General features: G+C 52.7%; 3 protein-coding genes across 3 annotated transcripts; 1 reads left to right on the forward strand and 2 right to left on the reverse strand.

Moving 5' to 3' along the window:
• Positions 1–3,090: 3,090 nt before the first annotated feature.
• On the reverse strand, positions 3,091–15,463 carry BPIFB6 (BPI fold containing family B member 6). Its single transcript, XM_036419313.2, has 15 exons — positions 15,362–15,463; positions 14,101–14,200; positions 12,940–13,044; positions 12,334–12,483; positions 12,114–12,177; positions 11,339–11,399; positions 10,469–10,560; positions 9,502–9,678; positions 8,725–8,778; positions 8,183–8,359; positions 7,395–7,462; positions 5,662–5,707; positions 4,799–4,862; positions 4,303–4,379; positions 3,091–3,278 (listed from the first exon to the last, which is right to left on the reverse strand). The coding sequence occupies exons 1-15, from the start codon at positions 15,459–15,461 to the stop codon at positions 3,246–3,248; spliced, it is 1,368 nt and encodes a 455-aa protein (XP_036275206.1). The 5' UTR covers positions 15,462–15,463; the 3' UTR covers positions 3,091–3,245.
• Positions 15,464–22,069: 6,606 nt separating this feature from the next.
• Positions 22,070–39,217, reverse strand: BPIFB2 (BPI fold containing family B member 2). Its single transcript, XM_045574426.1, has 16 exons — positions 39,155–39,217; positions 38,364–38,513; positions 35,525–35,618; positions 33,838–33,942; positions 32,960–33,106; positions 31,598–31,658; positions 29,879–29,939; positions 27,582–27,673; positions 27,156–27,341; positions 26,879–26,932; positions 26,165–26,335; positions 25,565–25,632; positions 25,376–25,421; positions 24,575–24,638; positions 24,190–24,266; positions 22,070–22,495 (listed from the first exon to the last, which is right to left on the reverse strand). The coding sequence occupies exons 2-16, from the start codon at positions 38,470–38,472 to the stop codon at positions 22,454–22,456; spliced, it is 1,377 nt and encodes a 458-aa protein (XP_045430382.1). The 5' UTR covers positions 38,473–38,513; positions 39,155–39,217; the 3' UTR covers positions 22,070–22,453.
• Positions 39,218–42,165: 2,948 nt separating this feature from the next.
• SUN5 (Sad1 and UNC84 domain containing 5) lies at positions 42,166–56,685 on the forward strand. The gene is made up of 13 exons (XM_036418755.1): positions 42,166–42,239; positions 42,625–42,689; positions 42,899–42,973; positions 43,982–44,048; positions 44,945–45,006; positions 45,966–46,015; positions 47,328–47,362; positions 47,926–48,034; positions 51,850–51,928; positions 53,011–53,126; positions 53,921–54,088; positions 55,435–55,521; positions 56,520–56,685. The coding sequence occupies exons 1-13, from the start codon at positions 42,166–42,168 to the stop codon at positions 56,649–56,651; spliced, it is 1,119 nt and encodes a 372-aa protein (XP_036274648.1). The 3' UTR covers positions 56,652–56,685.
• The last annotated feature ends 12,737 nt before the right edge of the window (positions 56,686–69,422 follow it).

Consider the following 69,422-nt stretch of genomic DNA (forward strand, 5'->3'; position numbering starts at 1 on the left):
TCATATAGTCGCCACAATCGGCTGTGAAGTCAGCAATAGTATCTCCCCAGCTTACACTCAGGAATCAGAACTCTGCAAGGCACAGCCACTGCTCCGAGGTCAGCCACTGGCTTAGCCCTCGTCAGCCTCGCCTCTTGAAAGGGCGGGAGGTGCTACCTAGTTTCCCGTCTGCCTTGTCTTCCCCAGTTCTTTCCGGCTCCCTAGGCAAGGCTTCTCAGGCACCACAGGTGAGTCAGGGATTGGGCCTGGCCATGGGGAGGAATTCATAAAATACATGTCTTTGCAACCCTAACTCAACAGGCCAAGGATTGAGGGCCTAGGAGCTGCCATGTTTAACAATCCTAGAACAATCTGATGGAGACCTTTCTGGAGCCCTAGCGAGGGTGCTGGGAGCCACAGAAGGGACTAGAGCAGGAAAGGGACTCGTTGAGGAGAAATTCCCCTGGGCATTAGCTTCTAGAGTGAAGGCTCTGGAGCCAAAACTCCTGGGTTCAAATCCTGACTCTGTTACCCACTATTGAGTGACTTCCTTGCAGAGCCACAGTTTGCCCATCTGCAAAATGGGCTTATGTTAAAGGTGCCCACCCTCACCTGACTAGCTGGCTGTGGGAATAGGCATCCTGGGAATGGACTTTGAGCATCAAGGGAGGGTGCCACGGGTGCCAGAGAAACTAACAACAGCAAGAACCCAGGGAGGCCTTCCTGGGGGCACCTGAGCTGAGAGTGGGCTGGAAAGGGAGAAGGGGGGGTGGTGACGGGAGTGGACACAGATGCCAGAGATGTTGTGTTGTGTTTGTCTTCCCCTGGTGTGGGCTGCCTGGCAGGCCCCGAGGGCTTGAGAGCTGTGGTCCCAGGATCCAAGACCTTGAGCCAGACGCACACACTGTCTGGTGGACCTTGGTTTCTTTCAAGGAGAAGGATGCATTCGCTGCTGAGTGTGATGTGATGGAGCAATGAGGAGACGTGGACTCAGGCAGACAAGGTCCAAGTCCCAGCTCCACAGGTGCCTGTGCCCTGGGGGGCTGGTCACTCCATCTCTCAGAACTGCCACTTCCTCATCTAAGTTGGGAGAATCTTGAAGGTGACCCGTGCCCATGGGCATAGAACTTCCATCCCTGCCTCCCAGGGGTGAGGTCACAGCCCAGGGCTCCCCTTGCCAGCCTAGCTAGCCCCCAGGTTCTGCCCAGGGTAAATTTGTGACTGACACTCAAAGGATGCTGAAAGCAGATTGGGGGCCAGAGCATCAGCCCCTCTCCCGTTTTACAGGTGGGAGAACAGGTTCCGAGAGCAACTGGGGTTCAGCTGAGGCCACAGTGTGCTCCTGCTGAGAAGCCAGGCCGCTGGACTCTCACAGCTCTCTGCCTTGGTTTCCCCGTCTGTGCACTGAGCCTGGGCGGTTGTGGGAGGCGTTAGGTGGCCAGGAGTGCGCTGTATGGACATCTAAGGGTGAAATGGGGGGTGAGGGGGTGTCTCTCACATGTCCCCTATCAGGCGTCAGCCACCCATGGATTACCAGGCGTCTGAATCTGCCAGACCTGTGTCAAGGCTGCCATTGTCCCAGAATCAGGAGAGTGATCATTAAGGGATTAGGGCTGGTGCTGAGGGACAAGGGGGCGGCCCTGGCATCTGGCCAGGGGGAGGAAGGGCCCTCCCTCCTCTGCAGCGGCGTGGGCCTGGGCCAGGCTATGTCAGGGCAGACCGGGCAGGACCTCCTGAGCTCCAGGAGCACCAGCCCCCTGATGCCCTGCCATACCATCCCCGCTAAGACACCTGTGTGTGCCCAACACCAGCTCCTTCCCCCAGACCCACCCAGACTCCCCACACAGAGGCTCACCCCCACAGAGAGAGATTTTGACAAGTGCACACACCAACACACAGACATCCCACTCCAGTGACTTCCAGCCCAGGAGCACCAAGTGATCCTATGAGGCCCGTGCCCATTTCTTGTTCAGAGCTATGGGGTTTTGGTTTTTGTGCCCCTCCCAGAGAGGAGATGGGGCAGATGTGACAAATACCGGGAGCTGATCCTCACATGAATGTCATCGGAGGGACGTGGAAACACCCTCAGTACAGTCGACATACAACCACCATGGGACACAGGCACACACCATGTCTTTTCATGGACAAACCTCCACAGCTGGACACCTGCATCTGCACAGATGTCCCCGGCTGCCTGGATCCGTAGGCCGTTTATACTGACACCTGCTCAAAACTGCACATTCTGGCACTGGTCTGGTACAGCTGTCCACACACACACACACACACACACACACACTCCAGCACAGACATACCTGTTCACATCCCTCTTGGCCTCAAACACTTGCCTGTGGCTAACATTTCTTGAGCTAAGCACTTTTCATTGTTTAATTAATTTAATCCTCAAGAAACCCTGCTGGAGTCAATACTGTCATTATTCCCATTTTACCGGTGAGGAAACGGAGGCTCAGAGACTCTGAGTCAGAGTGAAGTGAACCTGGCCCAGGGCACATAGCGGTGAGGAGGCAGAGTCAGGATTTGGACTGAGGCAGGCTGCTCCAGAATTCCAACCCCCAGCTCTGTCTCCTGACTTGCCAGGGGGCCTCAGGCCAATTGTTCCACTTCTCTGAGCCTTAGTCTCTGCACCTGTGAAATGAGGACAGTCCTTATCTCTGAACTGTCCTGTGAGAATTAAAGGAGATGACGTAGGCAGGACGCCTGGGAGCCTGCTGTGTCATTGGCTCCTTCAAGTTACCAAGGTTTGGGGGCAATTAAGATGGGTGGGGAGAGCTTTGCCACTTGCTAGACTGTGTAACCTCGGGCAAGGGAGTTGACCTCCTTGTGCCTTAGTTTCCTCATCTGTAAAGTGAAGATGGCGATGTTGCCCTCTGCATATCCGGTTTTGTGAATTAAATGAGATGGTACAAGTAAAATCCTAAGCGTGACATTCAGCAGATATTCAGCATATGCTCAGAGCTTCCCCAAGACTGTGACCAGCTTCCTTCAGACCCCAAGCTGGTCTCAGACCCCAAAACCCACCAAAGGGGAAGAAAAGCCACAAGTCGTTTTGCTACAAATAATGAGGACAAGACATTAGATGTTTGTAATGGCCTTCCTCCTGTTTATTGCCACGGCTCCTGCCCAGGCCTGCCCGCTTCACTCCCTGTTAAAGGAAGCAGCCAGTGGTGACAGGGGGCCAGGCTCCGATCAGGGCTCCTCCATGCTGCACGGCCTGGAGTGTGGGCACTGGCAGCTGAATCCTGTCCTGGTCAGTCCAGCTTCAAGTCCATCACCAGGGCATTCTGGTGGGAGATAAAGGGCCAGGTGTAGATGGGTGAGCAATGATGGGGCCACCAGGTGCAGAATGGGATAGACCAGTGGTGGGCAAACTCATTAGCCAACAGGGCCAAGTATCAACAGTACGACAATTGAAATTTCTTTTGAGAGCCAAATTTTTTTAAAATTAAACTTCTTCTAATGCCACTTCTTCAAAAATGACTCGCCTAAGGCCGTGGTATTTTGTGGAAGAGCCACACTCAAGGGACCAAAGAGCCACATATGGCTCATAAGCCGCAGTTTGCCTATCCCAGGGATAGATTAAGCCGTGGCCAGGAAATGGAAGCCAGCATCTGAGAACAGAGGATGAATGAGACCCGCCCTATGACCCTTCACCTCTCTAAGCTTCCATTTTCCCAATGGTCGAGTGCAGACAAGCACCCCTTCCTCCCAGATTGGAGAGACAGAATGTGCGAAAGGCACATTGAATGCTCTACATTAGGGGTGTCGAACTCAATCAGAGAAGGGGCCAAAATCTAAAATCCAGCCTAAATTGCGGGCCAAATGGTTTACTGAACAGTCATAAACTGTCATTGTGATGGAAACGCAGCGGAGTGCAGTGATGACAGCGCGGTGCGGGCCACATTTCAAGGCCTGGCGGGACGGATTTGGCCCGCGGGCCTTGTGTTTGACACATGTGCTCTACATGCAATGCTTACCATGGAGTGAAAGCTAATTTCAAGTACCCATATTATCATCCCCATTTCAACACAGAAAAATCGAGGTGTAGAGAAAGGTGAGGTAATTTGCCTGAGAAGGCAGGGAAAGAGAGTGGCAGAATTCACATTTCCTTCTAGGGCATCCCTGGCCAAGAGGGGCCAGGTTCTGAGGGGAGGCGAGGGGGCACTGGTCAAGGGATTGGCAAGATAGTATTGCTGGCCACAGCCCTCCTCAGCCCTGCTCCCTCCAGGACGAGAGAGGCAGGCTTACGCTCCTCACTCATCGGCCAAAAGTGTTGACTGGCATGGCCTTGCCAATACCTTTCCTTACCTCTACTATGTCCAACTCTGCCAGGTTGTAATTCATGCCCAGAAAGTCTGGAAGTGGAAGTCCAACTTGGAGCACATCTGAGAAATACAGTAAGAGTCATTTCAGCCTAATTACTCTGCAGTTGATTAAGGGAGTGGATGCCTGGAGCAGAGGTGTGGGAAATAATGCTGTGCTTGATTCATGATGTCTGCCAGCTGCACAGGCATAGAGAGCACAGGTCAGATCACTATGTATTTACATCCCAGGTCAGGGTTAAGATCTAACTCATGGGGTGGGGTCAAGAATCAAGTGTCCAAAACTGTGGGAGGTGCCTTTGTCCGTAAACAGGTGACATTAAGATTACATTAACCTCAAAGACTCAGCAACGATCATCCATTCCCTGTTAGCCTCCCCCATCTGGGGCCAGGGGAGGGGCTTTGAGACCACCAGGTGCCATCCTTTCCTGCTCAGAGTGCTTCTGGGCACCAGCAAGATCAACGCCTGCTGGAGCTCTCACCATTGGCAGCCGGGATGTAGGCTTCTCGAAGAAAATCAGTGATAAAGCCGGTCAGTTTCTTCTCCTGGGGGAGCGAAAGGAAGAGAAAAAATGTCCACATCCCGTCGTTCAATTCAACAAAATTTTCAACCCTCTCTCCGACTGGATCTGGGGACCACAGGAATGAATATTAGAGACAGCAAACAATTTGTCCAGCTAACATCAAACTGGCCCTGATCCTGGTTACCTGTAGGCTGACGCCTTTCCCCTCTGCTCAGTCCCATTCAGGTGAATGTGGGCCTTGGGTCATGGTCCAGGCATGGGGGAATTCAGGAGATACTGGGTGGCCTGGGACCCCATTCCTGCTCCTACAGAAATTTTTGATCATTCATTCATTCATTCATTCACTACCTGCCTGTACCTCAGTTTCCCATCTTTGAAAATATAGTATAATAGCACCCACTCACATGGCTTCAATGAATTTAAAGCACAGAGTAAGTGTTCAGTGAGAACTATGGTCAGGATTATTATTTTTAGCACCTATTGGGTCAGGTTCTGTGTTGGGCTCTGAGGCTACAGAGACTAATATAATAACATCTGGTTCATCTGAGTCAGCTCAGCTGCTGCTATGCATGGCAATGTTTTTTGTGGTTTTTTTTTTTTTTTTAATCAATCAAAAGAGATGCCCAGATTCTACCCGGAAAAGCAAACAGGGACTTAGAGGTTAAGTGACTTTCCCAAGGTCAAATAGCAAATCCGGACCCCCAAACTCCACAGAGACCTGCTCTATGTACTTTGCCTCTATTTCGAGGCCGGTCCCTATAGTCCCAAGGGAGAACAAGCCCAGGCTCGCCAGACGAGGTAATAACACTTGGGACACTTACCTGAAAGGCACCAACTGATGAGGTCTCCCGGGACAGGCTCAGTAATCTGTGCAGGAGAGAGAAACCAGGTGGGGAGAGGGCAGTCTGAGCCACTGCCCCTGGCCCTGGAGAAAGGGGATCTCAAACACCTCGCACACCCTCATGCAGAGGTTTCCTCCATGCCTTCCTGTCAGGTGTTTGTAAGTCTATGCTCGCATGCTACCTTTGATGGGGTGCTCACTACCTTTCATTATAGCCCATTCTGTTTCCCACGAGCTCAAGCCACTGCCTCCTCTCATGGGTCCTGACTCTTCCCTCAGGGACCCCACGTCATGTCTATTGCTTCTTCCCAAGGCCACATATGCAGAGATTTGCAAGCCAACTAATTAGTCCCAAATCCTTGAAAGACACAAAGTTAGGACCCTCCCACCCCCCACCCAGCTCATCCCCTGGACAATCTCTAGTAGGCACTACTACATGTTGACACCAGAACAAACCATGAGATGGTCATCTGGTGGCTTTATCATCCCAGCATCTATTCTCTGTTCCAGTAACAAGAGCTCCATTTTCTACTCTTATTCCAAGACATTCAGGTGGGGCTGAATTCAGCCTAAGCACAAGAATCAGACCTGGCTAATCAGAGCATTCCAATCAGAGCAGTGTGCTGATTAGCTTAGGGTTGGTCATGTGCTCCAAGGCAGACCAATAAGAAGCAGCCTTGGTAATTTTGTTCGAATTATTGAACAAGAGGCCTCTCTTGATGTTAGGGTCACTTTGCCGTCACCTGGGGAGAGACTGCTCGAGAATTCAGCCAATAAAGAGGACAGCAAGGGTCAAGGGAGGAAGGAGACAGAGTCTTGAGGACTTCATTTGCATACCTAGATCTAGCCATTCCGGAAAGCAAGTCTACCTCTAGAATTTTCGATTACATAAACCAAGAGATTCCCTTTGAAGCTTAAGTCAGTTAAAGTTGGAACTTTCCCTTACAACTGAAAGAATCCTGGCCTAATGCAAGTCAGATGAAGGATTAAAGCAAATACAAAAATGAATGGACTAATAATAAAACTAGAATGTTGGAGTGGAATAATAAATACAATTTGGGTAGCCAGTGCCTAACATGGAGACAGAGCTCTAAAAATGTTTATTTGCCTAAGAAAAAGTTGCCTGGATGAGTTATTATTTGAGCTGGGCACTGATAAATGGCCTTTGGACAGTGTGGACCAAGGCTTACTAAATGAAAAAAGGAACGTGATCTCACCATCAGTCCACTGTCGAGACCCTAACGGAATTGCCTAGCCGGTGTGGCTCAGCGGTTGAGCATCAACCCAAGATGTTGCCAGTTTGATTCCCAGTCAGGGCACATTCCTGGGTTGGCACCTCGATCCCCAGTGTGGGGCATGCAGGCAAAGCTGATCAGGCAAAGCTGATCCTGTCTCATTGATGTTTCTATCTCTCTATCCCTCTCCCTCTCGCTCTAAAAATTATATATATATATATATATATATATATATATATATATATATATATATATGGCAGTGGTGTGAGAATTTGAGAAGAGCCTTGAGTTCCAAGCTAATATCTGAGAGAAGATGACTTAGACAATGGGGAGTCATTGAGGGTTCTGGAGCAAGAATAGTGGCCAGATTAACCTGACAGTGTGGCCTGTGCTGGACGGATCAGAGAAAGACCCTGGAGCAGGGAAACCAATGGTGCTGATAATACCAAGGAAGCCAGTGCTGGCAACAAACACATACCTGTTCAGAGAGGTGGTCATGTGCAGCCGGTTCTCACGCACTGAGTACTGAATTTCCAGGTTGAAGTGCTGGCATGAGGGGAAGCAGGGAGAAGGCAGTGAGCCCCCATCAGGGCTGGCAAAACCAGAAGTTTTACCACTTTCCCAACACCACCACCACTGCCAAGTCAGCATGGTCTTCCTCTCTGCCCATCCCATCTTCAGGAACTGAGCCCAGCAGTCTCCCCAGGCTGCTCAGCCCTCCCTGTGCCTGGCCCAGGACAGCGCCTTCAAAAATACATGGCGTGTTTGTAGATTCCTGTGCACATCATGTAATTTCTCCAGGCCTTTGCACATCCTGTAACCTCTGCCTGGAGTGTCCTCCATCACCAGCCCAAGCCCTTTCCTGGCCAGTTCCTGTTCAACTTTCAACTGCCTGCTTAGATATCACCTCCTCTGGGAAGTCCTCTGTGATTTCCTCTACTGGATTTGGAATTTCTTTAGGCTCCCACAGTCCCCAGGTTAAGCTCCTCACTGCCCTTATAAATGTTAATGGGTGTTGAAGGAAGGCATAGGGTGGAGAAAAGAGAAAAAGGAAGGACTAAACTATTGACCCTCCACTTGTTGGTCTTTCTAGCCATTCAAAGTTTCAATGGCAGAGCCAAGGATCAGACATCAGGTGACAATGTCTGAGAAGTTAGGACCACATAATTGAGATGAGCAAAGAGCCCTTCCGCCCATTACGTGGCTATCAGCTAAAATCCCACCTTCTAAGAGGTTAGGCTTAGATAGGGAAGACATTCCACTCACAACTTCCAGGAGGAAGAGGGACACAGGCGCCTTGCCCCGCCGCCGCCGAGCTGCGAACATCTCCAGGGTGCCGTGGAGGTGCAGCAGGCTTTTGCCTGTCTCCATGGTGACCTTGGGGGGCTTGTTTATCCTAATCTGAGTCACCAAGGGCTTTGGCTTGCGATAGGCCTCCGCCACCTACGGAAACCAGGAAACTCCCCTCAGAGCCAGCCCTCAGACTGATGGCTTCCGTTGAAACCAGGAGTCTGCCATGAACTAGGTGATTCCACCTTGGGCACAGGAAGTACAACATGCAAAGGCTGGGGAGTGTCTATCAGGAAATAAAAGGAACAAGCCAAACCATCTGGCTGTTTCTATATTGACATAAAAAGTACAGTGTACAAATGCGGACCCAAAGAGTACTTTATGGAGAGGTCCAAATGATTCCACCCTGGACAAGAGAGATGAGCTTGAAAAGCTGCGTCCCCAATTTCTAGTCCCTTTGACTAGAGGAGAGCAGGGCAGAGCAGAACGTGGGGATTATGGGTAGTCAGGGCACTCACTTCAGGGATGAAACCAGACAGTGTCTTAGTGGTTTGTGGGGGCAGCTCACCAACCTACAAAATGCAAATCAAATTTAGGATTACTGAAGCCTTTCTTAACCCATCCTAACAACCAGATAATGAGCTCCTGAGTAACCCAGACTGTGGCTTGCACATTCTGATACCCATAGTTCTTAGTACCTGGTGAAATACTGAGAAAATGTTGGGTGAAAAGGCAGGCAGATAGAAGGAAATGAGTAGATGTAATGGGGGAGGGAAATGAATGGATAGATAGATGGATGGGGGAAATGGACAAAGAGAGGAGTGAGTGAGTAGATGGAAGAAAGCATGGATAAAGACTGTTTAAATAGGAGAATGAATAATAGATGATGAGCAGGGGGCATAGGTAGGTGAAAAAATGAAAAGAATAATGAATAGAAGGATGGGTGGATGCAAAGATGGTGGAGAGATACAATAAATGGATGAAAGAATGGATGATGTATGGATTAATGTGCATGAGGATGGATGAGAAGGCACATGGATGGATGGTGGGTGCATGGATGGGAGGATGAATGAATGGATCAGAGGGGATGGATGGATGGATGGATGAATGGATGGATGAGTAGATGGTGGTTACATGGACAGAGATGGTGGGTGGCGGGGTTAACTAATGATAGAAACCTAAATCAGTTCTGGCATCTTCCCGTCCTAGCATTGCCCACAATCCCAGGATAATTCTAAGAATAGATACATCAGACAGGGACTGTCATTACGGGGGTGCAGCACTGGACAGCTCACCCTGGTATCCTGGATGTTCAAATCAAAGGACTTCTGCAGGAGGGCAAGCTCTGCTGTGAGGAAGGCGGCCGAGAGCAGCAGCTGTGAAGAGCCTTCATCATAATCGTCAGGGAACTCTGGGGCCTCCCCATCGTCAGCAAGCTGGATGGCGTTGCCTTCTTCCTGCTGTACCACAGGCTGTGGGACAGAGAAAAGACAGTCAGCCTTGGCCATGAGGGACTGTAGCTAAGGGTGAGTCTCAGTTCTCCAAACTAATGGCACTCAAGCCAGCCCTAAGTCAGCAAGCCATCAGCTGTTAGTGTCAGAGCCCAACCCGCCCAGGGTACAGGTGGGTAAACAGAGGCTGATCAGATAGGGAAATCAGTCATTAAATCACTGGCGGTTTCTCCTAGGATTGCTTAAGTAACCTCAGTTCATCTAACTTTGACTGCCTGAGCCCTCATTTATACAGATCATAGTTTCTGTTTTATTCTCAGAAGAAAAGGGTAAGTGGAAAATAATACAGGGCCTGTAAGAAATACGCTGGAAGGAGACTTTGCAGTGAGATAATTTCTTAGGATTTTTCTTCCCTTCCTTAAAGATTCATCTCACCTAGTCACCTACAGTTCTGGAAACGTGGGTGAGGACCCACCTCAGCCACCACCTTAAGGTGGGACCCTAGCTAAGCCTTGCCTCCTCCCAGGCCTCAGTGTCCCCATCTGTACAATTTCAGGGTACAACTGGGTGAGCCACTCACAGGGAGAAGCAGACAGCCTTGGGAGAAGGTGTGAGTGAAGTCAGCAGTCCGGGGAGATCAGCTAAGGGACTTAGGGTTCAAGTTGAGAGCAGAAAGAGGGAAAGGACCTCAGTGTCAGGAAATACTTGCAATAGGTGAGCCTGGCCTGCAAGGACCACAACCCCAGACAGCCCCCACCACTCAGGCCAGTGAACTTGAGGCCCGAAGCCTCTGGTGACCCCTGGTGCTTACACTGAAGTCCACTTGGATGTAGCTGGCTGTGGTGGACGGTATGGCTGTCAGCATATACTTCACGGTGCCCATCTGGCCTATGGGCATGGGGGCTGTGTGAAGAGGAGGTTGCATTTAGAGGGGCACCAACCCGGAAGCAGCTCAGAGAATTCAGCATCATCCAACCTCCACCTGAGCCTGACCTACGTGCCAGGAATCCTGGCCCTCTGTGTGACCCAAGGCCAATTATTTAGCATCTCTGGGCCTCAGTGATTTCATCTGTAGAATGGAGGCAATGGGCCTAACCAGGAAAACCGTGCCCGCTCCCATCACTCTGCAGGCACAGAGCTTGAGAGTTTACCAGGGGTTGTCACACCTCAGTTCTCACCACAAAAGAGTGGAGTTAGGATTATCAGCTCTGTTTTACAGATGAGCAAACCGGGGCTTGTTGGAGTGAAGTGACTTGTCCCAGGCCACACTGCTGAGCAAATAAACCCACCATCTTCATTCCCAGCTGTTGGGCTTTCCTCTCCCCCACACTGCAGAGTCCTGTGAATCCCAAGATGAAGGAGGCAGCAGATGCTCTTGGAAAAGGAAAGGGGTACCACCACTTTCCTGGGGGATTGCTATTCAGACTGCAGGGTGTGGATAGCCCACAATGGCTGCTGTCCTTGGAGTCTGGTGTGATGGATCGAATAATGGATGAAGAGCAAGGAGAAGGACCCCGGAGTCCTTCATCTGGACAGGCAGGGGACAGACAAACACCATCACCTCAGACCTCCTCTAGTCCTGAGGCTGGGCTGGGAGCAGGCACTTAAGTGGGAAGTGGGGCATCAAAGTCCGTCCATCCTGATGTCCCCGTGGGAGCAAGACATGGCGAGGACCACTCACCATTCAAGTTGGCCCACTTCTTGTTTACATACACCAGGACTGCATCAATGGCTGGGCACATCTGGAAGCAGAGAAGATGCTGGGATCAAAGGGCCCCTGTGTGGAGGACCTCACTCTTCACAGATGAATGGTTCTCCATGGGGCGTCCCAAAAGCCCTGGTGGAACAGGTCCTGGAGAGGCAACTGAGACCACAGTTACATGGAAAGTCAATGGTAGAGCTGGGACTAGAATCCAGATCTCCTGACCCCGGGCTGAAACAATCAGTGAGGACTCAAATCCCAGGGATTGGTAATCTGGGCAGCGTTGGCAAGCTGTGATGTGCAGGCTCTCATTTCTTTCTCCCGTGCTCATGGCAGACATCCCTAGATGATCACAGCACTGTCTCCTGCTGAGCCAGCCACAGCCTCAGAATCCTCCTCAGCCACTATCAGCCGATCAGGATCGGCACCTGAGAAAAATCACCTGCCAGCCCTGGTCTAAGCACTCCCGTGGATAAAGGGAGGCATGCGGCCCGCTGGCTGCGAATTTGACATGCTTGGGGTAGAGGCTTGCTCTAGGCCACATGTGTCAAACACAAGGCCCGCGGGCCAAATCCGTCCCGCCAGGCCTTGCAATGTGGCCCGCACCGCGCTGTCATCACTGCACTCCGCTGCGTTTCCATCACAATGACAGTTTATGACTGTTCAGTAAACCATTCGGCCCGCGATTTAGGCTGGATTTTAGATTTTGGCCCCTTCTCTGATTGAGTTCGACACCCCTACTCTAGGCACTCACCAGGCCAGGGAGGACTTTGTGTAGGGTGCTGTCCAGGAACTTGCTGATAACATTAGGCATCATTCTGGTCACAGAAAATGGGGACAGGGGCACAATAGCAGGAAGTTAGGCACAGGACAAACACGGGCATGGCTAAGGAAGTGCCATGGCTCAGGAAGTGGGTGCTGAGCCGGGTGGCAATGTGAACCCAGCTTTCCTCCCCAGCTGCAGACCCCCTCACTTGCTAGGCAGGTTGGTCTTCACGCTGACCAGGATGACCTCACAGCCCTCGCTCTTGAATAGGGGGAGGCCTGTCTCCTCATCCTGCAGAATCCGGTTGGTGGCTGTGATGTTCAAGACCACAGTGATCTCCATGTTCTTACCTATGAAGCTGGAAGAGAGGGTAGGCAGGCATCGTGGGCATATCTGCCACGGTGGCCACTATCCTTATCTCCTCTCTGCCTGCATCCTCTGCAGCTCTGGAAGGGGGAGGGGGTGGGGCACCACCCACCCGGGTCAGAAAAGGGGATGGAACCTGCCCAACATCGCAAAACCAGTCTTTCCTCTTCCCTCTTGCTTTGGTAAACTCTTACACATCCTTCAAAACTCTGCTCATAATCTCCAAAGAGCCTTTTCTGATCCCTTTATCTTGCCAATGCTTCCTCTGTCCTGGGCAAAATCATTCCATATGTGATGGTCTGTGCTCAGGTCTGATTCCCAGCAGAGGTAGGAATCAAGTTAGCATCATCGTAAACCACAGCATCCAGGTGGTAAGCAGCAGGTACTCAATAAATGGGCACGTAAGCCTGAGGCGAGGGCACCTCCCCGCCTCCCCTGCCATGCTCACCTCTTGCCTGTGATGGTCATGCCGGTGGACACACACTGGAAGACGCCCACCCCTGGTGTGAAGCTCAGGGTGATGACAGGCAGCAGCACATCCTTCACCTTCATGCTGGGAGGGACAGACACCCACAGCAATGACAAGCGGGCAGTGAGACCTTGCCAGCTGCTCAGTCCACTCCCCCACCACCTTGCTTGGGAGGTCTTAGGTAAGACCCCTCTCCCATGTCACAGGAATAAGCCTGCCTGGTGGTGCCGTTGTGAAGCAAACAAAAAGCTGGACATGAGCCCGTTTGTACACAGAAAGACACCTGGCTGACTGTGCGACCTTGGGCTGCTCCGTTCCCTTCTCTGAGCCCCAGTCTCCCCACCGGCTAAATGGGGAGGTTGGCTAGGATCAGGGTTTCTCGCCCTCAACACTTACGACCTCTCGAGCAGGTTAACTGTGTTGTGGGGAGCCGTCCTGGGCATTACAGGATGTTTCGTAGGAGCCCTGATTTCTACCCATGAGAGGCCTCATGGGCACCTCCCTACCCCCACCCCAGCAAGTCATGACAAACCAAAAACGTCTCCAGACACTGGTTGAGAACCACCAGTCTGGGGTTTGGGATAGCATGGACGTGGCATGTCTACCTTTACCCGCCCATCCTGAGCTTTTGGCAGACATTGCTAAGTGATCACAGTCCTGTGTCCTGCTCAGTCCAGAGAGTGGCCCCCGCCCCCGGGTACATCATTCCGGGCAGCCCCTACCCATCAGCTCTGTGTGGCAAAGGAGCCGACCCTGTCATTGGAAGGCTATGATACCTTTCCAGCTTTGCCATTTGAGGGTTTTTCTTTCAATGGCGCATACCTTCAGTGCGCTCCTGCTGCCGGCAGGCCATTGGAGTCTGACTTTCAACCTCACTTCCTCCTCCCAGTGACGCTGCTCACAACAGAGCAGGAATTGTCCTCAGTGGATGACTGTGGAGGCTGGGACCCAGGCAGCAGCAGTGACGTGCCCATGGTCCCAGAGCAAGCCAGCAACAAGACAGGGAAGAGGCCCCACACCTGCACTAGCTGTCCCACCTGCCTTCTCAGGTCCTGGCACGGCATTCCTCACCACTTCTGCCCTGGCCATCACCCCCTCAACACCCACACACACACACACACACAGCACTGCCCTACTCACTCAGTGAGGCCCTTGATGGGTTTCACCCCTGGACGTTTCTGGCCCGCCTCCGCTGCCATCTTCTCCAGGATATGACTCTCGTTCATCGCACTCTGGACCTCTGGAAAGGGGAGGGGTCTGAAGAGGACCAGACACTCACCTGGGCTCCTCACTGCTTCCCTGCCCGGGGCCAATTTCTCTGGTCTCCTTGGCACAGGCCACCTACAAGGGGCACCACTATGTGCCGCACAGTCACTGTGCCCCACTCTGAGCTGGGGGCCCAGGGACCCAGCGATGAGTCACACCATGCCCTCCTCAAGCCTCCTGGAGAGGACCCAGTCACCAGCAATGTCAGAGTCATAGGAGCACAGGCAGCTAGAGCAACCCCAGGGAGGGTTTGGGTCAGGAAAGGAAGGTCTGAGGAAGGCTTCCAGGAGGAGGTGACCTGTTAGTTGGTCCTTGAGAGAGGACTAGGGATTTTCACCAGGAATCAAAGGGAGAAGGGGGCCTCTCCAGGCAGAGGGCACAGCAAGGGCAAAGGTGGGGAAGTGGGGGTGGAGATGGCATGGTGAGGGACGAGTGAGAAACAGCATGGCTGGAGGGTGGAAGGGACATGACAGACCCCAAGCCACTCACAAAGCAGATTCTGTGCCTAAAGCCAGGACATTCTGATTCCCCAGGCCTGGAGGCCCCAACCCCAAGTCACACCTCCAGAAACACCTCCATAGCATTCACAGGCTAATTCCCGGAGAGGGAACAAATTCCGAGCTCACTGGACTGTCATTAGCCCTTTACATCTGGATGTGACTTCGTTTTCCTGGAAGTCACAGAGCTCAAAGGTAGAAAATACATTTGTACTCAAGTCCCCCCCGGGTGGTCTTAGCTTCACGTTTATTTGGTCCTGCTCAGTAAAGACGGGCCACCCTCTTTCACATTTCCTTACGTTTGCCTTCAGAGGGTAAGTGAATTGCCTGAGGTCACACAGCACATTATTGGCTGGCCTGAGATTTGGTTTACGTCTGTCTGTCATGCACACGGCCTACTCGCGGCCACCAAGCCCTGCCACCAGAGCCAAGGAGGGGCTCCAAGGGAACAGGGTTTTCAGCTGCACCTCCAACTTGTGGAGGGACCTGGGACAAGTCACCCCATATTGCCTATAAGTGTATTATGAGGGTCATAGGATGCTCGGGGCCATAAAATATGAGCAGCCACTGCGTACTTACTGCCTACCCCCTGTCCCAGCCACCTCCTCCCCAGCCTCCCACCCAGGCCGACCGCTCACCGTGGTTCAGGATGTCCATGCCCAGCCGCAGCAGCGCCCCGGGCTCGGCTCGTGTGCAGGTCAGCAGGCCACAGAGCGCCAGGCACAGGATCTGCAGCATGGCTCCCCCTGGGCCACAGAGCCTGGGCTGGGTACAGCCCACCAGGCCCTGTGTCCCCTGGGGACCTCCCAAGCCCCAGAACAGATCAGCCCCCGGAATGACCTCCAGGGTCCGGGAGCCTTGGGAATCTAGCCCGTTAAGCAAACTTCATTACCGCCTCCCAGAGGGGTCAGTGTCCAGAGTAAGCACAGGACCTTTGGAGTCACCCCTGCAGGTCACGTCCCTCTCTAAGCCTCAGTGTCCTCGTCTGTGGGTGTGACGCATTCCGACCAGCCTGCCCTGTGAGGCTGCTGGAGGTTCAGCTGCAGTTTTTCATGAGTTCAGATGTGGCTCAGTTCCAGGCAACGCTGGAGCCTTGAAGGGGATTCCAACCTGGTCTGACTCAGGGAACCCCCTTCCCTCCACCTCCACGCTACAGCCAATGGCACCCCCACTTCCTCCAGCTCCGTCTCACTTCTAGACACCTCAGCTCAGAGCCCCTTACGGCCTCTGGGGACATCCCTTTACCAATATATACCCCGGGTCTCACAGCCAGTGCGTAGAGAGCTGGTGAGGACTTCCCAGCCCAGACCCCTCAAAGCTCCCTTCCCACCCCAAACCCCCAGAAATCCCTTTCTGCTGCTTACCAAGACCTCAAGTTCTCCAACCAGAGGCCACGTGTTTGGTTCAGGTGTGAGCTGTGGATGAAAAGAACCAAGGAGCCGGGACCAGTTTGGCTCAGTGGATAGAGCGTCGGCCTGCGGACTGAAAGGTCCCGGGTTCGATTCCGGTCAAGGGAATGTACCTTGGTTGCGGGCACAAACCCAGTGGGTGGTGTGCAAGAGGCAGCTGGTTGATGTTTCTCTCTCATTGACGTTTCTAACTCTCTGTCCCTCTCAATTCCTCTCTGTGTAAAATCAATAAAATATATTTAATAAAAAAGAAAAGAGAAGAAAAGAACCAAGGAGTGGCCACAGGGCCTGGCCTGTGTCGCCTAGAGAGGGAGAGCTCCAGCTGGGCCTGTGGACAGCAGCTCAGGCCCCACCGCTCCACACACAGAGCGGGCCGCCTACTTTGAGCTCATGCACTCATACATTCATTCATTCACACACTCACTCATTCAATCACATTTATTGAATGTGACAGGCAGACCGGGCTACCAGGTAGGCATGGCAGAGAAAGTCCTACTCCTCCTGAATCTTAAAGAGAAGCAATAGAATGGGATACAGTGTGTGTGTCGAGGGAGTGGGGGTGGAGGTGAGCAGAGAAGGACTCTGTGGAGAGGAGATATTTAGGTTGAGACTAAAGGGTAAGAAGGAGCCAGCATTTAAAAAGCCAGGGCAGGCCAGTCAAGCCTACAATCAACATCTGCTCCATGAAAGTATATGTTTCTCTCTCGTCTCACTTATTTTTAAAGTCTATCTTGGTTTGAAAATAAGCCATCTTGGTGTTTCCTCAACCCCTATGAAGACACATATGTGCCATGGGAATGTGCCAAGCCATGTGCATGCCCAGCGTCAAATCTCTTTGAAAACCATGCCCGGAGGGACAGTGAAGTTCAGTGCCAGGGTAACGGAGCTGGAAGGGCCTGGGGAAGGTCTGCTCTGGTCCCAGATAGATCCCCCAGTTTGGAAGGCTGAACCTGGGGACTTGAACACCACCCCTGCTCCCCTATTTCCAGGCCAGAACTGATGCCAGGTGATTAGGCCATTCTGGGCAGGATTCCTTGCCCTCTTAAAATGCCAAGTGGCTTAGGGTAACATGGCCGGGGAGGTGTTTCTGAGATGGTGACAGCGTTTTGTTTCTGACGGTGCTTGTGCTTTTGCCTATGCTGTCCCTCCCTCATAGAGGGCCCTCCCCGACCACCGTAATCTGCTTATCCCTCAGTCTGAATTCCAGCCTTTGCTTCCCCACCAAGAAGCTTCCCCTCAACCCTCCCACTGCCCCATCTTCAGGATCACAGTTTGCACCTGACTGTGTACCTAATCCATTCTACCCCCACATGAGTGCTCCCTGTCGTCCCCACCAGCGCTCTTTGCTTAACATTTTCAGATGCTCTTAGGTGCACCAAGCCTCCTCTTCATCCCTACACCCCTGCCCCATCGCCCCGGCTCAGCTCTGAGCTCCTGCAAAGCTGGGCTTCTCTGGTCCTCCCTCCGCCTCTGATGGAGCTCCAGGAGGCCCCTCGGATCTGCTGCCATGTGGATCTTGCCCGTCCTACAAATCCTAAAGATTGCAAGGTCCGGCGGCTTCCTGGCAAGTGGGGAGCCGCCCTGGCTGAGGATCAGGACATAGAACGAAGCCCCGGCCCTGCCACCCACTTGCTCGCTTGCTGTGCGATCTCAGACAAGTCCCATCCCTCCTCCCGGCCTCAGTGTTCTCACCTGTAAAATGGCAGCGCTGGCTGAGACCCTCTCCGGGGACCGTGCTGCAGGTGGGGCCTGCCCTCACCTCACTGGGTCTGGGGACGTCCTGCAGATGACTGACCCCTGCTTCTGGATCCCAGGAAGAGGAAGCCCTTATATTTGGGAGCCTGATTAGCTGCTTGAATAATGAAGGGTTTAATAAGGCCCAGATAATTATCAAGAGGCCTGAAGAATAGGAGCCCTGATGCTCACATGACCCTGTAATCTGTTCCAATGTAAATAGCACGGAGGACGGCTGGAAAGCCTAGGTGGCTGCAGGAGGGCAGGCGCTAAAGGGAGGTAAGGGGGGAGGGAGATGGAGTGGTCACAGGAGCACGTATCAGGGCTCACCTGTTCCCTCCCCTAGACCCAGTGCCTCCCACAAGGCTGGGCACACAGCTGGTACTCTTACATTCCTTCCACAAACATTTATTGAGCACCTTCTGTGTGCCAGGCCTCTGCAGGGCTGTGGGGTTGCTTCAGTGAACAGGCAGCTGAGGTTCCTGTCCTGAGAGGACTCCTAGCAATGACAGGGGGAGGTGAGCACTCTGCAGTCACCAACCACAAAGCCAGGTTATTGCTGGGGAGGTGGAAGCCACTGAGCCAGGAGGATGGTGGGAAGGAAAAACGGGGTTATCATCGGAGCCACGGGCCTCTGAAGCAGGGACTGTTGGAGCTGATGGCTGAGGGGGGGCAGAGCCAGCTCTGCAAGGCTGGGGAAAGTGTTTCAGGAGGGGGCCATCAAGTGCCAGTGCCTGGCAAGGGCAGGCTGGACCATCAGGCCCGCGCCCCCTGAGACTCACAAGGGGCACAGGAGCCACTTGTCTGGTGGGGCCGCTCCTGGAGGAGATGCCAGGTGACAAATGCCAGGGCTGAGGAGCTCCTCTCTGTGTCCAGAGCTGAAGGGCAGTGAAGGCCGGTGGCTCCATGCCACACAGCGAGCTGGCCACAGAGCTGGGGCTGGAACCCAGGCCGGGGTGCCCAGCCTCTACTCTGCTCTCCACCAAGCCCTTGGGAGGCCTGGCTGGGGCACTTTAAAGGGGGTGCTTCTGAATAACTGGGTTTTCCTCATCCACCCCCAGGGAGCCTCCAGCTCTGAAAGACGAAGGAAGCTACTGCGCCCATTGTGCCCTGGGGCCACTGCGGCAGGACCTGCCTGAGGTCAGCGGGGCTGAAACCAGGGTTGGACGGGGGAAGAGGACCCAGGTTGGCCCAGCCAGTCTGCATCCTGACCTGGGCCCTGAGCTGGAGCAGTAAGTCTACAGACAGCATTGACTTATCCCTGCGGATCCTCACCCAACCGACAGAGGGCCAGCGGGCCTCCCCTCCTGCTACATGCAAATCTGCCCGGGTGCCTCTGCTCTTCCGGCCCTTTCCTGCCTCCTTCCAGAGCCATCCTGGGTATTGGGGAGTGAGGGAGAGCAGGACGGATATGGGGTAATTGGAATCTAGAGAAACCTACTTGCGTGGGTTCAGGAATCTGTGTGGCCCGCTCCCTGACTTCTCTGGCTGTTGTTCTATCCTCTTTATAATGAGGGGGCAGAGTAACAATAGCAATTCTGAGCAGGAAAAGGACAGGCATGCCATTCTCCCTTATCCTAAATTCAAAGTTAAGTGGTCCAACCAAGATCCAGTGGCCAGACACACACAAAATTATTTTAAGGGAACAGAGTTTTCCTGGGGCCAGAAATGAGATCCCTCTGTAACCTGGCAGCCTCAGCCCGGACACAGCCTTTCTCCCATGCCACCCTTGGGAACAGAGACCACACCCCCACCCCTGGCCCACCCACTCTGAAGGCCTCTTGCCCATCCAGTGCCCCACCGCCTGTGCTGGTGCCCCTGCCTGGTCACACACAGAACAGATGCTAAAACAAGCACAACCCCCTCCTGTCCCAGGGCTCCTCCCTCTCCACCCCCCACCAGCCCCCGCCTTTGCATCTGCTCTCCGAAGGTCTTAGCTGCCCATGCTTTGCCCAGCAGCCATGGACTGGCTCCAGCCAGGCCAAACAGCAAACTTCTCTGCTCTCCAGGAGGCTGACCGACACCCTGTCCAGGGAGGTCTGAGCCCTTCCAAGTCTTTCTTCCTGGGTTCTCTCCCTCAGCTCTTGAGTCCCACACAGTTTCCTTCTGGCTCAGAGTCACTCTTTTCCCATGGTTCCTTGTTCTTCATACTAAACGTCCCCGGGTTAAGCTGTGTGATTTCTAACTGAATGACTGAGTCGTCCCCTTAGGGACTAGACCAGCTCTCTGTCCACAGAGAACGGCCTCCTTCTGGGCACAGAGCGTGACTCTGGCACCTCACCCTCTCCTCCTAAAAGTGCATTATACAACAGAGTATATCGTGCTGTGTAACATGCAAACAAAGACCTAGCTGGTTGGGAAAGGTGATTGAATAAAAGAATGGCAGGATAGATGAACGAATGAATCCACAAATGGGTGGGTGGGTGCATGGATTGAAAGGTGGGCAGATGAATAGATGGAAGGGAGATTGGATCATTGGTCTGACTGCTTAATAGATGGACCTTAAATATTGAGTTCAGGATCTTCTTATAGGTTGTTACTACCTTTATGGCTGTGTCTGTGTTAGGGCTGTAGGCAAAACAATCCTTCAGGGCCATTCGTAAGCTTCCCACCACAGGAGAAGAAGGACCAGGAAAAACTTGCTGGACACCAGGAGTCAAGCCATGAGAGGAACAGAAACTGTCTTGAAGGAACCTGATTGCACATCTGCATTCCATCTGCCTTCCAGGCCCGCCAGCTCAGCCCCAGACCCACTGACACAGGTTTCCCCCCAGTGACTGCATAGAAGGATGAAGCTCCAGCTCCGGGTGCTACCATCATGGACCAGTGTCCCCCTGGCTCAGTGCTGTGCACCCTTCCCTTTGGGTGTCCCATCCCTCAGCCCCTTCCCTTAAATAAATTCAATTTTCTTTCATCACCAACTGAGATGGCTAGATTAAGTCCCAATAAAAGTAGGAGTCAGCCCTAACTGGCTTGGCTCAGTGGATAGAGTATCAGCCTGCAGACTCAAGGGTCCTAGGTTCGATTCCGGTCAAGGGCATGTATCTTGGTTGAGGGCACATCTCCAGTAGGGAGTGTGCAGAAGGCAGCTGAATGATGTTTCTAACTCTCTAACTCTCTCCCTTCTTCTTTGTAAAAAAATTAATAAAATATATATATTTTTTAAAAGTAGGATACATTCATTCATTAACAAGCAACCAAATGAAATAAAGGCCATGCTATCCTGAGCGAAATAATGAGGTTGTGTTTCACAGCCCGCCCCTTCCCACTCCTTCAGCCCCATCCCCATCACCCCTCCCCACCAAACCTCTGAGCCGGTCCAAGCCCCCAGCCTGTCTCACACTGAGACTTCAGGGGTGAGGCTATAACGCATACAGGGGGAGAGGCCAGTGTCAGACAGTACCCATGATTTCGCTTCCTGATGGTGGAAATTGGGGCACCCTTTCCTCCCCGGGGAGACATAAAGCGTGAGCCCTGTATCTAGGAGATTAGCTTGTCGCTGGAGAGAAAACCACTCAGCTTTGGTTGCTAGTGTTTGTCTCCCTCCGTCTGCCCTGGGACATCTGATCAGAGACTTTCAGCTGGAAAGGGACTTAGATATGTTCAGTGAGGCCTCAGGCTCAGGAGGTGGATCCTGCCTCCTTCAGACAAAAACAAACAAACAAACAAACAAAAAAACTCTCATGACCAGAGTAAACCAAAGGTGGAGAAGCCACATGAGAAGGCAAGGAAGTCCCTGTCACCTGAGGCTCATAACTCAAGGACAAGCTCCAGGTGGGGGTGCTGGTGAATGGAAGAGAGGGCTGGACATTGTACGTGTGGGTTCTAGGAAGATCGAAGAGTCCTAGGGACCAGCCGCCACCAGTGGTGAGACTCTGGGTGCGTTTCTTTCCTCACTGGGCCTCCGTTCCCGCATCTGTGACATGGGTCTCCACACCCTGCCTGCCTGACTCACAGGGCTCTGATGAGGTCCTAGCAGCAAGATGGATGTGACACTGTAGAGGGGGCCCAGTGTTTGACGTGTCACTGTGGCATTCGAAACTTCCAGGTCATCTGCGTTGCTCTCCAGGGTCCTCGTTCCAAATATGAGCTCCCCTGGGCCAGGAGGTAATGGAGTCCACAGACGAGGTCAATAGAGATGTGGTCTGATCTTCTTCCTCTCTCGAGGAGTTTTGGGGGCTCCAAGGAGAGACAGGACCCAGGACTGCATGCAGAGAACTGGCCCCCATTATGCAAAGAGTTCTCTGGGCTCGGTTGAAAGTTGCAGCTCAAGGGAAGATGTTTAATGCAAGAGGGGGTGGGGCTGTACAGCCTGGAGAAGCAGTTTGCTCCCCACTAAGAAGGGGGTAGGAAGAAGAAGCGGGTGGGTAAGGAAAGAGGGAGGGGAGAAAGGAGGGGGAGGGACAGGATGGGAGGAAGGGAAGGAGGGGAACCAGGCATGCAGCAGAGATTGAACAACCCAGCCTGGGCCATCCAGCTGGCTGGAGAGGACTGGGTGTGGCTTTGCCTTGGTTTCCTAAGTGGCTTGAGGCCAGAGAGTCCCCAGGGCAAACAGCTGGCCCACTCCACCCTCCCGGTGGTCCTGCCTCAGTTTTGGTAGAAGAGTCCGCTGGATATCACCACGTAGCCCTGCAAGGCAGAGAAGACCATGAGCCATGTCAGAGGACCCCCAGCTACCCGTCAGCCTGGCTCTGGGGTCACGCTCTGTCACTCTTACTGTGTGTCTCTGGGCTCAGTTTTCTCCTCTGTCACTAAGAGCCCCCACCTCAAAAGTGCTACTCTGAGGATGCTGTGAGACCACGCGGACAGAGCCCTCATGCATGGTCAGCACCATCTCTGTCTTATGATTGGGAGTCCAGACCATTGAGTATCTTCTCCAAATCTAAGTCTCCCAGCAGAGCCAGGCCCTCCCCATAGGTCCTCTGCTCTCTACAACGAAATGTCTTGGAGGCCCCTTACTGTGAGCCAAGCCCTGTGTCGGGTGCTGGGGGACCCAGCAGAGAACAAGCCAGACCAAGTCCCTACCCATCTATAGCTCTGATGTGGTCCAATATGGTAGCCATTAGCCACATGTGGGTAATTACATTTAAATTAATTAAAATTAAATAAAATGTAAAAATCAGCTCCTCTGTTGTACCCGCCACATTTCGAGTGCCCAAGAGCCGCATAAGCCCAGTGGCTGATGGTGGCCACTGTGTTGGACAGTGCAGAGTTCCCTCCTTGAAGGAAGTTCTATTGAACAGCGCTGGTCTAGGGACCTTTGATCTAAGACCCAGCTGCCAGGATCTGTGGGTCAGCACAGACCATGCCTGTTTGGAGAAACCTTGGGGAAATCCCCACTAGTAGCCCTGGCTCTCTGTGCTCCTTCTTAGGGAGGTGGCTCACACGAGTGTGCCTGGGGATCGTAGTTCTTAAGCAACAAGCATATCCTCTCTGGAGAGGGTCTCACTTGGGGGGAGGGTAGTGAATAACATACAGATTTTGGGCTTGAGGGACCTTGGCTAAGCTTTCTGTCCCATGCATGCCTTGTTGAGTGAATTAGGAGGGATATTAAACTTTTATGTTCCAGGTGAAACAGAAAGAAGCTGAGGGATAGCACCCAGACAGCTGTTTTGATTCAGTTTCACTCTGGGCCCACAATTTCTGATCAACGAAAGTGATTTTATTTTATTTTTATTTTATTTTTTTAAAATATATTTTATTGATTTTTCACAGAGAGGAAGAGAGAGGGATAGAGAGCTAGAAACGTCGATGAGAGAGAAACATCAAGCAGCTACTTCTTGCACACGGGGGTGTGCAACCAATGTACATGCCCTTGACCGGAATCAATGTACATGCCCTTGACCGGAATCGAACCCTGGACCTTTCAGTCCGCAGACCGACGCTCTACGACTGAGCCAAACCGGTTTCGGCAAGGAAAGTGATTTTAGAAGGTTCCAGAGTTCCTTCTCCCATCCAGCCTGCAGAGGTTTATGTACAAAGCCAGAAGGAGCTCCTTTGTCATCCTCCCCAGACACCAAAGGGGCTGGAGCCACCCAGGGCACAGAATCAATGGCAATGGAAGGCCCTGACTGTGGCCTCGTATGATGTTTGAGGAGGATTAAAGGGTGTGTGAAACCTTCCAGTGTCTCTTGACATCCTGGATTTTCCATCTCATTGTGGCTAAGGATTCATGGGGTGATCATGGCAGAAGCAGGGGGCACCCCCAGGCCTGGCTGACCTTGAGATCCCACTTTCTGCATTAGCGGGAAGAGAGGGAATGAGGTGGTCCCCGTGTCTCGAAGCCCAGCCTCCCCGCTCTGGTCATACCCACCGTCTCTCACCTTGTGGACAAAGACCTCAGGATTGACGTAGCGGAGGTTGACCACGTTGGGAAGGGCAACCCCCATGCCCAAGAGAGCTACAGGAAGGAAGAGAGAAGCCAAGGTCAGCCGGAAGGCAGTGACAGCACTGCCTGCAACCAGGTCTGCCCTGAGGTCCTCCTGTTTACACCCACTTTACAGAAGGGAAAATGGAGTCTTAGGAAGGGAAAGGAATTTAGCTAGGATCACACAGCTGCTAAACAGCAGAGCCAAGAGGTGCACAGAGCCAGCTGGACTCCAGAGCCACCCTCTGAGCCTGGGAGGTGGAAGGGGCGGGAGGGAGCCTGCCGTGGGTTTTGACAAGAGGGGTCTAAAGGGGCCACGCGAAGGGGAGGGCAGGGCTCACCATTGAGGTGGTCCAGCAGGGGCTTCTCAAACACGTTGCCCACGAGTGCCTGTATCTGATCCGTCTGCAGCCGCGGAGCCAGGGAAGTGGGGGACCATAGGTCCACCCCAGCAAGGGTCCGGGAAAGATAGACAGGCAGTACACACATGAACACACCAATGAGCACACAGATGGCAGAGGCACAGGGGGAGGGAGGAGGGCAGGTCACCCTTGTCCTGGCTTCAGGCAGAGCCCAGCTACCCCCATGCTCAGGTCAGCCTTCTGAGCACTAGGCACCCAGGAACCACCAGCCTGAGAGGAGGCTGAGAGAGAAGCGCCTGACTGACTGACACTCACTCATGGTGACTGGCTGCCCTGTTGGTGCTGACTGGCAGACAGATGGACTGACCGATAGATAGGCTGATGGAGCATAGAGCCTTGCAGGCCAAGGGACAAAGCCATGTCACGTGACGGACGAAGCAACTAGCACCTCAGATGTTGGCTTGTCCAGATTACTATGGTTTCAGTGATTCCTGGGCTGAGAGGTCATCGACCACCAGGCAGAATGACAGGCAGGCCAACTGACTGACACTGACCCCACCGAAGAACCAAGGCTGACTGACCAGCTGACCTGCTGACAAGCACCATGGGAAATACTGCCGATGGGTGGACTCTGACTGACCACTGTCACCAAGCACCCCAGGAGGAAGCCTGGTGACGGTGGCACACACAGGTGCATGCGTGCACAAGCACACAAATACATGTACCCCTTTTCCAGGCTCACGGCCTGCCCCACTCTGGAGACCCCGGTGCCATACTTACATCAATGAACCCCACGTTGGAGGAGGCCACAGTGAGCTTGACTTCCCTGAAAGGGAAGCAGGAGGGCTAAGGAAGGGGCCTGGTGCCCACCACCCCAGTACCATGACTGCCACATCGAGGCTCTGTGTTGGGTAGCTGTGAGCCCAGAAGAACACACTGAGGTTGCTGGGCCCAGGAGGCCTCACTTACCCCAACACAGATGTGGTCCCCTGAAGCTTCACCTTGTCCACGGAGAGCTGGAGGCTTAGGTTTACTGCCTGGGTGAGTGGGGAGAGCAGGGTCAAAGGGAACAGGACCAAGGGAGACCTTTCAGCGGGCCACCAGTGACCCCACCTCCCACCCATGCCCCCACTCATTCAGGTCCCCCACTTCCCTGGCCAGCGGTGAACAATAACCAAAGCAACCAGATGGAATCCCTTCAGAGAGCAGTGGGTGCCATGCAGGCAGAGTGGTGACATGCAGCAGGCTGATAGGGGCCATCTTTCTCAGGATGGTCCCGAAAGGCCACCTAGACCCTAGGTCCTAGAGGAAGGCTACAACGTTTAGGCTGAAACCTGAAAGAAGAGAAGCCAGGCCTAGTGAGAGCCAGGGAAAGAGTATCCTAGGCACAGGGCATGGCCCGTGCAAAGGTCCTGAGGCAGAAATATTCTGGAACATGGAAAGAACAACAAGGAGGCCAGTGTGGACAGAGCAGAGCAAATGAGGAGCCTGGGGCAGGAAGTGAGGTCTCCCTGACAACCTGACAATCAATACCCTCCCTGCCAGCCCCACCCAGCCCACCTCACTCACCACGTCGAGGGAGAAAAGGGAGCGGAAAGCCGAGTTGGAGGCCGAGGCCAGGACCTCCACCAAGGGCTGCAGCCGCAGGGTGGCGTTGTTGGTGTGGAGCGTGGCCACGGGCGTGCCCCCCAGCCTCACCTTGAGCACCACAGGCATGGGCTCAGGGAACTGACGGGCCACCTGGGAGGAGAGCGGGGAGAGAGGGAGAGAGGAGGCCACCTGGCAGCAAAGGCTGGGTGGGCTCTCCACTCCTCATCCCTCTGATGCTGATCAAGCCGTCGTCTGTACATTACTGGTGCACAGGGGCGGGACCATCCGAGGCCCCTGCCCTCAGGGATGTGAGTCTGATGGGATAATAAGCATGAAGAGAGACAGGGCCTGTGCCGCCTGTGCCAGGAGGGAGGGGAGGGAAGGGAGGGAGGGAGCCATGGAAGCTCAAGGAGCTCGGTCCTCCTCCAGGAGCTAATTCCTTAGCGTGGTTCTAAAAATGGGTAAGGAAATGGAAGCAGAAAGAACATCACAAGCAGGGACATTGCGTGGGCATTCCTCCATAGAGAAGGAAAGAGCATGGTGTCTGAGCAGGAGGGGCCATGCCTGAGATGGAGGGGGCGCAGCTGAACCCCACTTGGGATAGATAGGAGCCAGCAGAGATCCCACAGCCTAGAGAGTCCCCCAGCCCAGTCCTGAGTCTTGACCCCCAAAATGACCAGAAGTGTTACCAACCTCGGGGATGATCCGGCCCAGCACAGAGGTGGTCAGCAGGTTGTCATCCGAGTTCTGAAATCAGCCCCCCACGCGTGACAGCTTTGAGGGTGGCAGCTCCCCAGGCTAGCCCATGTCTTGCCTCCCCTCAACCCTCATTTAACCTTCTAACAGCCTCCCTCCGGCCCCAAAGCTCCAGCCACCTCACCATCCATGCTTTGGCCTCTGTGGGGGTCTCCCCAGGCTGGACCACAGGGGCACACCTCCCCACATGCCCCAGCAGCAGGTTGGCCCTCACCAGCTGTCCTGTGATGTCCATGTTGAGGGAACCAGCCTTCTGCAGCAGCAGGAGGGCAGAGTCAAACAGGTCCTGGGAGAGGCCCACGGTTGCCATGGCACCAGTGGTGCCCACGGGCTCTGGCAGCGTGAAGCGGGTGGCATTCACGGGCAGGACGATGGGCTTGCCCAGAAGGAAGAGAACAGCCTATGGGGGTGGGGAGAGAAGGAAAAAGCTGGGGGGCGTCAGCAGGGCGGTGAGAGGCTCCATCACAGAACCCGGCTCTGAGATGCCACCCAGCCCAGGACGCCATGTGTCCTGTGCACATGGGGAATGCCATTCCAGGCCTTCTCTCCTCCACTTCCCTGCTCTTTTAGGAACCTTCCAGAACACCAAGGACTCCAGAGGCAACCAGCCTCGGCTCAGGGATGACAAGGAGGCACTTACGTTGATATCCAAGGCAATGTAGTCCTTGGTGATGACGGGCTTACTGACCATGAAGTAGCGGATCTGGGACTCGGGCCCCACAGGCTTCAGGCCTGAATGAAACCGGCATGAAGGAGAACAGACGGCACACTTAACCTCATCTGTCCAGAAAACCCAACCACCTGGCTACCTTGTCCAGCCAGACCCAGGCCAGGGAACAAAAGCGGTGGGAAAGGCCCCTGAGTAAGCAAACTAACGTTGCAAAGTGCACACACCCAGGATTCGGCCGCTCACCACCTGTTGATTCTTAGCTTAGACACAATTCTAACAGTTTTCTTTTCCACTCTCCCAATCAATGGAAGACTGAAGTCCCCAAAGTGGAAGGAAAGAGATGGGTCACACTAGGTACAAACTCCCCTTGCCAAAGGCAATAGGGGGCCACGGGAAAAGAGAATTCACATTTACCAAGGTCCAGACATTAGACTTACACTCTCTCGTTCTGTCCTCTCCACAGCACTGTAAGGCTAGGAGCCCATTTCTCACACATACACACACACACACACACACACACACACACACACACACACACACAGGTTGGTGAGTTCAACTGTGTCCAGGATTGTATACCAGGTCCATCCAACTCCAAAGCTACACTCTCTCCCCCTAATCACACTGCCTCCTCCAGGCACTCGAAAGGCACAGTACCGGCCCCAGGGCCGTGTTAGATGCAAACCCCTGTCCCAAAGGCAAAGCAGACCAATAGCCAAGGGCAGCTGCCAACAGTCACCAGCTCTGGATCCCGCAGTCCGTGACGGCAGCATAGGAGGAACACCGGAATCCCAGGCAAAGCCATCGGGCAGGATTTGCTGTGTGCTTCAGACAGGAGCAGCTTTCAAAGAGGCAGGGCAGAGGCGGGAGGCGGAGGGCGGAGGGCGGAGGGCGGAGGGGAGCAGGGGCGAGGGGTGGACAGAGGTAGCCCTGGATTGTGCCCAGGGCTCACTGAGAACCTGTCAACAAGAATGCATCCCTTGATCTGTGTAGAGATGGGCAGGCAGGTTATTGCCAGATCATTCTTAAGTGTTGATAAATATTCAAACTGCTAAAAAGAAAATGAGGCTGGCCTGCTTTCATAGCTTTTAGTTTCAGATTGTAAGATGAAGTCCTGATGGAGCCTTGCTTAAGGTGACCTGTGGCCACCTTTCTGAGCTTTGTGGCTACCAGCACCTGGGACTTCGTCTGAGGGTGTGGAAGGCGTGGGGGGGGGGGGTGAGGGGGGGAAGGGAAGAGACCTATGACTGGTGGGCGTTGGCAGACACTCGGGGAGGATGTTAGAGGTGTGCTGCTCAGTGTCAGGAGCTCCCCCAGGGCAGGCCTCTCATTAACCGCACACCCCCTTTGTCTGACTGCTCCCCTCCCCGACCAGCTCTCCTGAACGGCCCCAGTGAGCCACTTCCACCAAAATCCTCCTCTCAGGCTCTGGTCCTGGGGTCTCTGCTGGTGCGCTCCTAGTACTTCCTAGTAATGAGGACCCGTGGGAAAACCGGAGGTGGGACAAGCCCCTCGGAAAGTGGAGAGAGGGAGCTGTGACTCTGGACGGTGGTGGCCCCTGAGGGGGGACAGGAGAGGGGCACTTGGGAGCAGAGAGCCTGAGCTCTGTTGAGCACATGCTGAGAGGGAGGACCCTGTGGAACGTCCAGGAGGAAATGGAATAGAAGGCCCTGAGCCCTGGAAGGGGGAGAGGTAGAGAGTCCAGCAAAGCATGTGGGAGATGTGGGAGCACACCCAGGGAGCAGGGGCCTCTGCGTCTCCAGACTGGGGAGGAGGCCACTGCAAATACACACACACACACACACACACACACACACACACACACGCACTAAACATTCAAAGACATCCTAGAATTTTTAAGATTCCCCCAAATTCCATCAATAATTGTTCAGTCAGCCTGGCCCTCAGCATGGCTTAGTGGTTGAGCATCAACCTATGAACCAGGAGGTCACGGTTTGATTCCCCGTCAGAGCATGTGCCCAGGTTGTGGGCTCGATCCCCTGTAGGGGGCATGCAGGAGGCAGCTGACCAATGATTCTCTTGCATCATTAATATTTCTGTCTCTCTTTCCCTCTTCCTTCCTCTATGAAATCAATAAAAATATATTTAAAATAATATCAGTAATAATAATAATAATAATAATAGTTCAGTCATCCTACAATTGACCTCCCAACAGTCTACCCTAACCCAGAGGGGGATCTTGATGGGTGATAAGGGCCTCAGAGGGTCTCAGATGCCCCCCTTCCTCCCCCTGGACCCCCAGGTCTTACCAATTAAAGTTCCCAGGTGGACATTGAGGCCCTGCACGAGGTTGGAGACGCTCAGACACATCTGCAACAACACAGAGGAGCCGGGGTTAGGGGGGCACTCAGGGCTGCAGGAGACAAGGCGGGAGGATCTAGGGTCCCAGCCTGGAAGTCTCCCCAAACTGGCCCCAAGGCTTGGAATCCCTGCCTTCCTCCACCACCAGGGGGGCCTCTTCGGGCACGTCCTGTGAGCACCGGAGAGTCAGAGGGGAAGCTGGGATCCTGGGTATCGAGGAAAGAACAGGACTGTGGATACAGCAGAGGCGGCCAGAGCAGGGCCTGGGCACTTGAGGCTGGGAGCCTGCTGCACAGAGGACCAGCGGGTAGAAGGGGCTACCCGTGGTGGAGGCAGGCCAGCGAGCCCAGTGCCCTCCTGGGCATAGGGGGCAGCCAGAGAAGTGTGTTAAGCTGGGGTCCCTGTGATAGATTGTGGGGAAGAGGAGAGACTGCAAGGCCGGGGGTGGTCACTGTCTGGTCCCGGCTAGAGCTGGCCAGGCTGGCCAGGCATGGCCAGGAGGCAGAGGAGAGGGCCAAGTCAGGCTGTGCCTCCTTCTGCCCTCAAACCTCGGTTTTCTCATCTGCGAGATGGGGGGAGGGCACACAGGGTTTAGTTTAGTCTGCTCCTGCCTCTGAAGGAGGCGGGATGGGGCAGGAAGGGAGAGACGGAGCACCGGCTCTCTGGCAGCAGTGGCCACAGGCAGCTCCTGACAAGAGCTAGAACAGTAACCGTGACAGCCTCACTCACCCCGCCCAGACTGTCCCAGCTTCTCCGTGGGTGTTACTGCACTTAACCCCACAGCCAGCCCCTCTCTGCCCTGCAGGTGTGGGATCGGGGCAGAGGGAGGTTAGGCAGCTTGTCCAGGAATCACAGCTGAGGGAAGAGGAATTCGAACCCAGGCCACGCCCTTGTCCATCCTCATTTTCACAGCCACGTGGCCCCCATCCCTCCCTCTCCCATGAAATTGGGGCTGGCCCAGAGAGTGAGCCTCCTTCGCCTGCACCCTCAAACCCACCCTTTTTGGGCTTCCCCATCTCTGTCCTGGACATCTCTTTCCTACTTTCATGGGGAAAGTCCAGGAGCCCCCTCAGGGCCTTGTGAAGAAAAATAAAGCAGCAACCACTGCAATCCCCCCTCATGCTGCCTCCCCCGGTGCCTGGCTCCCCGCTGGGCCTCCCCACCCCTGGGCCGGCCTTCCCTGTGCCTGCCCCCTGTGTCTGACCCCCTGTGTCTGCCCCCCTGTGCCTGCCCCCCTGTGTCTGCCTCCCCTGTACCTGCCCCCCCTGTGCCTGCCCCCCCTGTGCCTGCCCCCCCTGTGCCTGCCCCCCCTGTGCCTGCCTCCCCTTGTGCCTGCCTCCCCTGTGCCTGCCCCCCCCCCCGTGCCTGCCTCCCCCTGTGCCTGCCTCCCCTGTGCCTGCCTCCCCCTGTGCCTGCCCCCCCCCGTGCCTGCCTCTCCCTGTGCCTGCACCCCCCCCCCCCGTGCCTGCCTCCCCCTGAGCCTGCCTCCCCCTGTGCCTGCCTCTCCCTGTGCCTGCCCTCCCTGTGCCTGCATCCCCCCTGTGCCTGCCTCCCCTGTGCCTGCCCCCCTGTGCCTGCCTCCCCCGTGCCTGCCTCCCCCTGCATTCACAGAACTGCTGAGGTCAGCGATGCGTTCCTTCCCCAGAGATCCGCCAGGAGTGCTTTACCTTGTTGCGCAGGACGGCTCTGATATGTTTCTGCACCCGAACCAGCAGCGCAGGGGCCACACTAAGGAAGAGACACAGACAAGGCCCCTGAGCTCCGGGCCAGTGCCCTTGGGCCTGTCTCTTTCGGCAGAGCCACCGTCTGGGAGCGGAGCCTCTCCCCTCGGTCGGGGCCAGTGATTCCCACTCCACACCTGCCAGTGGCTGGACACAGTGCTGGCACAATTGCCTCCAGAGATGAGGAATCTGAGCCTCAAAGATGAGGTCGTTGGTCTCAAGGTTTGGAAGTGGCTCGAGGTTTGAGATGAGAAAAGGAGGCTATGTTTGGGGGAGAGACAGGGCGTTGGGAAAGCTGGGCCCCGCCGTGTCCCCTCGGAGCCCAGTGCAGGGGGCGGCTGCCTGCTGGGGCTCCAGTTCTCTGCAGCACGTTCAGAAAGCCCCCTCCTGGCTCTGGGCCATCCCCTCTGAACAACGAGAGGTGGGTCTGAGGTGATGTGTCTCCACAGGGATTCCTGGGAAACCTGCTAAGATGTTGCTCCAAGCTGCAGCCCAAATTCACTCCAGTGCCCCTGGGGGAGGTGGGAGAATGGCGTCTGTGCTTTTAATGCCATCAGCCTCGGGGTTTCCGTGAACAGCCACACCCGTGAGGCCTGGGGAGGGATGTGAGTTCCCCACGGTGATCACGGGACCCAAGCATGAGTGAATTTACACCCAGCTCCTCTCGGGAAAAGCTCAGCCCCCGCAGTGAGCCCTGCCCACGCGTGGGAAGGTGCAGGCGTAATGCAGGGGGTTCCCATGCAGTAGGTTAGTCAGCCTGTGGGGGGTTGAACACCACGGTTTGCCAGCTGTGTGATCTGAGGCAAGTCACTTAACTGCTCTGTGCCTCAGTTTGTCATTCTGCAAAAGGAGGGCAATACTGGCACCCTCCTGGTGGGACTGATGTGAGACAGAAGGGCCTGGACCCGACCCAGCACACAGGAGGCGCTCAGGAGGCGGGAGCTGGTGCGAGCTGTAGGTGAGGACAGGTGAGAGCTGGGCAGGAGCCAGCCCCCCTGAGCCTCAGGCTCCCCGCCTCTGCAGGAGGGGCAGCCCTCTGCAGTCCCCAAAAGAGGCACCAGCCCAGAATCCTTCCAACTATAGTATGTGTGTGTGTGCACTGTCGCATGGTGCAGGGCCAGGAGGCGGAGCGGACGCGGGCGGGAGCTGCATTCTCACAGTGTGACCTCGGCAAGTCCTCCCCCGTCTCTGAGGCTCTGTGCTCAGCCATAAAGCAGGCGTGACACTGGAGCTCTCTAGGCCCGTGGTGGCGATTGAGTGAAGGCTTGAGCAGGAAGCTCAAGAAATGGCCGCAGCCCAGGCACCCACCTGTGACCGCCGTCTAACACAATGGCGTTGTTGAAGAGTGAGAAGCAGGAGGAGACGCTGACCACGGGGGTCCCGATGGAGCCCTGGTCCACACGGGCATCAGCCAGCAGTACCACGGGCAGGACCAGCTCCAGGGGCTCCGGGACCCTGCGGAGACGCCATTCCTGAGCCCCAGCAGCACCGCCCAGCAGAGCCCCCGTTGACCAATGTGAGATCCTATAAAGCCAGGGACCAAGCCTGCCCCCCGCCACCAACTCAGCACAAAATGACCCCACCTGAGCGCCCCAAACTCCACCCAGGGTCACATACGTTACTCAGGTGACACCTATACCTGAGGTATGATAGGTACGAACTCTGGTCCCCCATAACTCTCACCACAAGACCCTGGGCCAGCCATTCCCCATGCCGAGCCTCAGTTTCCTCCTCTGCAAAGTGGGCGCAAGACTGGGGGCACCGGTTTCGCAGGGCTGTGCTGAGTTTCCCAGGAGGCAGTCATATGAAAACACCCTCCTGCAGCCTGGCCCACAGGGAGCCTAAAAAAATGGCAGTATCGGGACAGAGGCGTTAGAAATACCAGTAAGAGATCTCTCTGAAGGCCCAGCTCATAGTGTGAAACTTAAATGAATGGGAAGTGACTGCTGCACAGAAATAATTCTAATAGTTATGTTTATTGAGCACCTAGCAGGTGCCTTGCACTGTGAAAGGGAGGTGTAATTTTCATTAGAGCAACGAATCCCTTCACTGCAACCCTCATAGTCTTGCTGTGAAGATGCATCCCATTTTACAGAGGAGAAACTGAGGGCTGGAAAAGTGAAATGACTCAGATTGTCCCTGAAAATCCTCCCTCCCTGCCCCCCAAAATGAGGAGACTCGCTCACCGAAAGACCTTGATAGTGAAATTGGCCGCTGCGAACAAGCGTACCCCGAAATCATCAACGAATTTCAGCAGAAGGCGGCTCACCTGGACGTCCAGAATCTGGACCCTGCAGGGTAGGAGTGGAGGTGACAAGGCAGTTCCCATGAATCTGTGGAATGGACTCTGGGGTGGGTACCCCGCGCCATATCCGTACCCACACTGTCCGTGTTATAAAGAACGCCTTTGGAAGCATGGGGGGAGGGATAGGCAGGGAGTCCTCCATCTTAGGGGCATGCAAGCCGTGGATGGGCAGCCCGGTTGTAAGAAGAAGAGGCAGAGAGGACCCTAGCCCTGGACAGGAATTGGGTGAGATGATCTCTCAGTTGGAGGGATTTTAGTGTCTGACTGAGGTCTAGAAAGCTGGGAAGGTGGGGAAAGAAAGACTTCAAGGTCCACAGGAGGCAGAACTCCCCGGGTACCATTCCAGTCAACCACATAGGCTGGGAGCAATGGAAAACACGCTCCCTTCAAAGCTATCTGTTCTGATTGCTAAGCACTTTTCAACTAGCCTACAATCTCTCTCTTTTTCTAAATGAAAGTCATTTTTCCCCTGCATGGGAGTGAGGGGCAGGTGATTCAGACACTACAAATAGTATAAATTTTAAAAGTCACATCAAAACTCCACCCTCAAAAACTCTCACTATGAGCACATGGGTAACATCCCTCCATCCTTAGGCCACAGGCTGACCTAGCACCTGCTTCTTCTCACTTGACAACGCCCAGGGAGTGTTCCCACATTACAAACAAGGACCCTCAGCCTTGTACTTAAACAGCAGCGCTGTCTGGGGTGTGGCCAGAATACACGTCACGGAGGAATCCTGATTTGGGGTATCGATGTCGTGCCCAGTTCTCCCATTACTACCCAGTCTCAGGGCCTCACACTGGGGCTCTCTCCAGCGGCTTTTTTACCCACCCGTGTTTTAAAGTCTTAAAATGTTTAATTAGCTGCCATCACTCAAAGGTTGATAGATTTCATAACTTCTCTTGAGAATCTGGCGAGAGTGAGTCTGTGCGCCTACATGGACGGGGTCCAGGGGCCCAGCCCCTCCCTGTCTCTGTCAGTGAGTCTCTAGGCACCACAAGGGGGTGTGGAGGTAACGCGGGCTCAGGCCTGTGCCCTGCAGTCAGTGCCTAGCTCTCGGAGGAAGTAGCCAAGAGTCCTGCCTGCTCTGGGGACCCAGTCTTGGCTCCTAGTGGCAGAAGTCTACCAATGCAGGGACACGAGTCCCCTGTGTCTCCACCGGGGGTCCATCTCCCAAGTCTCCCTGGGACCACTCACCTAGTGGAGAGGGGTATCTAGCCTGGAGAGGGAAGCACTCCCTGTAGACTAGTCCAGTGGTCGGCAAACTGCGGCTCATGAGCCACATGCGGCTCTTTGGCCCCTTGAGTGTGGCTCTTCCACAAAACACCACGGCCTGGGTGAGTCTATTTTGAGGAAGTGGCATTAGAAGAAGTTTGAGTTTTAAAAATGTGGCTCTCCAAAGAAATTCCACTCGTTATGTATTGTTGCTATTGGTCTCTGTTGACTAACGAGTTTGCCGACCACTGGACTAGGAGGCTGGAGTTCCCAGTGGTGAGAGCACGTGCCTGCCGGGTGGGACTGCTCGCCTCGTGGTGGGTGTACCTTATCCGAGGGCGGGAGCACTCACCTGGTGGGCTGGAGCACCTCTCCACTCCGGTCCAGGAAATGCGGGACAGTGACCTGCAGGGCCCGCTGGAGGGGGGCTCTCCCCATTTCGGACACTGTGAGGCCAGAGCAAGGCGAGGTTAGGCTGCTCTCCGGAGCCCCATGGGGAGCCCACACCACCCACCATCCACCCTGAGGCCTGAACGAAGAGGCCTCAGAGGCTGGAAGGGGAAGGCTTGTCACGGGGTGGGTGGTCGGGGGCCGGCTGACTCCCCAGGAGCCCTCCTCGGGCGGAATTCTCACACCAGCCCCGGAGGGCCTGCCTTTCCCCCTCTCTCTGTCTCTCCAAATCCCACTTGTTCTACGCTGCTCCTCAGAAACAGTAACGTCCTTTGCCCTTTTACAAGACTCTGTTGGGGCCCCAAACCAAGGGGCCTCTCAATCACACAGGGGCGGGGAGCTCTGGGGGCTGGAGGCTTAGAACTCTGGAGTCCCTCGGGTTCTGGGTGCCAATCTCAGCTCTGCTGCTCTCTGTGTGGCTGCTCTGTGCCTCAGAGTCCTTGCCTTTAAGTGTGCAGTGATTATAATGGTGCCCATCCCACAGGGTCCTTGTGGTGACTCGGCACACAATTAATGGTAGCTCTCCCCGTTGCTGTGCATTTTGGGGGATAGCAGTGGCTGCCATTCTATAGCGCCCCCTTTGTGCCAGGCTGTTCCTCACAGCTCTGTGCCGTAGGTATGATGCCCGTTTTACCCAGAGGTGAGGACACCTGGCGAGGAGAAGTCAGATCAGGGCCAAAACCCCTGGCCCCCAAAGCCCTGGGTTTCCTCACCCACCTGTACTGCTGGGCGGGGGCGGTGCTGACTAAATGTGGCTGGAATTAAAAGAGGGGGTGGAGCTGCGAGAGAGCACCATCAAATGAAGGGTTGAGAAGCCCGAACTCGGCTCAGACTCACTGTGGGGCCTGGAGGAGTCCCTGGACCTCTGGGCCTCGGTTTCCCCAGACCCGAGCATAAAGGCCGTGGTCTCTAGGTCCCCCATGCCCCACTCTCCAGCCTGACCCTCTGTGGCAGGCCTCTGGGCTTCCTCTACAATGCGTTCTTGACCTCTAGGGTTTTGGCAGGAGATGGAGGACCCTGATATGAAGCCACACGGCCTGGCTGTGGACAGGTGTGTAGGGCACCGGCCTCCTGCCAGACTTCCGCCCAGAACAAACTCAGGCAGGTGCACCTGCAGGCTCTGGACAAAGGAGCTCCCATGGGCGAGGTGGGGAGAAGGTGGCCGGCGGGGGGCAGGGGCCTCATGTCCCCGCCCGCAGGCATCCGTGCCTGGGACCGCGTGCCAGTCACACTGTAACGGATCACTGACCCCTTTCGTCACCTGCCTGTCTGCCCAGATCCAAGGTGCTGAAAGGCTGTGTCTGCACCAGGGACCCTGCTGCTTCCCTGAGCTGCTGCCTCCTGCTTCGTGGCAGGGGCCACTGACCGTCATTCTGACTCTCTGGCCTGCGTCCCTCACCCCGTAGTCCGGCCTCAGGAGAAGCAGCTTCTGATCTCACCCCTCACCCAGCTTCCAGACCTCGGAAGCCTCCCGGGGGCAGCTGGGGGACAGCGTTGGTCCCTCCCTGGGCCTTGGTTTCCTCACTGTGCCTTCCCCAGGGGATGGGGTCATAGGACAGAGGCCTAGGTTGGGCCGGGTGAGGGGATAGCTCTCACTGTGAGCCCAGCAGGGATCTAACTCCAGACGCTCTCCCAGTGCCGTGTTGATATGCCTCCCCCAGCACGCATGCACACACAGACACCCCCATGCACACTTATGGCATGCAGCCACTCACACCTCCCTGCACCATGGCACTTGCACACATGCCCATGGTTAGGCACCCACCCAACACTCGAGTACATATGTGGATACATCTCCATGAATTTTCAAACTTACACACAGACACACACAAGCAAACATTGCCAAACTGACCCATGCCTACCCCACTTAGGCCCGTGAGCACAATCACACAGCACATTTGCATATGGGGCAGGACATTCACATAACATTGGTTGAGAAGTGCTGTGTCAGAAACTGGGAGCCAGGGACACAGTGGCAGATAAGATCCGGGTCCTCAGGGGCTTTTGAGTTCATAGGAATGTTAATGAAAAAAAAACATTAAAACCTGTAAAAAAAAAAATTTGTGAGTTTATTTGAGCCAAACTGTCGACATACGCTGGGAAGCAGAGAGAATGCTCCGAAGAATGGCGGGTTGCATCTGTATTTATACATTGCAATCAGAGGAGAGACATAGGTGGGTTACATGAAATTCATTGGTGATGGAGTAAGGAGGTGGGATAAAGCAAAGCGGTGGGAAACCCCTGGGATTGGATAAAAAGTAAAATGATGGACACATACTTAGGTGAGTGCAGGAACAATTAACATGATAACGAAGGAATTTGAGGCATCTGTCCTGGCGCCCACCACATTTGGTTGTGCTCCAGGGGCTCCAGAAAAAAGGGAAGTTACAAGTTAACCAGACATCTCACAGATATGTTATCTTAGAGGCAAAAAGACAACAGGCTTGGTAAAAAAGATCTAAGTTGATCTTTGTCAGGGAAAATATCAGCAGAGAACATGACCACCCTCTATAACCTGTTTGTTGAATATTTAATTTTCAAACCATTTTGTGGTTATTTTAGGTCTCTGAGTTTGCAAGACTGCCACACAGTCCTCCCCTGAGCTTGTCAGGTTAGCATGTGGCTCCTTTCATTCACAGGCACATGCACACACTTAGAATTGTGCATACATGCTGACAGGGACTCGCTCGCACATGCTCGTGGCAGACACACATGGGACAGCCCAGGGGCACATCTCTTACCGTAGCTCAGCATCGCCTTGTTGAGTCTGACCACGGTGCTCGGCAAGGAGGCGCCCGCCACGGGCAACAGCAGCGCCAGCAGCAGGCCCAGCCTGCACGCCTGCGCCATGGCAGTCCTTGTCCTGGTCACTGCCCCCAAAAATCTGCGGGCTGGGTGGGGACAAGCATCAGGGAGCGCGTCCAGATCCCACTCCCAGCCCTACCCTGGGCCCCTCACACAGGCTTGCGTCTCTGCGCTGGAAGAATCACCTTCCCCAGCCTGCTTTGTCAGGAAGCACGAGGGACCTGGTTTGGAAATGGCCCCTAGGCCCAGAGAAGACATGGCCTTGCCTACAGCCACACAGAAGAATGGGGTGGTGCAGGGCCCAAGCCATGCCGAGGAGGATGGGAGACTCACAGATGGGGCGACTGAAGCCCAGGCCACCACCCTGGGGCCCAGGGCTGCGTCACCTGATGCCAGTGTGACAGCCCATTCTGGGGCCCAGCTGTCCAACCCCAGCCAGGGAGGACCTGGGGTGGCTCCTGTCCCATCTTGTCCAGAAAGTGGGCCTCTTCACCACCCTCCTGGCCCTCCCAACCCCAGCCCAGCCAAGTGGGCAGATCTGTGTCCAATTCGGGGAGAGGAAGCTAGGCGGGCTGAGGGACCACTGCTCTGGGTCCCCAGAGACGGGCCATCGCCAGAGCAGGGACGGGCCCTTCTGCAGAAGGCAGATGAAAGTAGTGCCCCCATTGAACAGATGGAGAAGTCGAGGTTCCTCCTTGGAAGAGTGCCAGTCCACCCAGAGTCCTACCTCGGGCAGTTCCTGGGACAAGTGGCCTGCCAGCCCCAGGCAAGCCCTCCTCTGCCCCGGGCAGGTATGGAAGCCGCCTTATAGGCTCCCTGGTGTGCAGGGCCTCCTGGGGAGGATGCGGGGAGGGACAGGTTTGCTTGTGGTTGCAAGTGTTTTCCCTGCAAACATGGCCTGTGCCAAAGTGCCTTACCCCACTTGGGCAGTGGGGCTGCCACGTAGCCTGCCCTGGATGCCAACCACGGCAAGACCTTGGGTTGGGCAGCTGTGGGGCGTTGAATGGCAAGAGATCTCTGGACGGAGCTCTGCCCCCAGTGGGTTCCTCTCATCACTCCAGCCAGGCCCGGCCGGGCCCAGGACGGAGAGAATGCTCACGGTCAGGGCTGGTGCAGTCACCTCTCAGGCCCGGTGCCGCCACGCTGGCCCAGGAACATGGCCCTCTTAGGGGGAGCAGGAGGCGGCCTGAGCCCCAGCCCCAGTGACTGGCTGAGCCTCGACCCCTGTCATAAACTGAGCCCTGGTCCTCATCAGGCACCGAGCCCTGACTCAGGAGACAACAGACAAAAGGGGTGGATGATCCAGTCCCCGCTAGCTAACACCCCAAACTCTCTCCAAATGCAATCATTGGCCATAATTACTAGCATCAAAGGAAAGTGAGTTTGTGTGTGAGTGTAAATATGGAATGGGCGTTTGACACATTGGTATATAGTGTCACCATGCCTGTTTATATGACTCCACGCATGTACAGTATGAATATGTGGGCTTTGTATACTGAGTATGTATGTGGATCTGTGTGTACGTGTGTATGTGCATATATGTATAGCAGACTGTTCCATGGTATTGGGAGTGTATGTGTGTTTGTGTGTATACATACATGTGGACATAGGAGGTGATCACATGACTGCAGGCAACGCCCCTTCATTTCTCTGTATGGCTCACCTGGGATACCAATACAAGGGACCTGAGCCTTCCCCCTCTTCAGAGTGCTCCGTGGCTCCCACTGACTCCACACTAGCCCAAAGCCCAGGCCCAGAGCCCAGGCCCACCTGTCCTGGGTCCCCACTAGAGCCCACAGACACCAGTGGGCTCTCCCTTGAGAAGCCAGAGCTCACGTGGACCAGCTCTGTCTCCAGCCAGGGTCCCTATCCTATCCTATTCAGTGTTTCCCAAACTTTTGACATATGTGTACCCCTTCTATAATTTTCGTAAGGCTGAGTACCCTCGTACTCATGAGAAATTAGAATTAGGTGCAGCTAAACACGGTGCAGTGCATATCCCCACCAAACTCCGGTGCAACGCTTACCCCCACCGGACTCTCCCCGTACCCCTGGGGGTACGCGTACCACACTTTGGGAAACACTTTGAAAGGAATAAGAAGCTCCAGCTGCACACTCCCTAACACCCTGCTCCCAGCCTCCGTGTGCTCACCAGTGCATACTGCCAGCCCTCCTGGCCCTGACCGTAGCAGAGACAAACAGCAGACTCCATGGAGAGGGGCACAAATATTGACAGAAGCCAATATTTGGTGAAGCCAATATAGGGTGAACACTTCCTCTCCCTCGGCATTTCCGGCACAGGGGATGCTGAGGGATGGCCAGGAGGCACAGAGAGGGGGATTCCCACCAGCCCCTCCTCCCTACCACAGGGCAAGCATGTCCAGTGGCTCCCTTTGTGCAAGGTGTCCTGCCTGAACCTTCCCCCTAGGGGTGGGAGCCACTCACTCCTGTGACCAGTGTCTGGGACATTGAGGTGCTTCGTAAGTATTGGTTGAATTAATAGATGAATGTACAATTATTAAGACCCTTGTAACAATGATAATGGCAACATTTCAGGGCTTCCCCTTCACCAAATGTTCTTGAGGGTTCTGTATTAGTTTCCTAGCACTGCTGTAAAAATAACAGCCTTAGTGACTTAAAACACTAACTATCTTATGGTTCTGGAGGCCGGAAGTCCAAACGGGGTCTCCCTGGGCTGGAATCAGGGCATTAGCAGGGCTTTGTTCCTTTCCAGAGGCTCTGTTTCCTTGCCTTCACTCCCTGGCCCATGGCCCCTTCCTCTGTCTTCACAGCCAGCAAGCTGGGCTGAGCGGTCCCTGGGCCGCCATCTCTCTCCTCCCTCGCCTTTCTCTTCCACTTATAAGGACTCCTGACAACCCTGGCCCACCTGGACCATCTAGGTCTCCCACCTCAGGGTCAGCTGATTAGCAGCCTTCATTCCATCTGCAAGCTCTAATTGCCCTTTGTGTGAAACCAGACACATTCACATGTTGAAGTTTTAGTACCCAGGCCTCTTTGGGGAGCCATTATTCTGCTCCCCACAGGTACTTAGCCTGCAATTGGAGCAACAGCCACCAGGGGGCAAAATGAATTCATTTCAGCTTCACAACCCACTTTAGGCTCTCTCCAGAGGCAAGGGGGGGGGTGGGGGGGGGAGAATGAAACCAGACATTTCCACTCTGTTAGGCCGTTGCTTTTCCCCAGTAAAAAGCAGAACTTTATTCAAATATCAACACACATATATTAGTTTGTATTACACAAAATGCCCACCAGCGAGAAGCTCGGCGTCCTAAAATGTATTCAGATACAAAGAAAGTGGCAAGGCTGGGAACGTGGGACAAGAAGGGGTCTGGAGCAAGAAAAAGCAGAGCCTGGATATTGGAGCCTCAGCTCTCACTCCTGCCTCGCCCCTGAGACCCTGGCATGACCCTTCCTGTCTCGAGGCCTCCGTTTCCCCACATTAAAGCTGGAAAGTTGGTAGGAATGGCCTCCTCCAATGAGGAAGGTCCAAGGCCAAGCTGGAGACTAGGTAGGCCCTTCCCCCCCCCCCCCCCCCCCCCCCCCCCCCCCCCCCCCCCCGCCCCCTCTGTGTGAGGTCACAGTGCCAACAGCTCACTTGACCCAGCAGGTTCCGCATGACCCCTTTCAGGGAATGATAGGAGGCTGAGGGAGCAGCCAGTTCCTCTCGCCAACTCCCAGAGAGCCTCCCTCCATTCCCCATCCTAGAGAAGGAAACCAATGCCACGGCCCTCAAGGAGCCCCCGGGACCTGGATGACCCCCTGGGCAATGCCAGGGATCCCAGGTCCAGGAGGTGAGGACAGCAGCCCCCTATCCTTTACAAAACGGTGCCCCTTAGCCCTCACCTTGGAGGTGAGCAGGCATTCATTACCACCTGCAGGTTACAGGGGCAGCAACTGAGGTCAGAGGTTTGACAGGGGCTTCCCTCGAGCCTCCCGGCCAGGAAGCGGTGCAGCAGGCATCCTTCCGGCCTGGGTTTATTGAGCTCCTACTGTGTGCCAGGCACCGAGTGGATGGCTGGGGGCACAGTGTTGGGTTTGGGGTCAGCAGGCCCAGGTCTGCCGCTGATTCACAGGCTGGTGGTCTTGGGCAAACTTCTCGGCAACTCAGTTCCTCAGCCTGGAACACGGGGGCCATGTTTCTTGTGAATTGTAAAATGCCACTGTGAATCTTGTCAGCCCCCGAGCGGTCCAGCGAGGCCGGAACCCCTGCAGAGCAACGGAGTCCTCCTCTCCAAGCATGAGTAAGCAGGGAGGGGAGAGGGGAGCCCTGGGGTCTTCGTGGCAACAAGGGGCTGAGGCTCTGAGACGTCAGATGGGCGACCCAGGGTGACCTGGCAAGGGGCAGGGCATGGGGTGGGGGTGCTCACACCAAACTCTGGGTGCACCCAGGTGTGTGCAGGCACCATGGTCCACACCCAGCAGCGACAGGACAGCCCTGTGTTCTCTGCAGATGATGCCTTCCTGTTCCCGCTCCGTCTCAACGGCCCATCCCCGGGCATGGTTCAGTTCGTAATGGGATGTATGTGTAAGTGTATACTGAAGGGCCGCCTCAAGCCAGGCTGACCTTGGAGGTGGGGGAAGGGGTGTGAGCCTGGGCTGGTTGCAGGGGCGGGAGAGAGCACAGGTGGAGCTCTGGAGGTCTTCCCATCAGAGGTATCAGGGTGTCATTCCATCCAGGATCTCTTCGGTGGTTAGACAGAGGGACTGGGAGGGAGGCTTGCAGCTTGGAGGAGCAGCTAACTGCCAGCCATCGCCTACTCTGACAGAGGCCTGGCCACTGGGTCAGGAGAGCGCTGGTGAAGTGGTGGGAATGGTGTGATGCAACTGGCCCTCACTTCAGATTGGTATTCTACTTCTGTGGTCATCCACCCACCTCTCCACTTATTCATCCACGAGGTCCTGTATCCAACCATCTGTCCACCAATCCTTTTGTTTTTATATCGGTGCATTCCATTAGAGCCTCCATCCATTCATTCCCTGAGCTATCCACACCTTTGTTAATATTCATAACCATCCAGTCACCAGTCCCTCTACCCTTCCTCTCTTTCCCCATCCACTCAGCCATCTTCCTATTCACCTGTCTTCCAAACCCCTTCTCCCATCCCGCCTGCTCATCGTCCTGATTTCCTACTTTTGTCTAGCTCCACGCTGGGCAGTGCTAGGCACCAGGATGAACTAGACAAAGACCCTGTTCTTGAGGAGCTCCCAGTGTCTAAAAATGGGCATTCATGCATCCTAGGGTTCCTATGTCACTATTAAGTACCTGTTAACTGCCCATTGTGAGCAGTAATCACCTATAGGACTCATACTCACTCCAAGCTGGCACTTGCCCATAAGCAGAGCAGGGTTGCCCTGGGCTCAACTAGCAAGTCAAGAGGGTCTCCCAGCTCCAGTTCCTCTTCCCCCCACCCCACCCCGACACACACACACACACACACACACACACACACACACACACACCAGGGAGTCAGCAAGTCATCGGAGAATAAGAACAAGGCTGCAACGACTCACTGGTCTTCTGTCTTATCTGCAGCCTGGGTCACCTGCCTGGCCTGCTTCCTGAGGACTCAGGTCCACCAAATTCTATTCAACCCCTTCAGGTAAGCAGGGGAGGCAAGGGAAGGCTGATAGGAGTTGGAACCACGCAGCTGGTAACCATGGCAGCCTCCTCACTGGTTTGAACCTCCTCCTTGATCTACAGACCAGACAAGCTATCCCACACTTGGCTTTTCTCAGATACCCTCACCCCAGAACATACTATGGCTCCCCATTGATCCATCACCTCAGCCTGCAACCCTTTGAAATCCTACCCCACCTTTCTTTGCGAACTGCCCTCATTCTGCTTCCTGTGGACTCATCAGGCCAGCAAGGCTAGGGGTTCCCACTTCCTGGACCCCCTTTTTCTATTTCCACCTCCACATCTTTGTACACTCTGTTCTTCCTGCCTGGAATGTCCGTTCCGTCCCTTCCCTTCCTGCCCCATCAGACTCCTCTGAATTCCTGAAGAGCCTTCACTTCATTCATTCACTTGAAGCTACATGCTAACTGTTTCCTTCATGCCTACTTGGGGCTCAGCCTTGGCCCTTACCACTCATGAGCTTCCAGTTGAGTGGGGAAGGCAGACACCAGAAACAGTGTGAGTGTGGGGAGTGAAGAGTCTAGAGGTTGTAGCAGGATGGGCATTTGAGCTGAACTCTAAGGGTGTATTCACCAGGAGAGAAGACAGGAGGGAACAAACAGTACGTAGATGGAGAAAGGGAGTGATGAGAACGCAACAGCCATAGTGAATTGACCTCTGGTGGCCCCAAGTGCTGGGATAAGAGCTTTCTTCCCTCTGTCATGCCATGGAGCCAAGGAGCATGCCAACAGCCCGGAGAGGGTGTCACTGCCCTGAGAAGGGTCTGCCCCTCAGGGTGGAGAAGAGCTGGAGGCCAGGCAGGGACTGGCCAGCCTGTGCAAGCCCTGCCTCTCCTTGGCCACTACTTCTGTCTTCCAGATGCAAACCGCTCTTCCAGAAGTTCATGGAAAAGACAGGTGTCCTGGTCCTCTTTCTTTTCGGTGCGTCCCCAGGGCCCTGGTCCCTCCCAGGTGGAGGAGTCCCTAGCTCTCACCCATTCTGTAGAGGGAAAGACTGGGGGTTCTGGCATTGACTAGGCAACACAGCCCCTCTATGAGCCCCAATTTCCCATCTGTCTAATAATGAGTGTTGCTGGGAGGATTAAATGTAATAATGACCAAAAAAATTTTTTGAAAGCTTTAAAAACTGTAAAGCTTTTTCCAAAACATGTTATGATAATTATTACTCCCTCTCTCAGCCACCACCACCACCTCCCACATCCACAGCTCTGTTTTTTCAAGCAAAGGAATATCCTTCCTCCCCTCAAATGTATGGGGACAGGGGTGGATTTCTTAGAAATTCCTAGAACACTTAACCCAACAAATAAGGCTTTTGAAAATATATGTTTTAATTGATTTTTAGAGAGAGAGGAAGGAAAAGGGAGAAAGGAGAGAGAAATAAAAACATTGACTGCCTCCTGCACACCCCTTACTAGGGGGTTGAGCCCACAACCCGGGCATGTGCCCTGACTGGGAATCAAACCATGACCTCCTGGTTTATAGGTTGATAGTCAACCACTGAGCCACGCAGCTGGCTTGAAGGATTTTATTAATGTCTTAAACAGTAAGATTTCAGGCAACACAGATATCATAAAATGACTACCTCCTTTTCTTCTTTTTGCCAATTATTCCCAATAGAATTGGGACAGAGGAGGGAGACGTGGATTATTTGATTTATGTGAGACACAATGCAGTTTTTTGAAATCATTCAGTAATAAAGTAGACATCACTATTATCCCATCTTACAAATGAGTTGTAGAAAGATAATGTAACTTCTCCCAAAAATGCACAATGTTAGCAAGGGGCAAAGTTGGGATTGGAAGCTAGATGCCTTAACTCCAGACCCTAAGCTCTTAACCTTTCATCTTAAATGGTTCCTCCTCATTCCTCTGACCCCACAGGATTCTGGGTGTTTATGATGCACTTACCGTCCAGAGTGGAAGTCTGGCAGGTGAGTGTGTGCTCTCTGCAGGCACATTGCTGACTGACCTTCCTCGGTCAATGTCACCTCCATAAGCTGCTCTCCCTGTCACCTCTCCTGGATCCTAATCAATTCCTGACTCACCCCAGCTCCAAGTCTCTGCCTTTGCCATGCCACTTACCTGGAACCCATCTCTCCCACCAAAATGTGTCTTTCAAAGATCAGATGCAATATTCTCTCTTTCCGATGCCTCTCCTGTCACTCACTCCCAGAGATAACACTTCTCTTCTTTATCAAGGTTCCCACATAAAATGGGATGATGAGAGCAGGCTCTCTCTCTACTCAAGGCAGTTTGTTCTGCTCCAATAAGATGAGATCATTTACTATGCGGTTCCTGGGGAAGAAGGAGGAGGAAACCACTGACAAGAGCTCCCAGTCTGACTGCAAAGAGGCTCAGAAGGCCTAGAGAGAAAGAATGTTTGATGAGCCTGTCCCTCCCTCTTTCTTCTTCTCTTATGAACTCTTTCATCTCCTTCAAAATCCAGCTAATATGTCACTTCCTTCAGAAACACCCAGGCAGAGGTGGTCACATTCCCCTCTCCTCTCACAATTTTCTGTAATCACTGATATGAGTTTCTGTAATCATTACTATTTCCCCAGCTGTACTGCAGCCCTTGAAGGCAGAGCTTATTCATTCCTGCAATATCTACCTCAGGACTAGGCATCAGGTTGCCACTATCAATGTTGGGTGATAGGATGGCCACATGGGAGAGAGAATGGATGGGAGGAGGAAAGTGATGAACGTAGGGGTTGGGGGAACTATTTGGAGGATGAATGGATGAATGGAAAGTGGATGGATGAAAAAGTGAATTGGTAGGGAGGCAGATGGAATATATGGGTAGATGGATGGATGGATGGATGGATGGATGGATAGATAGTTGGGATGGTGGATGGATGGATGGATGGATGGATGGATGGATGGATGGGATAAATGGATTGATGAAAGGGTACACGAATAAGGTGTGGTAGATGGATAGAAATGTAGAGGAATAAGAAAGGTTGAATAAATGGAGTAGATGGATGGAAGAAGGTAAATGGATGGGATGGTGAAAGGAAGGGAGGATAGACGAGTGTGAATGTGGATGGATGGATGGATGGATGGATGAAAAGGAAGGTAAATTGGATTTTGGATAGATGGTAGATCAGTAGATTATGAAAGAGTAAAAAAGAAGGTAGATGAATGGACAGATTTATGATGGTGGGAAAAATGATAGATGAAGCTCTATTGGGCCCAAATTTGACCATCTGAAAGAGATTTCTTGCTTCCTCAACACCCCACCAGGATGACAGCATAAATACTCCACTGCAGAGCTTGAGGTAAGTTCTATTAACACCTAAAAACCAGAGCTATAGCTAGGACCTGGAATATATTGACTAACAATATGAGCTCTGAAGTCAGACCAACCTAAGTTTAAATCCCTGCTCCAGTACTCTCGATCTGGCTAACCTCATGCAATACACTTTACCTCTCTGGGTCTTTGATTCCTTATTTGTTAGATGAGGCATAACATCCACCTGGATCTGAGTAATTATTGATGTTAAAGAAGATACAAACTGTCTTGAATAATTCCTGGTCTATAGTTAGTGCTCAGCAAAAGACAACTGAAAAGAATTTTAACCAACAAGATACTACCTGGTGGCATTATCCTTAATTGCAGGCAAAATACTCAGGAATATTTGGAAGGAATGAGGTAGATTAAAGAATGTTCCAAGCAAGAGGAAGACCATGAGCAGTATTTTAGAGATAAGATGGGGATAGGCTCAGGAGAGTAGAAAAATGTGAAGCTAGTTCTTAATGGGCTGACTGGCAAGGGTAGAAGCTGAGAGTGACAACAGTACCACAGATCAGTCAGTCCATGTTCTCACCCCTTCCTCGTAAGGCTGTACCAGGAGAAGGTGCGACATCACACAGGGGAAATCCAGGTTCTCCGAGGTATCATAAATCAGCTCACTGCCAAGCTCCAGGAGATGGAAGCCATGTCAGATGAGGTGAGATGCTGGCCATTCTGCCCCAAACACCTAACTTCTCTGTTTGATGTCCTGTTTCCTATACCCCAAGTTTTGATGAAGTACATTCCCCAATAACTTCCTGAAAAAGAGTGAAATAAGAGGTACCATTTATAATTTATGAACTTGCATGTTTGAAAATATCTTCATCCTACCCTTATACTTGATTGTAATTTGGCTGGTTATAGAATTATAGGTAGAAAGTACTTCCCTCTGAGAATTTTGAAGGAAGCCCAGTATTGTGTTCTAGTTTATATTATTGCTGTTGAGAAGCCTAACTTTTATTATTGGTCCTTTAAGTGTGGTTTTACAAACTCCATGAGAATTTGTAAAAGATATTCTTTTTTTCCTCAGTGTTCTATATTTAGTCCACTTAGGGAATGCTGAGTTTATCAGAATCTATGGATTAATGTTTTTCAATAGTTTTGGAAAATTCTTATTTATTATCTCTTAAAATATTGTTTCTTCCTTATTATCTGTGTCCTCTCCTGGGGATTCAACTATATCTATGCTAGACCTATAGAATTTATTCCACATAACTGTTATGCTATTACTTGATTGGTTTGTTTTTTTATTCTTTTTTTCTAGTTGCTTAAGTTTTTATATTTTCTATTCACATTTCTTTAAGCTAATTAATAATCTGATATTCTTTTTTGTTCAGTCTACTGTTAAATCTTTCCATTAAGTTCTTAATTTCATGTTTTGCATTGTTTAGTTCTAGAACATACATTTGATTCTTTTTCATAGATTTTTAACTCTATGGTGAAACTTCAATATTTCACCTGTATTGTCCATCTTTTCCTTTATTTTATTTAACATGAGATTCATGCACTGGCGGGGAGGAAGTATGTGTCCCTCAGCCTGGCCTGAACTCTCTTGCAGTGCAGGACCCATCGAGGGATGTCCGCCTGCCAGCAGTCAGACATTTCTCTCACAGTCCGGGACCCCTCACTCCTTACTGCCTGCCTGCGGTGGAGTCAGGAGAGGCTCCTGCCACTGCCACTGCACTCACTAGCTGTGAGGCCAGCTTCTGGCTGAGCAGTGCTCCCCTTGTGGGAGCACACTGACCACCAGAGGGCAGCTCCTGCATTGAGCATCTGCTTCCTCCCCCCCCCCATCCCCCCCCCCCCCCCCCCCCGGTGGTCAGTGTGCAGCATGGCGACCAGTCGTTCCACCATTTGGTCTATTTACAATTAGGCTTTTATACAGGACTAGAGGTCCACTGCACAAAATTCATGCGGGGTGGGGGGGATATCCCTCAACCCAGCCTGCATCCTCTCCAGTCTGGGACCCCTCGAAGAATGTCCGACTGCCCATTTAGGCTGGATCTCGATAGGATTGGGCCTAAACAGGCAGTCAGACATCCCTCTCATAATCCAAGACTGCTGGCTCCCAACTGCTCGCCAGCCTGACTTCCTGATTGCCCCTACAGCTTCTGCCTGCCAACCTGATCACCCCTTAACCACTCACCTGACAGCCTGATTGATGCCTAACTGCTCCCCTGCCAGCCTGATTGCCCCCAACTGCCCTTCCCTGCTGGCCTGGTTGCCCCAACTTCTCTCCTCTGCTGGTTTGGTCACCCCTAACTGCCCTCCCTTACAGACCTGGGTCCCTCCCAACTGCTCTCTGCTGCTGGCCATCTTGTGGCAGCCATCTTGAGTCCACATGGGGGCAGCCATCTTGTGTGTTGGAGTGATGGTCAATTTGCATATTACTCTTTTATTAGATAGGCTAGAGGCCTGGTGCATGGGTGGGGGCTGGCTGGTTTGCCCTGAAGGGTGTCCTGCAGGGGGCAGCCTGGGCAAGGGGCCTGTGGTGGTTTGTAGGCTGGCCAGGCCCCCCAGCTACCAAGTGGAGGCCCTGGTATCTGGGATTTAGTTATCTTCTATAATTGAAACTTTGTAGCCTTGAGCAGAGGCCAGGACCAGCCAGGGCAGGCCGGAAGCTTGGCTTCCTCCATCACCAGGGGCAAGCCTCCTGCTCCCTCTAGCTCCATGGCCACCACCATCTTGGTTAGGCTAATTTGCATATTCTCTCCGATTGGCTGGTGGGTAATGGTCTATTTGCAAGCTTCTCTTTTTTTAAAATATATTTTATTGATTTTTTACAGAGAGGAAGAGAGAGGGATAGAGAGTTAGAAACATCAATGAGAGGGAATCATTAACCAGCTGCCTCCTGCACACCCCCTACTGGGGATGTGCCCACAACCAAGATACATGCCGTTGCCCAGAATCGAACCCAGGATCCTTCAGTCCGCAGGCTGAAGCTCTATCCACTGAACCAAACCAGTTTCTGCTGCATGCTTCTCTTTTTTTCTTTTTCTTTTTTTTTTTTTTAATATATTTTATTGATTTTGTACTGAGAAGAAGGGAGAGAGATAGAGAGTTAGAAACATCGATGAGAGAGAGTCATCGATCAGCCACCTCTTGCACACCCCCTACTGGGGATATGCCTGCAACCAAGGTACATGCCCTTGACCAGAATCCAACCCGGGACCCTTCAGTCCCCAAGCCGGCGCTCTATTCATTGAGCCAAACCAGTCTTGGCGCATGCTTCTCTTTTATTAGTGTAGATATACACTGAGTGGCCAGATTATTATGCATTCAGAGATCATAATAATCTGGCCACTAAGTGTAGATGCTTATGCTCAGAGATTCTGTGGGTCAGGGATTTAGATAGGACAAAACAAGGGCGTTTGTCAGTGTTCCATGATGTCTGAGGCCTCAGTGTGGAAGACTTGAAGGCTAGGGGTGACTCGGTACCTGGGCCTGCAATTAACTGGGGATGTTCATTCACGTCTGGAGGTTGATGATGGCTGTCAATTGGAACTCAAGGCTGTTGACTAAAGCACCAAAACGTGGCCTCTCCGTGTGGTCTGGGCTTCTCCACAACATGGCGGCTGGTGTCTCCAGAGAACCAGGCAGTACTGAATCACCCTCGGAGTTAGTTCAGAAGTCAGACAGCATCGCTTCTGCCATAATCACAGTCCCACTCAGACTTATGGGGAGATAAATTAAGTCCCCCCTCAATGGGAAGAGTGTCAAAGTCACAAAAGAAGTGCTTGGGATTGGAGACCATGATAGACCATTTTGGGGAAGTACAATCTGCAAAAGCTGTAAAAAGTCTAGTCAAAGCAATAGCCAGCATATACTTAGCCAGCAGTGGAACGCCATAGCTATAAAGCTGGAACTCTGGAACCAAACTGACTAGCTCTGCCTCTCATGAGATGTGTGACCTTGGACAAGTTATCCTTTTGTGCCTCTGTATTCTCATCTTTAAAATGGGGATGATGATAGTACATTCCTCCTAGAATGAGGAAATTAGAGTGAACGTATGTGGTGCTGAGTAGCCCTGGCACATAGTAATGACTTTGTAGCTCTTAAATCTAATCCTCACAACAATGGGAGTGGCCATAACTGCCATCCCATCTTACAGAGGAGAAAACTGAGACTGAGATGGCCAGTACCCAGCCCAACACCCCACAGCAGTAAACGTCTGTCTAACTCCAGGGTCCCTGCCCTTCACTTCACTTCACTTCTGAACGCAAATTAATCCACGTGTGACCCCCTGTCACCGTGGGGATAAAAGTACTGCATAAACCCAGTGGGTGGGATGGGGTGGCTCTGTGTCGCCTGGGCTCCCTCACAATATACTAGTAGTGACTGGGGACCAGCCATGGCTTCCACGGGCAGGGTAAGCAGTTAGGGGAGAACTGCCTGTCACCTGGGAGAACACACCTGTGGACCACGCTCTGTAAGAACACACTAGGGCACAGCTTATGTCTTCTGCCTCTTCAGCAAAAAATGACCCAGAAAATAATGAAGATGATACAAGGCGATTACATTGAAAAGCCGGACTTTGCCCTGAAGTCCATCGGTAAGTGATCCCCTCCCCCATTGTGCGCCCCTCAGTTTCCTCAGCAACTCTTCCGGGGTGGATCGGAAGTTCATCTTCAGAGCTAACCCTGTGCCCCAGCTGGTTTTCTTTCATGGAGGCTGATGTGGGCGGGGGAGGCCCTCCACCACGCCGCCTCCCACTCCCTATCCTCCAACTTAGGGGTCAGCAGAGCTGCTCTTGTCCCATGTGGGAAGACTGACCACATTAAAAAACAATGCAGGCCCAGTTACCGTTGGGGATTGGTGCTTCAGAAAAATAAAGCAGGTGGCTGGGAGGGAGGGGAGCCGGGCAGAGGGAGAGCGTTTGGGCTGTAACCTGGTGAGGAACAAAAAGCATTCCAGACCAAGGGAACCAATTTGAAAGGTGCCCCTGCAAGGACACAGCGGGATGGAGGGATGGCGGGATGGAGGGATGGCAGGATGGCGGGATGGAGGGATGGCGGGATGGAGGGATGGCAGGATGGAGGGATGGCTGGATGGCGGGATCGGGATCCGGATCGAGTGAGGGCATGCGAGAGGAAGTGAGGTGGGGCCAGCAGGGCCGATTGCTTCTGCCCGGCAGCCACCAACTGGTCCAAGGCACCCTCAGGCCCAAGCAGATGTGGGGTCAGAGGGTATCAGCTTGACCTCCCAGGGCTGGAGTAATGGGTGTAAGAATTACTAGGTGTAAGTATTACTCGTGTAATTCTTACATCCATTTCTCTTCTGGGAAATGGGTGCACTAGTAAGAATAGCCATAACAATGATGATGATGACATAAGTGAGGGCTGCCTGGGCGCCAGGCACTTCTGAACAAAGTCTGAGGTATTCATTCATTTCAACCTCACCACAACCCTATGAGGTGGATGTTATCTATCATTCCTTCTGTTATTGTTATTGTTATTGTTATTGTTATTGTTATTATTCCCATTTCCCAGAGAACACTGAGATCCAGAGAGGCCCAGTGACTCGTCCAAAGTGCATTGGGCACAGTCAGTGCCCAATCAGGGAGGCTCCCCTCCACCAGGCAGAAGTGGGGGGGCTGCTCAGCTGAGACCCTCCATCTCCCCACCTTTCATACAGGAGCCTCTATTGACTTTGAGCAAACATCACCCACATACAACCACGACAAGGCTCGCTCCTACTGGAATTGGATCCGGCTGTGGAACTATGCACAGCCCCCGGACGTGATCCTCGAGGCAAGGGGCATGGGGAGAGTGGCTGGGGTGAGGGCAAGGGTCTGGGGGTCTTCACTGGAAGCAGAGGTTGAGGATGAGAGTAAAGGGGATGGAGCCTGGGGCAGGGACAAGGCTTGATGCAGGAGGGCGATGGGGCAGGGCAGGAGGCAGACAAAAGTGGCAATTGGTGGTGGTGGGGGTGGGGGTGGGGGTGGAGAAATCAGGGGCAAGAGTAGGAGGCAAGAACAGATAGCAGGGCCGAAACCGGTTTGGCTCAGTGGATAGAGCGTCCAAAAGGTCCCAGGTTCGATTCCAGTCAAGGGCATGTACCTTGGTTGCGGGCATATCCCCAGTAGGGGGTGTGCAAGAGGCAGCTGATCGATGATTCTCTCTCATCGATGTTTCTAACTCTCTATCCCTCTCTCTGTAAAAAATCAATAAAATATATATTTTTTAAATAATAATAACAGACAGCAGGGACCACTGGGAGGCTGTGCAGCAGCAGGAGACAGGCACAGGGATAGGGGGACAACCTGCTTCAGCTAGAAGGGGCTCCACCTCAAGATGGAGGGTCAAGGAACCTTGAAGGGCCTAAACAGGCCCCTGTCCTCACTGCTCAGGGCTGAGGGGAAGACTCACCTTGCTGCCTGCAGTCAGGGGGGCTTCCTGGAGTTGGGGGCGCTCAAGCAAGCTTGGTAGACAGGAGGCTCTGGCTCACCCAGGAGGGCAGAGGAGGTCTAGGGGAGTAGGATGGGGTACAGAGTTTGTCCTTATCTACCCACCCAGCATAACCTCCTTCGCACCTGCCCCTGCAGCCCAACGTGACACCTGGCAACTGCTGGGCCTTCCCGGGTGACCGCGGCCAGGTGACCATCCGGCTGGCCCAGAAGGTCTACCTGTTCAACCTCTCCCTGCAGCACATTCCCAAGACCATCTCACTGTCGGGCAGCCTGGACACGGCCCCCAAGGACTTTGTCATCTACGTGAGCAAGCCCTGGCAGGGAGCAGTGTTTACCTAGGGCCGTGGTCAGCAAACTGCAGCTCACGAGCCACATGTGGCTCTTTGGCCCCTTGAGTGTGGCTCTTCCACAAAATACCACGGCCTGGGCAAGTCTATTTTGAAGAAGTGGCATTCGAAGAAGTTTAAGTTTTAAAAAGTTGGCTCTCAAATGAAATTCCAATCGTTGTACTGTTGACATTTGGCTCTGTTGACTAATGAGTGTGCCGACCACTGCCCTAGGGCAGTGTTTCCCAACCTTCTCTCATGATGAGAATCACCTGGTGGAGTTGTTAAAACACAGATTCCTGAATCCCAACTAAGAAGTGCTAAACTAGAATTTTTGGGAACATATAGGTAAAATTGCATACCTAACTTAGTGCTCTGTATATAAAATCTGTCTTAGAGCACTAGTTAAGTATACAATTTTACCTATATGTTCCCAAAAATTCTAGTTTAGCACTTCTTAGTTGGGATTCAGGAATCTGTGTTTTAACAACTCCACCAGGTGATTCTCATCATGAGAGAAGGTTGGGAAACACTGCCCTAGGGGATGGCCTCATAATGGCAGCATGCCAGGCTCTGTGGTAAATGGCACAACTCATGCAGGCGGTGGGCCTGGGTGACGCTCTGTTAAGGCGGGACATGGCCCGGGTCAGAGTCAGATCACAGCTTTCAAGGACAGGGGATGAACAGCTATTCTACACTGAGTGGCCAGATTATTATGATCTCTGAATGCATAATATTCTGGCCACTCAGTGTATAACCTATATAATAAAAGGCTAGTAAGCAAATTGTCCCCTCGACCAGGAGTTCGACCAGCAGGCAGGCCAGCCAACTCTTCCCCTGGCCAGGCTGGACCCCACCCATGCACCCATGCACGAATTCATGCACTGGGCTTCATGCACACCACACACACACACACACACACACACACACACACACACACACACACACACTGTGAGTGGCCAGATAACTATGCGTTCAGAGATCATCACAATCTGGCCACTCAGTGTATATCAACCCAAGCTTTTCACAGCTAGTTTAGTTCTCAGAGGCCCATTTCACTGATAACGAGACTGAGGTCCGGAGAAGGGTAAAGGAAACACCCAAGTCCTACAAGTCAATGGCTGAGTAGAGGTGGACCCTCAGCCTCCAGAGTCCCAGGCCAGAGCTCTTTTCTATCCATTATTCTGTGCTGCAACAGTGTGGTCCCAAAGAGGTAGGGAGCTCCCCATCCTGGGCGGGATGCAAGTCTCAGCTGGAGAGGGGCAGCGCTCTCTGAAGGTGCTGCCTGTGCATGACACTGTCTTCTCGGTTCTGATTCCTCAGGGCATGGAAGGCCTTCCCAGGGAGGAGGTGTTCCTGGGGTCGTTTCAGTTCCAGCCGGAAAACATCATTCAGACGTTCCAGCTCCAGGTACCTGAGAAAGGCTGCCCTACTAAGTGCACTGTGTGCCAGGCTTTACCCAGGGGACCCCACGGCATCTCCCAATAGCCCCAGGAGGTGCACGATTGTCACTGACCTACCTGGCAGAGAAGGAAACTGAGGCTCAGAGAGAGGGACCTGCTGCCAGGGACAAGAGTGGCCCCAGAGGAGATCCATGCAGCACGCTGGCAGTTCCCGGTTTCCCTCATCTGCCCAGGAGCCCTCGCAGGGGCAGCGGATGTTGAACAGGAAGGGCCCATCAGGCTAGGAACACTGGGTTCCAATGTAGCATCTCCATGCTGGCCGGTCCATTATCAGCACCTGGTCCCACCATAGGTGGGAAGGATGGAGGGGAGGGAGTTGGAGACAGAAGCAGGACTCGCCGAGTAGCTGCTGGGATGGCTCTGAGACTTGGTGGAATAGCTAGGCCTGGGAGCTGACATGGGTCCAAATCCTGACCCAACCACAAATTCTGCATGATCTGGGTTATTCCCTCCCTCTCTGGGCCTCAGTTTCCCCTTATACAATTCTCTAGGAGATAGAGACAATCCAGTGTCCTACATCTACTATGTCCCAGGTGCCAGTGAGTCGTCCAGCTCCAAGATCTCATTTCATGCTCACAGCAGCCGTGGGACACAGATGTTACCACTCCGGTTCACAGGGCAGGAAACTAAAGCCCAGAGAGGGATGGCCATTTACTCAGGGTCCCACAGCACACAGGTGCCAGGGCCCCAAAGCTGGCACACCTCCCTGATCAGTGTGTGTGTGTGTGTGTGTGTGTGTGTGTGTGTGTCCTTCTGGCCTTAACATCTTCCATCCCAGCCCCTGAGTATCGATTTGCTATGTGGCCTTGGAACGGCCCATTCCCCTCTCTGGGCCTCAGTTTCCCCTCCTATGAAATGGGTCCCTACCACTCCCAAACGCCCTTCTGAACAGGCAGGGGGGAGGGGGCCTAGGGGAGAGCTGCCCCATGTCTGTGACTCTTTCAGAACCAGCCCACCCGGACCTTTGGGGCAGTCAAGGTGAAGATATCAAGCAACTGGGGGAACCCACGCTTTACCTGTCTCTACCGCGTGCGTGTGCACGGCTCTGTGACCCCACCCAGAGAGCAGCCTAACTGATCCCCCACCCCGAGAGAGATTAAAGTTTATTCTTCAGGACCCAACCCAAGCCTATGTGTCTTTGGCCCCAAAGATTAAGGGTGGGCTAGCATTTGATGTAGCAATTATTGATCATGTACTGGCTGCACAGCATCCTCACAACAGCCCCATGGGGCCCCATTTCACAGATGGGACAGTGAAAGCTCCCAGGAAATACATGACTTGCCAGAGGTCACAGCCAGAAAATGGTAGCATCTGGATTCAAACTGCCTGACGGCTGTACGTAAGTCATCTCCCTTGCTCCAAATTGAGCTCTGCCCTTGACTCAGGCATGACCTTGGGCAAGACCCAGATCTCTCAGCCTCAGTCTCCCCAGCAGAACATTGGGAGAGGATGATGGCTGTTATACCAGATAAGGTGGGAGGTGGGAAATCTCACCCCTGCCCACCTTGGAGTGTTCCAGCATCTTACAGATGGTTCGCTGTGTGGCATTAGGCAGGACACACCCTCTCCGGACCTCAGTTTTTCCAAGTATAAAGAAACATCTGTTTTCTCTTTTGTGCATCAAAAACATAACATCGACAAGTAAAATGGCAACCCACAGAACGGGAGAAAATATTTGTGAATCATATAACTGATAAAAGATGAATAACCAGATTATATAAAGAATTCCTACAAAGGAAACCATCAACAAAACAAGAAAGCCCACTGCATGGGAGAACGTATTTCCCAATGCTATTTCAAATAAGTGTTTAATCTCCAAAATTTACAGAGAACTCATACAACTTAACAAAATGAAGATAAACAACCCAATCAAAAAATTGGCAAAGGACCTAAATAGACACTTTTTGAAAGAGGACATATATTGGGTCGGCAGCTAAGTAACTGCGGATTTTTTAAAGAAAAAGACAATTTTTTCATGGAACTAAATAACTTTATTCTGTAATGTATTGCCCATTTTGATCAATGACCTCTTGCCATCTTTCAGGCAGCATCATAATCCCACGTTCAAAAAACTTCTGGTTTTTATTAGCAAAAAACTGAATCAGGTACGATTTGACATCATCATCATTATTGAAATTTTTACCATTCAAGGAGTTTTGTAAAGATCGAAACAAAAAGTAATCAGATGGTGCAGGGTCAGGACTATATGGTGGATGTGGCAAAACATCCCAACCAAGCTCCATTAATTTTTGCCGAGTGACCAAAGATGTGTGTGGCCTTGCATTGTCATGATGGAATACAACACCTTTTCGATTTGTAAATTCGGGCCACTTTTCTTCAACTTCATTGTTTAATTTCGTTAGTTGTTCAATGTAGACATCAGAATTGATCGTTCGGTTGGGTGGTAAGAGTTCAAAGTAGACAATTCCTTTGTAATCCCACAAAACTGATAACAAAACCTTCTTTTGATGAATATCAGCTTTTGATGTTGTTTGAGTTGGTTCACCTGGCCTGCTCCACGATCTTTTCTGCTTGATATTGTTGTAAACAACCCATTTTTCATCGCCAGTTATCAGTCGTTTTAAAAATGGACCATTTTCATTACGTTTCTTTAGCAAATCGCAGCTGCTAATGCGTTGCGTTAACTCTGATTCTTTCAGTTCGCGAGGAACCCATGTATCGAGTTTTTGAACATACCCAAGTTGTTTTAAGTGATTTTCAATGCATGTATGTGATACATGAAGCTTCTCTGCAATCTCACGTGTTGTACTGTGACAGTCCGAATTGATTATTGCTTTGATTAGGGCTTCATCAACTTCAACTGGACGACCAGAGCGTTTTTCATCTTTGAGTGAAAAATCACCAGAACGAAATTTGGCAAACCAATTTTGACACTGCCGTTCTTTTAAGGCTTTGTCACCATAAACAGCACATAACTTTTTATGAGCTTGCGATGCGTTTTTCCCTTTGTGGAAATAAAAAAGCAAAATATGACAAAAATGTTCCTTTTGATTTTCCATTTTTCAACGAACGCCAAACGAAAACTACAAAACAGATCAAAAAACTTTTTTTACTGATTAACAGCTGAATAGCCAACTATCAAATAACAAAATGTGTTTTACATTTGTACTACATCTGCAAACCTAAAAATTCAACTGAAGCCATATATGTGTGAAACCAGCAATTACTTAGTTGCCGACCCAATAGAAGGCCAAGAGACATATGAAAACATGCTCAAAGTCACTAATCATCTGAGAGATGCAAATCAAAACCACAATGAGGTACCATCTCACACCTATCAGAATGGCTATCATCAACAAATCAACAAATGACAACTGCTGGCAGCTATACGGAGAAAAAGGAACCCTTGTGCACTGCTTGTGGGAATGCAGACTGGTACAACCACTGTGGAGAACAGTGTGGAGTTCCCTCAAAAAACTGAAAATGGAACTCCCATTTGACCCAGTAATCCCAAATTCTAGGAATATATCCCCCCAAAAAAAAAAACAGAAATACCAATCAGAAATGACATATGCACCCTCTGTTTATAGAAGCATAATTTACAATAGTTAAGATTTGGAAACAGCCTAAGTGCCCATCAGCAGAAGAGCAGATTAAAAAAACTGTGGTACACCTATACAATGAAATTCTATGCTGCTGTGAAAAGGAAGGAATTCTTACCATTTTCAACAGCATGGATGGAACTGGAGAGCATTATGCTAAGTGAAATAAGTTAGTGGGAGAAAGATAAATATCATGTGATCTCATATGTGGGATATAATGATCAACATAATTTGATGAACAAAAATAGATTCAAAGACAAATGGCAGAGGAGGTTGGGGCAGGGGGATTAGAAAGCAATCCAAGGACTTGTGTGCATGCATATTAGCATAACCAATGGACACAGACACTGGGGCGGAGGGGGCTTGCCCAGGGTGGGAATGGCTGGGGGCGGGGAGTGTCAAAAGAGAAAAAGGAGACATATATAAAACTTTTAACAATAAACAAACAAAAAAGAATTCCTAAAACTCAACCACAAAAAAAACAAAACTCAATTCAAAAATGAAGTAAAGACTGTATCAAAGATACATTTCTCCAAAGATATATACAAATGACCAATAAGCACATAAAAAGATGCTCAAAATCACTGATCATTAGGGAAATGATCATCTAAACCAGTGTTTTTCAACCTTTTTTGGGCAAAGGCACACTTGTTTCATGAAAAAAATCACGAGGCACACCACCATTAGAAAATGTTAAAAAATTTAACTCTGTGCCTATATTGACTATATATAAAGTAATTCTCTTGAATAGGAATCAAATAAACACAAAGAAAGTATTTTATAATTACTTTATTATGAAATATTAAGTAAACAAAATAGTGAAAAATTATAAAATTCTTGTCTTGTCTGCACCTACGGCATACCAGGCAACATCTCGCGGCACACTAGTGTGCCGCGGAACAGCGGTTGAAAAAAGCTGATCTAAACGACAGTGAGATACTACCTCACACCCATTACAAATGGCTACTATCAAAAAACAGAAAATAGTAAGTTGAGGATGTGGATAAATTGGAACCCTGGGGCATGTGGGAATGAAAAATGATGCAGCCATTATAGAAAACAGTATGGTGATTCCTCAAAAAGTTAAAAATGCATTACCATGTGATCCAGGCATTCCACTTGGTATATACCCAGAAGAATTTGGTCTCAAGGAGGTATTTGTTTACTCACGTTCCTAGCATTATTCACAGTAGCTAAAATGTGGAACCAATCAGGTGTCCATCAACAGATGGATAACAAAAAATGTACATGCCATGAAATATTATTTGATCTTAAAAAGGAAAGAAATTCTGATAGTTTTACAAGAGGAAAAGAGCTGTGGAGATTAATGCCGGTGACGGTTGCACAATATTATGAATGCATTTAAAACAATTGAACTGGCCCTGGCTGGTTTGGCTAGAGTGTTGGCCTGCAGACTGAAGGGTCCTGGATCAAGTGCACATGCCTGGGTTGCGTGCTTGATTCCCAGTAGGAGGTGTGCGGGAGGCAGCCAAACAATGATTCTCATCATTGAAGTTTCTATCTCTCTCTCCCTCTGCTTTCCTTTCTGAAACCAATAAAAATATGTTTTAAAAAATTGAACTGTACACTTAAAAATGGTTAAGATGGTACATTTTATGTTACATGTGTTTTACCACAATAAAAACTGGGGGGAAAGTTATACTAATCATTTTGCATGCTAAGTTAAATAAGTTAGTCGGAGTCCCACCTGTTCTGTATTTGAGCTTACGGAAGTGCTAAAAACAGTCTCTACTGCTAGAATCCGCTGACTTCACCCACCAGCTGTCAGCTCAGAGCAGGGCGCACAATAGGTGCTGGATGAATGATCACCAAAAACCTGGCCCCAGGAGATCAGTCCTCTGGGAGGGAGTGGCAGGGCCCCAGACCGGGGCAGGCTGGCCACGCTGGAAAGGGCACGGACTGGAGCCTGTAAGGGAGGGAATTCGCTCTGGCAGGGGCAGGCAGAGGGGGAGGCTGGCAGAGGTCCAGCTGGGCATGTGAAGGGCGGATAAATCGGAAATACGCTTGTTTCCCGGCAGGGCACACTGGACAGGCCCTGCTCCAGTGCAGAACCCACCCCTCTGGTCATTTGCCAGACTCCTCACCAGCCCCGGGACCCTCCAACACCTAGGACTAGGTCTTACTCCTCTAACTTTTCTTCCCATCGTTTGTCCCTTAATTTTGTTTGAAGTGTTTTTGTTCAACAAATCTTTTTTTTTTTTTAATTAGGTAGCTAAATCATCCTTTTCCTTTATGGCTGATAACTTGTATACATTGCAGGAAGAGCCTACACAGTTTTAAGATTATAGCAATATTCTCCTATATTTTCTTCTACCAATTTTATCATATATATTATATACTAGGTTTCCAGTGCACAAATTCGAGCACCTTGAAAGGAACTGTGGGCTGTGAGGCTGTAGTGGGCACAGGGCCAGGTCTCGGCCCATCCTCAGCACCCCCATCAGGCCCCTCCTGCCATGGCCCCCAGTCCCCTGTCTGCCAGAAGCCCCACTCCCGCCATTCTCACATGCTCACGGCATTGGCCCTGCTCGCACCTGCTTATGGCGAGGAGTGACAGGTGCTGGCACCGTCAGCTGGTGTGAGTGGCGGCTGCTGCCTCAATTGTGCCTCAGGAGCAGGAGGAGGTGGAGAAGTCCTCAGAGGTGATAGGGGCTGGCAGCCACCTCTTGCACCCACTGATGACACCGAGGGATCAGGGCTGGCACCAGCAGCAGGTGTGATCATTGGGTGGGACTACGGTGCGTGGGAGCAAAGAATTTTTATTAACCACCAGAGGCTTGTCCCCATGACAGTGACCAGCACTCAGTCTTGGTCTGGCACTCCTGCTCACCTGCTCCACCATCCTGCTGCAGCCGATGCCCGTCATGTTTCGTGCATGCCCCCTGGTGGTCAGCGCATGTCATAGTGACCATTTGTTTGGCTGTTCTGCTGTTGGGTCTATTTGCATATTAGCCTGTTATTCTGTAGGATAGGTAGAAATGCTCTTTAGTGCATGCATAAAGTGCATTGGATGTAGAAAAACTTTTAAAAATATTTTTTTGGATTTCAAAGAGGAAGGGGGGGGAGAGAGAGAGAGATAGAGAGAGAGAGAGAGAGAGAGAGAGAGAGAGAGAGGGAGAGAAACATCAATGATGAGAGATGATCATTGGTCAGCTGCCTCCTGCACACCCCACACTGGGGATTAAGCCCACAACCTAGGCATGTGCCCTGACTGGGAATCAAACCATGACCTCCTGGTCCATAGGTTGACGCTCAACCACTGAGCCATGCCAGTTGTGCTGGATGTAGAAAACGTTAATGCCTCAGGACTTTGTTTTTGTGCATTCTGGTGTGAGGTAGGGATCTAGTTTAATTTTTGCTAAATTATTGCCCAAAGGCCACACTGCAGTATCATCATTGAATAGCCCATCTTCCTCGGTAGCTGGAAACAGAACCCATGCACAGCTTCCGGTCTCGTTTCCACGTCACGGAGCCCCTGCCTCCTCCTGCACCAGCACGGGACTCCTCGAGTTTCTCTGGTTTGGGAACATGTGAGAACCATCTTCTTTATTGCTCTGTTTCTCATACACTTCCCCTTCAGGCGAACTTTAGAAGCAGCATGTCACGTTGCATTTTTTACAGCTAAACCTGCACTGGTTGTATGGGTTCATGCAGGAGCATACATTTCTTGGCCATGTCAGCCCTTCTCTCTCTGGGAGGCGGACTCTTCTCTCCATGTCCTCCAGTTTTCCTTCATAGGAATCCTGGACTTTCCTTATCAGGTTTAATCCTGGATATTTTACAAGCTTTAGTGGCGTTGTAATGGGATCTTTGTCGTTTTCTGTGGTTCAAGCTGCTCTGTAGGAAACTCGGTTTGATACTCATTTGGCTCTCACCCACCCCACCACCCCCACATGCAGTCTTCACCCTCTTGAGGGTTCCAATGAATTCCCTCCACAAGCATTTCATAACGCACAGGTGAGTTCACACCCGCCACCTCTCCTCCTCCTCCTCACTGCAGGAATGGAGCACTGTCACAAATGAGGAAACTGAGGCACGGAGAGGTGGAGCACCTTCCTAAGCTCACACAGTGAGTCCTGGCGCGACTTCAACACCCAGGCCCCAAGGTGCCTGCTCTCCCCTCCAGCCTCCCCACAGGCTTGTCAGATTCCTGTAGGTTCAGGTGCACCAACTCTGGAGTTGAGAGTGGAGAGCACTGGGTTGTGTCCCAGCGGAGCCCTGGGGAGCAGGCTGACCCCCACCCTCACCATAGGACCTCTGAGGCCACGTACAGACCACAGGCAAGGGCACGGCCAGTCCACAGGAAGCCTTGTTCCCTCTGAGGAACCCCCCTACCTGTGGCTCAGCCCTGCCTGGGCTACCAGACTCCCCTTCATTCACCAAAGGTCTCCTTTCACCTGCCCCCAAAGTGCACCCCACACCCCACGACCCTGCCCTTCCAGGTCAGTAGGCCGTGAGTAAGGCACTACAGCTCACAGGGCTTGTGAATAGGGGACAGGCTCCGAGAGGAGCCCAGTCCCACATCGGACGGAAGCCGGACAGCACGGCAGGGGCCTGCTCCAGCCCAGGAAGGCTCTTTCCCGGGGCAGCTTCCCGCAGAAGAAAAAAAGTTGCCCCTAGGCCACACTCTTCGCCCTCATCCCAGGTCCACAACGCACAAGGCTGGCCGCCTGCCCGCCATTCGGCCCGCCCGCCGGACTGGAGCAGAGGCGTGGGCAGCCAGCCAGGGTGGGAGCCAGCAGTCTGTGGTGACCAAGGCAGAGCCGGAGGTACTGAGCGCCAAACCACCCGCAATGGCCCCAGAGTGGCGCCTCTGATAATCCTGCCAGGAGCCCCAAGGTTTTAGCTAATCTGCTAATCCCTGGACACCAGGCCGGGTAGGGCTGGGGCAGGCAGGCAGGACCACAGCTTCTCTGAGCCTCAGAGATCCTGGACCAGTGACAAGTCAGAGAATTAGGCCCCACCCCTGCCCTATGCTCCCTTACTGTATGACCTTCAGGGAGTCACCCTTTAGCCTCAGTTTCCCCATATGCACCCAAAGGATACTAGTCCTCACCTCTTCCAGCCAGAGGTGGATGAAGGTCCCCGAGATCCACTCCTGTTTTTGACCATGGGATCCAAGGGCTTATGGGAAGCTCTAGGTGGCCTGGAAGATGGGCACAGACGCTGCTGCCCCCAGACCCCCACCCACCTCTCCTGAGTCTGTGGACCCGGCCCTTCATTGGGGCACAGAACCTCCTGCTCTGTTCGGTTCTCAGGCACTGGCCAGGGCAGTTCCTGGGAGCAGGAGGGGCCAGACCTGGGGAAGGAGAGGAGAGGCCAGCCCCTGCCCAGGGCCCGTGAGCTTCTGCTCCCGGTACACAGCCCAAGTCCATTGAGACCCTCAGGTGGGAAAGGGGAGGAAGGAGAGGCCTGGTCCTCCTCTCAGGGCTCAGAAATCATAGCTCGCCAGTGACCCCTTCCTTCTGACACTGCCAGCTTGTCACCATCAGTGCCACCCACTAGCCCTGTGGCCAAGTGAGGACGTCACCTCTGGGACAGGACAGAAGTCCCCGGATGGCCCTTTCCAATGAACGCAGATGTGCCAGGCATCATCCCAGAGGCTCTGGGACCCTGGGCTTTACAAGCTGAGAGAGAAATAAACCCGACATGTAACTAGCACCCTTCGCTGAAGGCTCGCCATGCTGTGCCCGGGGCTAGGGCTGCTGCAAAACCCCATGTCCACTCCCCCCACAGCCTGTGAGGGAGGAGGAAATGAGGGGAAGGGGGCTGCATGTGGTCACACAGCTTGGGGACTGCAGGGAGGAATTTAAGGTTGACCGGCTGGCTCTGGAGTGGCTGCTGGTGGCCTGTCTGGGGAAGGAGGAGCTGGTAGGGAGAGGGGTCTATGGCTGTGGGTCCACAGGGAGGGTGAGGCAGGCTTTGGGGGCCTCTGCAGGCTGGCCTAGCTAGGCCTTTCCTGTAGCCCCTGTGAGAAGCTGAAGGAGCAGGCCACCTCCTGGGCAGAGCTGGGCCAGAGCAGGAGGCCAACGTGGGTGCCATGCAAGGAAGGACTTCCTAACAGCTCAGCTCTGCAGGGACTGAGCCCTCTGCCCAAGGAGGTGGCAAGCCCAGAGCAAGCTGGGCTACTCCAGAGCTTAGGATCCTGTGGATTCTCTAACCCGGCTTCGACGTGGCTCCTTCCTCCTCCTCCCCGAGAGGCCCTCAGCCCTGGACTGTCTATTGAGTGCTACCCACTGGGATGTTGGCATTTATTTGAACACCAGCAGGGACTTCTTCCCTGATCGTGTGTCCTAATGAGCTCCCTGTCACTTCCCACCCCTGCTTGATTAGTTCCTATAACAGACATTAGTTGACCGTTTTACTATTTTCCTTGTTTGTTGCATGTGAGGTCCCTGAGGGCAAGTACCATGTTGGTCTTACCCACACTGTGTCCCAGAGCCTCGCACAGGGCCTGTCATACACTAGGTCCTCCATTAAACACCCACTGGAGGAACAGACGGCACACTGGAGGGGTGCTGACACCCCGAACTGCCCGCCAGCGAGGCCAGCAGTCTCGGACTCTCGGAATCAAGGACCAAACAAGGACGATATTAGCAAGAGGGCACTGCTGTAGCGTGAGGGTCATTAAGGATGAGCAGGGCCGGCTTGGCCTCGGCTCCCCCAAGTCCCAAGGGGACACTCCTTGGTCGTTGTCACAGGAGCAGAATTCCCTGGAGAACATGGTGGCTCACGTGGGCAGGAGGGAAACAAGGGCTGGAAAGTGGAGGCTGGGACCCAGCCAAGCCCCTCTCTGACTCAGTTATTCCGTCTTCACAGCAGATCTGGCTGAGGAGAGGCAGGAAGGGCCCTCGGAGAAGGAGGCACAGTGGGCCGGGTGGTATGAGAGCGAGCGCCGATCTCCTGTGTGCGGGCAGGCTGAGAGTCCGAGGGTGCTCATACCACAGGGGCTGGCTCGGACATTCTCCACGGTGTCGCCACCAGCCTGATGTCCAGGACACTGGACAGAAGCATATCTGGCACCAGGCAGCCTACCAGGGCCGAGTGTTGGTGCAGGCTGGGCCCAGCTGCCTTGCCCAGCTCCAGACGTCTTCCTCCTTACAAGTCTCTGCTTATTTAACAACCATCTCTCTTGTTCCATCAACCCTCCCTGAACCACCTTTCTCCTCCCTCTCCATATCTCCCCTTCTGCCCCAACCCCTCCCACCCCCCTACTCCATCGCCACCCCTGCATCTGAAGGTCTCCCTGTGTGTTTGGATTTCACCTGCCTTGCCAACATTTCCTGTCTTCAAATCTGTAGAGAAAAGGGAGCTTTTCAATTAGAGTGTATTGCACCCTCTTATTAAAATGCCCTCAGGGTCCCCAGGCCTGTGTCTTCTCTACCTGGGGGTGGGTAGCAGAGCAGGGGAGGGGCCATGAGGAACCCAGGCTCCAGAGTACAACCAGCTCTGCCTGTTGAGAAACATCAACCTTATGAGAATCCCATTCCACCAGGGGGCGCTCCCTCCCCAGCAGGACTGCCCTGATCATTTTTACTGCCTTGTTTCTGTTCTAGAATACACCATCCACGGAATGCCAGCTTGCCAAGGGGGAGAAATTCATTGCAAATAACCATCAATTGTGAGACACATCCAATTTCTTAAACCTTTTTTTTTAATAAATCTTTATTGTTGAAAGCATTACATTCTTAGACCTTTTTAAATTTGTTTTTTAACTTTCTGTCTGAGATAGTAGCCTTTGATTCAGTCACCCAGGCCTCAGAGTGCTTGTTCTCCCTTCAATTTCCTTTTTTTTTATTTTTAAGAAAAAATTGTGTCTGAGAATTGAGGAAATCTGATAGTGTTGAAACTGAAATAAAAAGAGGGGGGGGAAACGGTTTTTAATGGAAAGAAGCCAGGGAAACTCCAAACTCCTCTCCTGCACACCTCAGAGGCTCCCTCAGCCCACTCTTGGCCATCGGTGTCTGCCGCCCTCTAGGCCAGGCCCCCCTCCCCAACCTCCATCCCAACCCCTGGTCTCCCAGAACCACCCCTGGCTCTATAGTCCATCCCCACGAGGCAGCCAGAGGGGGCTTTTCAGTGAGAGTGTATTGCACCCCCTTACTAAAATGCCCTCGGGGTTCCCAAGAGAAAAGAGCCTGGTGGGACCCCGCCCAGGGGGCCTCCCCACCGGCCCTTCTTCCCCCTGCCACTCCCCTGCGCCACCCTGGCCTCTTTGCTGTTCTCTGAAAATGCCAGTTCTCCCCCACCTTGGGGCTTCTCCCTGGCCGTTCCCTCTGCTGGAAGACTGTACCCCCACCCCTCAAAAAAAAGAGGGGGCAGCAGGCACTGATCTGGAAGCAGCTGTCACAAAGCCCGGGTACCACCACGCACCACAAAAGCACCTGTGCCTGTAAGCTGAGCATCTCCCCTTCTCGAGTCCCAGGCTGCTGCCTTGGGCACTGGACTCCTGAGGGACGTGCATGACCCGGGGGTCTGCTCTCTGAGCCACCCAGAATACCCAGCAGCGCCCATATCCTCGTGGGCCCCTTGGCTGACTGGAAGGGCCCCACCTGCCAAGCAACTCCCACTGCCCACCCCTCAAAGTGGAACTTGAACTTACACAGAGTTAGGTTTAGTAGATTATGGAAGTATTCTTTTTTTAATCTTCACCTGAGGATATACTTCTTGTTTTTTTACTGATTTTTAGAGAGGATGTTTAGAGAATCATCCATGTGAGAAAGAAGCATCAATTGGCTGCCTCCCAAATGCGACTCAACCAGGGATTGGTGCATTTTCTCCTAGATCACGTGTCAAACACAAGGCCCGCGGGCCAAATCCGTCCCGCCAGGCCTTGCAATGTGGCCCACGCCGCGCTGTCATCACTGCACTCCGCTGCGTTTCCATCACAATGACAGTTTATGACTGTTCAGTAAACCATTCGGCCCGCAATTTAGGCTGGATTTTAGATTTTGGCCCCTTCTCTGATTGAGTTTGACACCCCTATCCTAGATCATTTGGAGCGATCTGGGTATGTATGTGCCTTGACTGGGAATCGACCCTGCAACCTTTTGGTGCACAAGATAATGCTCCAACAAACTGAGCCATCCAGCCAGGGCCCTGCAGTGTCCTTGCCTGACACCATCCCTTACTCCCCACCACCTGCCAGTTCATGTGTGCACGAGTGCACAGGAAGGCAGAAAAACGATCTAGAAGAAAATGCACTAAAATGCTCTCTAGAAGAGAAAATCCAGATGGTTTTTATTGGCTTCTGTGCTTTTCTGTATGTCCCTAATTTTCTATGCTCAGCCTGTGCTACTTTTAGAATCAGAAAAGAGCTAAAATAAGTCGTTAAAAAAAATACATCAGCCAAAACCGGTTTGGCTCAGCAGTAGGGTGTCAGTCTGCGGACTGAAAGGTCCCAGGTTCGATTCCGGTCAAGGGCATGTACATTGGTTGCAGGCACATCCCCAGTGGGGGGTGTGCAAGAGGCAGCTGGTCGATGTTTCTCTCTCATCGACGTTTCTAGCTCTCTCTTTCTCTCTCCCCTCCTCTCTGTAAAAATCAATAAAATAATTTTTTTAAGTAAAAATAAAAATACGGTAAATAAAAAAATACATCATTCTTTAGGCCATGGGTGCAAAAGGCAGAGAACAGGCAAAAAAGAGGCAGGTGTAGCTCTGCAGGCACCTGGGCCCAGGGAGGAAAGAGGGCAGTGGGGTGACCAGAGAGCGGCAGGGCCTCCAACCCGCTTCCTCACACCCACTCCTGTGTGAAATTGCCTTCTCTGCCCCCCTGGGAATCTCCGCTCCTTCGGACCCGGATGCTCCAGTTATCTGCCCGGTATTCAGGAGGGGCCTGGGCCAGGAGGGGCTGGGTGTGGGCAGCCTGAGAGACAGGTGGAACGTATCTTGGCTAAGCTCAGCCCCACCTTTGTCCTGGGGCCTGAGATTCCACATCGTGGGTGCCTGGTGCCTGGAGGGGCTGCCTACAAGTTCAAGCTTGGTGTCCAGACACAAATCTCCATGATGCGCTGCAGCTGGAGTAAGAGGCAGAGTGCAGACTCTACAATTATTTTACAAGCTGACAATGTGCCCAAACGGAAACACGTGGCAAACGCAGTAAGCGGCTGTTGTAAAGGGCTGGGTCTATGGAGAGAGGGCTCCCAAGTCCCAGAGGTTGGCATGTCCTGACCAAGTCAAGATCCTGGAACTTAAAGGGGGCCCTGAGTTTCCCTCCCGGTCAGGGCTGTGCAGAGAGGCCTGGTAGTTGCCACGCCTCCTCC

The sequence above is a fragment of the Pipistrellus kuhlii genome, unplaced genomic scaffold (genome assembly GCF_014108245.1).
Source record: "Pipistrellus kuhlii isolate mPipKuh1 unplaced genomic scaffold, mPipKuh1.p scaffold_m20_p_6, whole genome shotgun sequence".
In the NCBI taxonomy this organism is placed as follows: domain Eukaryota; kingdom Metazoa; phylum Chordata; class Mammalia; order Chiroptera; family Vespertilionidae; genus Pipistrellus; species Pipistrellus kuhlii.

Bases quoted from the DNA above. Each gene is read 5' to 3' on its own strand.
- BPIFB6 (XM_036419313.2), bottom strand. From the start codon at position 15,461: ATGCTGCAGATCCTGTGCCTGGCGCTCTGTGGCCTGCTGACCTGCACA. The intron at 9,679-10,468 runs GTAAGCACCAGG...TCTGTCCCACAG, and splicing joins ACATCCAAGTGGACTTCAGT to CCTGTGGTACAGCAGGAAGA. The intron at 5,708-7,394 runs GTATGTGTTTGT...TCTCCTGCACAG, and splicing joins ATGACCACCTCTCTGAACAG to ATTACTGAGCCTGTCCCGGG.
- BPIFB2 (XM_045574426.1), bottom strand. From the start codon at position 38,472: ATGGCGCAGGCGTGCAGGCTGGGCCTGCTGCTGGCGCTGCTGTTGCCC. The intron at 26,933-27,155 runs GTGAGGGCCAAC...GGCTGATTTCAG, and splicing joins TGGACATCACAGGACAGCTG to AACTCGGATGACAACCTGCT. The intron at 25,422-25,564 runs GTAAGTGAGGCC...CTTCCCTTTCAG, and splicing joins GGGACCACATCTGTGTTGGG to GGAAGTCAAGCTCACTGTGG.
- SUN5 (XM_036418755.1), top strand. From the start codon at position 42,166: ATGCCACGGCCCTCAAGGAGCCCCCGGGACCTGGATGACCCCCTGGGC. The intron at 44,049-44,944 runs GTAAGCAGGGGA...TCTGTCTTCCAG, and splicing joins ATTCTATTCAACCCCTTCAG to ATGCAAACCGCTCTTCCAGA. The intron at 46,016-47,327 runs GTGAGTGTGTGC...ACACCCCACCAG, and splicing joins CCAGAGTGGAAGTCTGGCAG to GATGACAGCATAAATACTCC.